Here is a 72089-nt window from a genome sequence, read left to right as displayed (position 1 = left end):
GAAATAAACCTCAAAATATATATATTTTTCTTTTTGAAAAATTCACTTGGTGTTTTTTCACATTTTCAAGAGACCAGTGAGAACTTTGACAAGAACTGATTCTCAGTCAATGCTTGACATTTGGGTCCAACGTTTAGTCAGCATCTATGATTTTCATCCTTTCCAATGTAGCTCTCTCTGAAGGGACCTATCAAGGTGTATTGTGCTTAAGAATCTCAAGGAAACATTTCCACTAGTGGCTCTACTGCTGGTGTCCACTAAAATTGTTTCCATACTTCAGAATACCTTTGGAGACCAATAAAAGCCCAGAGCATTTATGCTTCTGGAGGATATGCCGAGGGCCCTTCTGCAAGAGCCCATGAGGCTTGACTCTCCCTGTTGAGACCCTGATGTGTGGGATTTGTGGCAGGCTCTAGGAAACTCTGTTCTGTGTCTCACTAGGCCCTTTCTGAGAGGCAAGAATCCTCTCTCTCAGTTTCGAAATGCACCTCAGAACAGAGGTTGTCTAAATATCTGTTCCCAGTGTGTGCCTGCACGAAAGAGGCAGGGGGTTTGAGATTTGGAGACATATTCTTACACTATAGTCCAGAAGACATGACTAGGAGAAATAATACCTACTCTGACTACTGGGCATTGTCAATTTTAATGAAAAATAACATGCTTTCCATTATGTATTCTACTAAGACCATTTCTTTTTTGTTTTGTTTTCTTTTGGTATTTATTTTTATTGATTGATTGATTGATTGCAGGGGTGTATTGGGGCACTCAACCACTGAGCCACATCCCCAGCCCTAGTTTTTGCTCTTTTTATTTAAAGACAGAGTCTCACTGAGTTGCTTAGCACCTCACTTTTGCTGAGGCTGCCTTTGAACTTGAAATCCTCTTGTCTCACCCTCCTGAGTCACTAGGATTCTAGGCATTTCTAGACTCCCTGCAAGACCATTTCTTATTCAAGTCCACTCATCAATTAATCCCATGGCACAGTCACCTCACCATTTCTCCAGATGTGAAGGTGTAAATTTCCAAATGCTGAAAGTCCTGATTCATGGTGTATTTTGAGGCAGTTCCCAGGAAGAATAGCTTTTGAATTGACCTTTATGTATCATTGCTAATCAATCACAGAAGTCCTGATTCACCACAGAAATGTACTGTTGTAAAACGTAGGATTTTCCAGTGAATACACTGTGTATCTGTGGGCAATTTTTGACACTAATCCAACATCAAGGATGACTGTATGGATAATAGTGGAGCCCTTGTGGGAGACAAGCTGTTAAGAGACCTCATAATAACAAATCCTAAATTATGAAATGGTTTGTTTAAAATAAGAGGTTGTCATTCAAAGAAGATGGTTGCTTCATCTGAAGAGAGGGACTTAAGAATTGAGTTTCTATTGTCAGATAGACTAGAGTTGGGTTGAAATCTCAGTCCTGTAATCTACTTATACTGTAAACCTTAAGCAAGTTACTTATCATTTTGTTTCTTACCTTAAAAACATGGGTATTTCTTTCTTTCTCCCTGGATCTGTTATGAGAATTAAATGCTTTAGTTTGGTGAAGATGCTGGGGCAAAAACCAAGCAAGCAAACAGACAAAACCCCACACAGACCACATGATACAGGATGCTAACATGTGGATCTCAAGTTTGCACAGAACTGCCCAGCAGAACTGAAGCTAAATTTATATATAGGCATCTGCTGCTAATTATATTTACTCCTCCTCCCCCAGGGAATAAACAAAAAGTATGCCACCTGCAATACATAAACATTCTTTTGAGTTATTCCTCTTAATATATCTAACATGTTCTGAGTCATCTTTCCATGAAGCAAGCACTACTTTCTTTTGTATATAGTGAAATGTGTCCTAGGATGTGAAAAAATAGCAGTATGAAAAAAGTAGATCAATTTGACAAAATAAAAATAGAAATTAATTTTGTCAATAAGAAGGCCTTTCACTGAGCTTTGAGGGCTTTAATAAAACTTGAAGTTGCCCAGAGATGGAGGCAATAGTTTTTTTCTTTAGGAAGGTATCTCTTAGATTCTTACTTAAATTTGACTCTATAAAGCTGTAAAAAGTTGTGTTGGTCATGATAGCATCCTTATTTCCATCAATTTGATGCTTTTAAAAATAATACAACATACTTCTAGTAGGTCACCAAACACTAGTAAGAGAAAAATTGTCATGTTTCCTTAGGATTAGAATTTCAGTCCCTCAATTCATCAGCACATCCACATTCAGGGCCACACTGTGACCATTTCATAGTAATCTTTCCTCCCCCATAATCTTCTTCATGTATTCAATTTTATGACATGTTTCGATTGGATCCTCTGTGTCTCTCCCACTCCAGATCAAACCAGAAGCCACCAAGGGTCATAGTTCTAAGTGGACTTAATTGACTCTAAAAACTCAGCTTATTTGAGTTATTATAAACACTCATCTATGCTTTTATCTGCTTTTACAATTATATTTTAAATTTGTTATTAATTTTGAATGTTAATTTTTTGCATCTTAAAATGTGTTTTGTGTGTGTATGTTAAGCTCATTGCATTGTTGTTGGCCTGAAATTGATAAAGATAATCATTCTTAATAATATTCACTCTTATGCAATACTTAATAAATTGAGAAGGTTGTCTACTCTTTCAAGCTGTCTAAATGCCTTTATTCTGTTATTCTGCTGAGTTGTATGCTAGGAGGTAAAGAAAAAAATGTTTTGATCCAAAGCCCATATACAAATTCCATTGTCTGTCCTTTCAGGTCCAAATCTCATGGGAAAGTATTTGATTGCATTTCTTCTATTAAGGATAAAACTTAAACTTTCTCATGTATAAAATCCCTTGGTGTTATGCCCACTCTGGCCTCAGATTCTAGATAATAGAATTAATAGTAACTGGGAATTGAAGGTTTCCTATGTGAATCACTGTTTCTTTTACAGAGGAAAAAAAAGACAAACTCAAATTAAAGTTTTTTTTTTTTTTTTTTCTTTTTAGTAATTCTACTTCTCATGGTGGCCCCTGGGAAAAAATACAGAAAGAGTATTTTTAAAATTGCAAAGTGATAGCTACCTCAGGGCACTGATTTTCACCTCCTATTATCCTATTATCCCACCTCCTATTGACCTAAGTGGCATGTTCACCTTCCAAATGATAAAACTTTAAAACATAGCAGCAGTGGGTCTGTTATGTTTCTTCTGATTCCACAGATGACCTTCAGAAAACCTTTGGACCTATCCTGTTGCTTTATTTCGCTTTTTCACCACTGTGACTAAAGGATGTGACCAGCACAATTGTAGTGGAGAAGTTAATTTAAGGACTAATGTTTCAGAGGTCTCAGTTCATAGACAGCCAGCTCCATTCCTCAGGGCTCAAGGTGAGGCTAAACGTCATGGAAGAAGAATGTGGCACAGGGAAGGGGTTCACATGATTATCAGTTAGCAGAGGAGAAGCTCCAAGCTCTCATGAGATGAAAAATATATACCCTAAAGGCATGCCCCCAATGACTCACTTCCTCCAGTCACACCCTACTTATCTTCAGTTACCACTCAGTTAATCCCATCAAGAGATTAATTGGTGGGCTGGATTTAAGATTTCATAACCCAATCATTTGTCCTCTAAATCATCTTGCATTTTTTTTTGCACATGAGTTTTTGGGGAGACACCTCACACCTGAACCATAATACCAATCTTAAACAGAAACTCCTGTATTTGTTTTGTTTCATGAGGAAGGTTGAACTTCCATAGAAACCAAATGGGGATTAATGAAGAAATCTCACCAGAAGGCTAAAGATGGAAGACCCCATAGAAGGGCAAACAACTGTTTCCAAACTAACATGCCCCCTGTCCTCGAATCCTGTGACAGTCTCCCCTAGGATCAGCTCATTCAGAGCTATCTAAATGGATAAAGGGATGAATGGGTTTCACTTTCTAAATCCTTCATGCTAAGGGCAGGAATGAAAAGTTTTAGTCCTTTGGGCACATGGCCATTTATCTCATCACAAATTAAGTGGTTTCTATCAGAAGTATATAAAAGAGCAAGATTTTTATTACAGCAGTTCCAAAACGGGATGATACTTTTGTCAGGAAAAGTAGCAGGAGATCTTAAACTCCTAGCCTTTTGTGAAGAATCGTGAGGTTGCTTTCCTTTCTGTGGAAGTCACAATTTGTTTTGAATCTGAGCTGGAAATTAGGTAGCAAATATCGCCTAGGGCTTTATGTGATGCCTTTTGTATCTGAATTAGATTAGACAGTCAAAAACTATTGTACATCCTTTATTATTTTGTTTTTAAGCCCTAAAAATCAAAAGCAGTGCATACAGGCAAAACACGTTTGAAAGGTTAGCATTTTACCATAAGGGCTTCATGTATATTTTTCCTCTATTATTCAATTTGTAGAAAGTAAACAGAAATCTCCCTTGCCTTTAAATCTTACATTTAAAAATGTGCTATCATAGCTTATAATTTTTAATGCAAGGTGTGTTGGAGGTGTAAAGTTTAGCGTTATTAGTGGGAAAAAAAAGTTTTATTTTTTTTTCTTTTCATTGGAAAAATTCATGTTAATTATTCCTCTGCACCTGCCTAATGGGGCTGAAGTAATTCGATTGTCATATTGTTGTAGATTGTTGCTTTGTGTAATGTATCACCCCTGCTGTTCCATTAAAAAAATTCTATACTCTTCCATTATTCAGCAAGGCCTAATGATTATTACAGCATTTGTACATGCTGCACTGTTATTTTGATTTTAATTGACTTCACTTTTTTAATTAAGCACATTGGTTTTAACACTGTTGTTGACAAGCTTGGTTTTGCCATCATCAGTATTTGCTTCTCTGTACATCGCATGCCTATTGACGTTTTATTTAGATTTACTATAAATGATAAGAGCAATATGTGCACTGAAGTTTATTGTCACTCTAACTTGAATTCATGTAACATATTATTTATAAATAATGGTCTGCAGAATGTTCTGAAGGACCAACTATTCTATTTAAAGTCTTCTAAAGCTAAATAATTAATCTATAGCTTGAAAATTTAAACTAGAAATTGGACAGTTTTTTAAATGTGTAACAATCTTTCATGGGAAATCATATTTTACTCCATAAATTAAATAGAGTCCACAGGTAACAAATACATATGGTGATAAAATGTTTTCTGTGTTTAGTGAGATGTAAAATGATGGTTTACATGTATTTGAAAAATTAGTCACTTATGGTAATCTTTTATTTTAAAGGAGAATTGTTTTATTCCTTTAAATTATTTAAAGATAGGTACATGATTTATTAAAAATAAATCCTTTAAAAATAATTATTGTAGACATTATGTTCTTTCAAGTATAGCACAGAACCTAAAAGAAGACAACAATATTCTTGTGAAATCCATTGAAATGTCTCATTTTGAATGAAATCTCAGTCATTTATCACAACGTAAGAAAGGACCACAGACAGAATAATTCAAGCTTTACTTAGCTGAGATGCTAGAACTTGCAGAAATGCTGGAAGAAGAAAAAAAAAAAATCATGGTAAATTTTATGATGAGTAAATGTTTCCATGTTTAAAAAAAAAAAAAAAAAACTATATGAAATGCTTCATGCTTTCCACACTTCTCCAGACACAAATCAGGCATAAATGCTGTTTATAAAACTCTATAAATGGTACAGACGCACCTTTCTAGGAAGAAGGGTGACATGAGAACTCTTCTTTCCCCTTTGCCATGTGTTTTGTTAATGGACACAAATGAGCAAATGAATGAATGGGAGGGTGAATGAATAGGTCACATGGGACTTGACTGTCATTTGGTCAACTGAGGGACAGAGGACAAAGATTTAGAAGGGGGCCCTTCTGCCCTTGTTTGGTGCAGCTTCATTGCAACCGTTGTGATTGTTGATGAGCCTCTGGCCTGGGATTTATGCCTGGCCTCTAGAGCCTTATGCCTTCGTGTGCCTGACCCAGCTCTATTAGCATAACTTCCACTCCCAATGACAACATGAATAAAAGATGACTGGTGTGACCTCAGAAAGTGCCAAGACAGTATTGATGTAAGGAGACCAATATCCACTGTTTTATGCATTGCCATACAATAGCAATCTTAATAAAAGGCTAACCAGCATTATAATGTGTGTCTCCTTGATGTTTCTCTGACTCACATCACGAACTTTACTTTTTCATTCATTGTTGCTCCTTTGAGAGAATCACCAACAATCAAAGTTTTTGTTTTGTTTTTAACATGTTGCCAGTCCTTTATTTCCAGGAGCTTAAAAAAAAAGTAAACAATCAAAAAAAAGTTTTGCTTTCAAAGTCTTCTCCATGTTAAAAAATAAAATTTCTTTGGCTTACTATCGGCTTCTGTTTACAGCAACCATCATTGTACAGAAATTAAGTATCTGCATTTCCTCTGACTTGAAAACCCATTTTAATATTCAGAATTCTGCCACAACTGGTTAATCTTCTTGCTTCTTCACACTGGGAAAATAAAAATACAATCTTATTACTGGAAGCCCCTCAACACCAACATAATATTGCATTTTTTTTCCTTTTCATCTTGGCACATTTTAAAGACCTGTTATATAAAGAATTCTTAGATGCAGATGCCTGAATTATGTTGCTCCAAAAAGCTCAATGAAAGGAACTGCAAATGCATGTAGGAAATAATCAAGGAATCCTCTCTTTTTGGAAATTTCCAACCACGACAACACCAGTCAGTTAAACTTTTCATCACCCTTCTTTGTAAAAAAGACTGTGGAATAGGTAGAAAGGAAAAGAAAGATGAGAGCATAGCAGGCACATAGCTGAAGTGATATCACACCTTGCCAACAGCATCCTTCATTATAATTTTTTTTTTCAAAGCAAAGGCACAACTGGACTAATATTCACTCTTCTAATAACAAAGAGAAAATGGTGTGCTTTTCATTCTTCTTTTAGATAGCAAATCACAGGGTTCTTATGATATTACTCTTTGCTTTCTCATAAGGTCTGTTATTAGATGACCTGGGAATATGGCAGTATGTTAACAGCTATCACTGTGCATCTTTGGATCTTACAGGTAGATTAAAAAGTCATTTAAAGGAAAGCAATGGCTGAAGCATCCTACCAGCTCTAAACTCAGACTTACTGCTTGACACATTGATTAGGCCATTCTGTATTTTCAAAAGATGATAGGCAACAAACAGAATACACATTTTTGAAGTGTTTACCATAATGCCTTGGTCAAATTAAGTCTTATTGGGACACTGCATATATAATATAATAGAAAGTAATCTGATGTGAGTTGGTATCAGGGTATGCTAGTAGATTGATATGGTTTGGAAATGTGGTGGCCCTCAAAAGCTCATGTTTAAGATAATGCAAGAATGGCCAGAAGGTGAGATGATTAGATTGTGAGAGCTGTGACATAATCAGTGGATTAATCCACTGACATGTATTAACTGGGTGGTAACTGTAGTTGGGCGAGGTGTAGCTAGAAGAGGTAGTTCTCTGGGGTCCTGCCTTTGGGATTTATATTTTATCTTAGGTGAGTAGAACTATCTCTCTGCTTCCAGATGGCCATGTCCTGCCTTGCTTCAGGCCCAAAGCTATGAAGTCAGACAACCATGGATTGAGATCTTTGAAACCGTGAGTCCCAATTAAACTTTTTCTTCTCTATATAGATCCTTTAATCAAAGATTTGAATGAGTAGTTTGGGTATATCAAAATGTAGAGATAATGGGGCTGGGGTTGTGGCTCAGTGGTGGCGCACTCACCTAGCACGTGTGAGGAGCTGGGTTCAATCCTCAGCACCACATAACAATAAATAATTAAAATAAAGATATTATGTCCAACTACAACTAAAAAATAATTTTAAAAAGATGTAGAGATAATTAGATGACATTCACTGGAACTTTGTGTTAGAAGAAAACAATCCATCCTCTTATCTACATGTTCTCCAATAGGATAACTGAGTAACAAGAGAAGCATGTAGGATTCCAACACTGACTGAAGACATATGGGTGTTTTGATTTTCAAAGAGAAATATAACAACTCTACTTCATTTGTCTTTTTTTTCATTCTGATAGTGACTTCAACTAATGAAAGTTAATAAGGTCTCTTGCATAGGGAAAAATTATTGGAAAATGGAGATATTTTCAATCACAATTAAGGTGGCATTTGATTTTTAAAAAGAGAGAGAGAGAGAGAGAACAGTAGAGAACAGCCAGGATTCTTTAACACACACTAAGATGTGGATCATTACACAATTTAGAGAGAGATACTTGATGAGGACTAAGTAGATATGAACATAGCCCTACAAAACTCAACCTTGAGATTGCCAAGGGGGGAAAAAAATGTTACTGGCTGCTTAAAAAAATTGAAGCAGATGTCAGATGCAAGCAGCTGTGGCCTGGGAAATTCAACAAAATTCCAATATTCAAATTACTGCTTTGGATATAAACTGCTTGATACACAGTTTCAGATTTGATCTGGGTTGCCAGTGAACCATCTGTGTAAAATGAAAGTAATCTGTTGATGCTGTCCATACAGGTAGGCATCAGTGTCCTTTGGTGGGAGAGAGATGTTTTCTGGCCAGCTTTTCAGGCAGGTCTTATACTAACTAAACTCAGTTGTTAGAATTGTGAAGACCAGAATGCAGAGACAATAAAGAAATGCTAGTCTTGATGTTTAAGGACTATTTGGAAGATGAGGGGAAACACACATCCTAATTTTAAGTTCATATTACATATTGGGATATCCTGTGTAAGAATGAAGTTTGGGTGAGACTATCAGGAGTATTACATTTCCAACACCAAGGAAAACAGGATGATTGATACATGCAACCTGTCCTTATGAGGATGATAAAAATGTATAGTAGGTTAACAAGCAAATTTTTCACCAAATTGTGAGCTTTAAAAATTTAGTATCACAAATATAGGAATAATTCCCTGGAGGATCAGAGAATACACTTTTTATTTTATTCAGCAATATGTTGGATAAAATAAACATATGTAGATGCTGAAAGGTTGCTCACAAATAGGTCAGCTTGTGGTGGAAGTCTTTCATAATTCAAGATACATCAGCCTTGGCAGTAGCTGGGAATAAGAGCGAGTAATCAAAAGTGACCTAAACCATGACACTAGAGTTTCCAGATGGTATAGAAAGGAGTCCATAATTTATGATTGCCGGTGCAGTAAATAAATCTAAAACAATAGGCGTGGATAGGGAAGCAGTCACAGCTGACCAAAAGAGCAGTTGTAATGCAACCCACAGAAAGCTTGGTGCCAGAAGTAATTGACATAGTCGTCAAATCAATTTCCTAGGGTGCAGACACTCGAGCACTCAATCTGATTCTGTATGCTGCACAACGTTTGGATTATACAGCTGCCTCTAATTCAGATAGCCTTAGCTCAATTCAAGGAACTGTCTGGAAGTGAACAGTAATTATTTGGGCTTCCTTTCTGCAGGTTTACTGTTTTCTGGTCAAATTCCTTTCTTTTGGAATTGCACACATTTCACATTAATTATTTTATATTTAACTGCTATTTGTTCTCTTTGATATCACCTTACTTAATGGAATCCATGAAATCCAAGATCTAAGCACCAGTGGGATACTGTTTCAGGATAAGAAAACATCATGCACAGTAGGATTTTTCTTAATATTTAGTTTTTTAGTTACAGGTGAACACAATATCTTTATTTTATTTTTATGTGGTGCTAAGGATTGAACCCAGTGACTCATGCATGGCAGGCGAGAGCTCTACCTCTGAGCCACAACCCCAGTCTTAGGATATTCTTTATATTGATTCTGGAATTGGTCAGTTAATTACAATACATCATACCCATGTGAAGAAAGGGTTAATCAATTATTTTTTTCTGTATTGCAATTAATGCATTTTTTAAAAGATTAGATAATCTTTTGCTGAAAATAATTTCATTGGAATTCATTCATTCATTCAACGTTAGCAGACTGTCTGCAGCACAACAGACTCTTTTTTTAAAAAAAAAAAAGAGAGAATTTTTTAATATTTATTTTTTGGCGGACACAACATCTTTATTTGTATATGGTTCTGAGGATCGAACGCAGCGCCCTGTGCATTCCAGGCGAGCGCTCTACGGCTTGAGCCATATCCCCAGTCCACAATAGACTCTTGATGAGACAATCGGGGTATGGAGACAAGGCACAAAGGTTCTGCCTTTGAAGGATCACAGTTTAGTGAATTGATAAAACAGGTAAAGAATCACATGAGAAAAATTACAGAAAAAGTACAAACGTTAGGAGCCGCACAGAAGAAGCCCCTAACCCAGCTGTGGGAGGGCTGGGTTTGGAAAGCAGTAGGCAAAGGCTTTTAAAGATGTCTACATTGCCATTGAGAGTTGAAGCATAAGGAAAACTTTGCCAGATTGAAAATAGTCCTGGAAGACCTAACATCAGAAAGACAATAGCATTTTCAGGCAATCACATACTCTTTATTGCATTTGCAACATAGGGTTTGTTAGGAAAGTGAATAGCAAGTGTGTAAAGAAAAAGGGGCAGGTGTGGATCAGATGGAAGAGGGGAAGAGGTGGGAAGCACCTTACAAAACACTTTCACTCACTGTCTTTGGCTTTATTAAGCAGCCCTTGAGACCATGATTGCCCCCATTTGAATATGAGCCAGGAACAAAAGTGAGAGAGATTTGGCCATTTACTCAAAGTCACAAAACTAGGAGTAGGTCCAGGTCTATCACTTTAAAGATCACAATCTGAAGAGATCATTACATGACTTCTGTCAAGGAATTCCCATGGTACTGGGTTCAGCCATACATGAAACTTTTCAAACTTTTGGAAAACAGAAAGGTGAAATGACGAGTTTAACAACAGCATGTTGGGGAAGGGGGATGAACCGAAAGACAGAAAGGAAAGGAGGAAGACAAAAAGAATGTACACTAATTTCAAATACCATAAAGATAAAAGAAACTGACCATTACCCTCTTGGGTATATGGAAAGAAAGGAATTCCACAGGGGCTAGAGAGTCACTGAAATTTCTATTGCTGCAAAAGATCTTTGTGAGACAAGATTATAAGATGATAAATCACATCATTAATGAGCTATTTGTTTGCTATTAATTTTTCATTCTATCTTTAGCAATATGGTAGCCCGAAGGGTCAGGAAGAACAGATAGTGAATTGATTATGGGTGTAAATGGCTGAACCATTAACGAGAGATAGAGAGACAAAGAACTGCGAGGTGACCAGAGCTGGTGATAGTAAGGAAGTAGCAAAGACCACAGCACAATGATAGGAGGTAGAATTCAGAATGCATTCTGAGAGGCAAATGAAAAATAAAGACAAAGGAAATAACTCATAGAAGCAAAAGTGCTGGGAGCCATTAGCCAAGTAGGTATGACAATTTCCTTGCCAGCATACCCCATGTTGCTGACATTTTGCAGTGACATTGAATGTAGGTGACCTTGCTCAAGGACCAGGGCAGATTAGGGTGTTCCCGGTTTAAGATAATCGGGTTTAGGGCGTTCCCAGTTTAGGTTCCAGGTTTAAGGTTTAAGATTATTCCTGTTGGGAATAGGGCGTATCCTGCTGCCTGAGTTCCCCTTGAGTTCTCACGGGATTCAGACAGTATTTTTTGGGAGAGAGAAGCCCAGGGGAGGTGGATTTGGGCAGAGAACGTGGATTTCCCCAGAACGTGATTGTAGATAGCTGGTGTGAGTTCGGGAATAAAGAGATGCTGTTTGAATCTACAAGCTGTGTGGTGGCTCGTGATTGTGTGCCCAGCCAGACTGCGGCATTTGTGCCCAGCCAGACTGCGGCACAAAAGGATTAAAACAGAGGGGGAAAAACAGTTGAACTGAGAAGAAATTTAAAGTGAAATAAGAAAAAGAATTAAATTTGTACTTTTAAATAAAATTCATCTTAGGTGTATTTACAAAATAATACTTTCAATTGTAGAAAAACTAAGAATAAAAATGCTAGAAAAAAGAGAAAAAAATGTTTCTACTTCACAAAATGACAGTTTATATTTTGATGTACTTCTTCCTAGTCATTTTCTTCCAAACACACCTATTGTGGTTATAATGTAGGAATTTTTGTTTTCCTTTTTATTCTACTATTTTATAAATTTTTGCAATGCTATATAATCAATATTTATAAAAATGGCCTTTCAAGCATAATTTAGTGGCATTAGAAAATAATGTACTATTACTCATTTTTGACAATAATATTTTAGTTAGTGGGTGATTTCCAAATGAAAGAGATCACCTGGTTTTTGTATTTCAATTTAATATTTTTATGCTCAGAGAAAAAAAAAACAACTTTATTCACAGAGGTGAGAGAGATTTAAACAGAGATTGTATTCGAAAGTTTAAAGAATAAGTGTTTCAAACATAAGCTATATACTAAATATTTTCTGTTTTATCCAGTAATTCAAATAATGAAGGGAATCTACACTTATGTCTCCTTGAATTTTATGAAGACAAAGCAGAGAACAATGCTTGGTCCATGGTCCATGTCATCCACATCAAGAGTTTATATTTGGAACTACCTGCAAAGAGAAAAAGAAGTGCTATGGGAGAATCCATGGGCTTCTCTTCATGAACAGAGCGTGTAAGAACCCTGAAGGTAGACAGTATTGAAAACACTTAATTCGCTATTTTTTTCCTAGTAAAACATATGGGATCACCTTCACCCTTTAGCCTATCTCAGGAACTATCAGAGTCTTGAAAACCAACACTATTTACATAGGAATTTGTAACTCTTATTGCGCTTGATCAAGTTCATTTCATCTAGTTCTACAGGTTTAATTTATTGTAATTCTAATAAACCATTGTCAAAATTAACTAAATATTACCTTTCAGTCTCTATATAAGTGAAATCATTATGTCAAATTGTTTTAATGCAACATGTCAGATTCTTCTTTATCTAACATAAATAAAGTAATTTATCAGAGAGAAGAGAGTGACAACACTGGCATTTTTTTACAAGTGAGGCTGAAATGATCCTCTGAAATCCCCAAGGATGACAATTTAGTGAAATGATCATCTATTCACAGTGTTTCCATTGAAAAACACTACAAAGAACAGGGATATTCAGGTTATAGCAAAATACGTTTGGAGAACCAATTCCTAAAAAAATAAATGTGGAACTACTTGTACTATTTGGGTTGGTAGATCCAAGGTTTCAAATGAAGATTCATTTGTTTTTTAAAGATGGCTTTAGGGAGGTTGAGACAGCAGGTTTCAAAGTTTAAGGCCAGCCCCAGCAACCTAACAAGACTCTGTTTTTAAAAATTAATCAATCAATAAAAATATAAATAAATAAAGAGGGGGGATTAGGGAAGTAGCTCAGTGATAGGGTGCCCTTGAGTCAACTTCTACTTCTTAAAATAAATAGATAAATAAATAACAACAACAACAACCAAAAAAAAAACCCTTTAAAATGACATGACAGTCACCATGTCACCATGTTAACACAAATAAACAGAATAAACCTAACTTCTGCCCTTTTGGAATGTTGATATGAGATATTTTAAAAAATTATTTCAAAATACTAAGAATAATCAAATTCATTACATCATACATAAGAAAGTACATAAGCTACACTATTTTTTATACATGTATATGTGAAACAACTTGGATGGGTTTGTAAAAGAGGAAGGATTGCTGATAATTAGAGTTTTACATGAGAATAAACGAATAATGAAAAAAAACAGGCCCATATACCTGAAAATTGACTCATCTCTCAAACTACACATTTAATTGTCCTAGTTGTCTTTTGGGATATTTAAAAGCATTGAAAAATCTTTGAAGAAATGATCTCCCTTAGACTTAGAATGTTTCCTATGATATTTGGTAGTTGCATTTTGTACTCTTTTTTTTTCTTAATTTAAAGGTATTTATTCAAACCACAGAACACATTTTAAACTAATGCAGTACCTAATGTTTAAAAACATCATTTTGTTATTATTAATTTGTATTAACTATTTCTCTCATATGAATAACTTAAATTCTAAAGTCCTAGGAGCAATGTTACATCTTTAATGTAAATAAGAATAATGTAATAATTAACCCTGGAATTCTTCAGCACTAAATGTGAAAGCAAAATGAATTAGTGTTAATGATGAAAGCAATTCCAGACTCAATGCCCCAAACTATCAAGAGTTTCTTTTTTTGTCAAGAAATATGTCATTAAAGATGGAAGTTTAGCTCAAAGGTAGAGCCCTTGCCTGCATGTACAAGGCCCTGGGTTCCACCATCAGCCCTATTAAAGAAAGAGAGAGAGAAAGAGAAAGAAAGAAATGTACCAATTATATGTATTTTTTTTTCAATAAATTTTCAGAAGGAAACCCGTGTAAGTAATTTTTCATGATTAATGATCATGGTAGTGTTTCTTTCAAAGCTCAGGCTGAATTTCTTGTGACTTCTTTTGTTCGATTAGCATAATACATTCATTTCTGTGAGTAGATGACTAGCCTCTAACCCCCACTGCCAGTATCTGGTTTCAGAGAGCATCACTCATTATGGAACAGTTGCTAAACACTTTTTATTGATGCAGCTACCAGGTCTAATTGTTGAACCAGTTTGTAATCAAAATAAGGATGTGAGAAATTTGTTGATTCATCTATCTTATTTGCAGTGCTTAGGGCAGGGTACCTCAAGATGTCACCACTGTTCAATAAGTCACTTTCATTAAGGGTGGAATTGATTCAATTGTGTCATCACTCAAATGTACAATTCAAGAAAAGACTGACACTTGTATTTCCCATTCCAAAAACATACATGCACCTTCAAAAAATAAGCACATAGTTTTCTATCCTGATCATGAAATTGACATAATATCTAGCAGAAAATGTGATATATTAGTGAATGTGTTGTTATAATGTATGTGGAGAGTTAATTTCTTTGAAAGAAGAGGTCTACCATATATTTTCATGCTGTTTGAGGAACAGGAAGTTACATCACAGGTCCAGAAGAAAAATAAACATTTAGCAAAATGTCAAGTAAAACAGAAAGAATGAAAAATTTCCAAGATGCATGGCTTTATCTTATAAAGTTTTGCTGAGTATCTGCCTCCAAGGGAGACATTCAGGAACAAACAGGGTGTTAACATAAATGTGGAGGAGATGGTGGTGTCAAAGTAGTAAGACTTCACCTGCTTTTGAAGCCGACTTCACCTTGTTTATTTCTTCATAGAGCGTGCCCCATGGAGCAGAGGGCAGGTGTGTGTGTTGTCCAGTGTAACAATAATGTGTCCCTCTGGGACAAAGGTTAGGAATGTTTACTTGATAAAAGATTTGGAATTCTGAACTCCAGATTCCTGTGATGTAAACTCACTGTATGAGCAACATCTGTCTGTCACCCCAAAGGGACCTGAGGGGCAAGAGTAGCCAAACGTGAAGCTCAGGCTGCTGCTGTTCTATGATAAACAGCATCTGAGGATGCAGGAGTCTGGCAGACTAACTAACTAGTGTAGAGAAGATAAAATCACAGGTCTTTCACAGAATTGACACTGCTATGTGGAATTTGGGGGGAGAGAGTTATGTAAGTATATTTTTTTTCGTTTTCTAAACACAAAAAGATTATTTAAAGTTTAAACTAGTATTTTAATTTGTCCATCTTCTCTTTTACCTGTCCATTCTCATTCTCTTGTGTATGTAACTGATTGCACATCTAATTGGTGGGGTTTTCTGCACCATTCATATTACTTCCTAAGCTCATTAAAGACTTTGCTGACAGCTTTTACTGGACTAGTGTATGCTTTTACAATGTGTATTCTGCCAGTACTCTCATAACACCAGTTGTAAAGAGCTCAGTTGGGTTACAATCACTTCCCCTCATGAATAGATATAGGACCGTTCCATGAGCTCTAAGCAGGCTCTGCAGGGCTTCCATCAAGGACCCAGGTGGTCTAGACAGAAAGAGAAACCTTGATCTTCAGGCAGAATTTCAACTGCTCAAACAAGTAGTGCAATGCCACAAAATGGGCCATGTGCCTTTTAGACCTGTGAAAACATATTGCTTTTCTTTAAATGTAATGTCCAAGGAATCCAAAAGGCATGCAAAATATAAACATATGATGAGAGATACTGGAAGGGAAACCACTCTTGATGGAGAATTCCTGAGTTGTTATACAGCTGACTGTTGAAGCCCCATGTCAAGACACACTTGAGGAATTCCTTTCTCTAAAGGAGGATGTCAAAATGTCACCCAAAGGTGATTTATGGGAGGGGATTCAGCATATAAAAATGTTGCTGTAAAATTCCCTCACATTGACTATAAAAATACAAAACTAAGTTTCAGTTCAGGAAACACCAGCCCTGTGGTGTTTAGTCCTTGGTACAGGCAGTGTGTAGGAGTTTCCAACACGCTTCTCAGTGTGGCATGATGTTCAGTTGAGTCAATGTGTGAAATCTCTGCAGAAAATAGGTAGGAAAAAGGATGTAATCTTATTCTGCCAAATAATTCCACTGAGCCATGAAAATAAGCACCAGCCATGAGTCTGAATCAAACTAAGGTGATACTAATCAGAACATTCCATGAGGTAATTTTATACGCTTAGGCCATTCTTTCTGGTTTCTGAGGCTTTATCTTCCAGAGACTCTGTTGGATTTCCCACAGGCAGATATTGTGCACTGTTAGCATTTTGGAGATTATTGATTCGAAAAGACAAAAAAACAAGGGAAAGATGATCACAGAAGTACACAGAAGCCCATGATGTTGCCCCAGGAATCTCTATTCCGAGACTAGATTAAAGAGGTCTTAATACAAGTAGTAGTTATTTGAATAGTTTCCAAATTAATACCAGGTAGATAAGTGTCCATTTGACCATGTGGCATTCCACTCTAGAACAAAAAGTTGTAACATTGATAAATTCTAAGATGTTTATAAATGCACAGTTAGTAAAAAATAAATTAAAAAAGGATAATGAGAATCTTTAACAAATTCAGTAATTTTCTTAACTTTCTTTAAGGTCAGATTAATTTAGGCTCTTTGATGAATACTTCTTCCCTTCCCTTTATCCTATACCAGGAGCCCCCAGTATGCTCCTATACAGGATCAAAGAGTTTTAGACAGAGCAAACAGAATAACTGAAGGGTTCCCTCTCAATTTAGGCTAGGAAGGACCTATCCAAAGAACAGAAGATGCCCTTCTAAATTCAATGTACTATGTGTTGGATCTGATCCTGATGAATTTCCCATCTATAATTTCCCCTTGACAAGTGACAGTTATAATCAAGGTCATGACATTTCTTTCCAACAACACACAATTGATTCCTTACTTCTGTTTTGTTTTGAAAATGCAGAATAGGCATTTAGGGGCTAAATATCAATACCATGAAAAATGGAAAGATGTCAGGAAGAACCATTTGCAGCCGACCATGTGCCTGCCCTAAGAGCTGGTTACACAGCTCAGCAAATACATGGCATGCACTTGTCTAGAGGAAGATGGACTGCAAATGAATTATTAAGGTTTTCCTACTGGCGAATGGGACATTTTCACATAGACTGCAATGCGTGTCATCACATACAGCAAAAGGATAAACAGGCATGGACCAGCTTGAGAAAAATTGATAGTGACTGGTACATCCTTATTCATAACCACTTCTTTTCAGATTAAGAAAGCTTCAAACAGCAATTTCTATAATAATCCTATAGACTCTTTTATAGATCTCCCAAATAACCCCCACTACACACATACTACCACAATGACCACAAAAACAAAAAAATCTACTATTGATTAGAAAATAAGAGTTTTAATTTGCTGGCTCGATATTTGCTGAATCATCCAACCAGATTGAATTATAAGAAAGGTGAGTGAGTTGAAGCACATAGTTGATGAGATGGTGAACCGTGAAAACTTCTTTTTATTCTATGCTAAGGACGTCTGAATTCATTCTTAGGAGCAATTCTGCTTCCCCTCAGTGACAGATGTCTATTTGCCTCTGTCTAAGTTAACAAAAGGAGATTATTTGAGGCAATAGGTGATTGAAAACCTGGGAGTCTAAAAGTGGAAATGAGATCTAAACAAATATTTCTTTTTCTATTAAAAAAATATCCAGAGTAATAGCTGTTAGGAGGTGGTAAAGAGATAGGTCCCAGACCAGGAAAAAAATGAAAAAGAAAGAAATAAAAGGAACAAAGAAAGAAGAAAACACAAAGACAAAACATTCACTGTGCTTCAGTGTAAAAAAAAATGTGTCAAGGATTGCAAGTGGCAGAATATAAAGAAAGAAAGTGTTGGGAGTCTGTCCTTTTGATGAATAACAAGGAAAGCCATTAAGAATAATTTTGTGGGCATCCAAGGCTCAACTCAAAGCAAGCCCACATAGTTGAATTTATGTCCCACCATCCATCGACATTCACTGTTCTTCAAGGGAGCATATGGTGAAAAAATACTTTTGTAGCATATCTGGCCTACAATAGTTATCTCACAAATCTTACTTGAATCTATATATGCATGAGAGATTCAGAAAGTTTTATTTTATTTTCTAAAATTCTTGCCTATGGATGAAAACCTGTTTCTGATTTTGAATCATGTAATTATACAAAAGACTGGATTCTGTTGAATTTAACATTGCAAGGGTTGAGGAAAATTGCACTCTCCCCCCTTATTGGTATCTCTGGAAATATCAAGATGAAGTCTAAAATCTGATTTCTCAGAAATTTCTCATTGTGACCTCAACCTGGTCATTCACCAGGTGGGCAAATTTATTAAGGTAAGAAATAGGAAGTTTCACCTAAATAACTTTTGATCCTTAATAACATCAGATTCTGTAGTTTCTTGGGAAGGATTATAAATGTATATAAAATCATAATACTATGTTGTAGGCAAATATATCTTGAAGGCTAGAGAGGCCCATTCCTCCCTGCTTAGTAGCTCCGCCCATAACTGGTTCAGTATGGATTAACTTAGCTCACTGGAAGAACTACTGAGAGTAGACTATCTAGAGCCTTCCTAGACCAAAGCTCTCAAACATTGTCCTCTGCCCCTTTAAAAGCTGGGTTCCACAACTATTCATGGCACAACCTATCCTGTTTCACCCGGCTTGACCATCAGACCCTAGTAACCTTTTGCATTTGCATAATTTCCAGCCAACATATTTTTCTCCCTAAATACTATGTGCACACCTGTATTGTATGTGGTGTTTGTGTGTGTTTGTGCATGCACACACATTCTTGGAGTAGCGACACATGACGAAATTGGCAAAAACTAAACTGATAAATGACTCCTCTCCCTTAGAAATTGAGTGGCCACTGTGCTTGACATTCAGTCCTGTTCTTGGTTCCAATGAGGCTGTGGTCTCTTTTTCTAAGCTGTCCTAAGATGCTGAATTTAAGTGGGCTTGCTTCAATATTATGGATTCTTCTGTTTGCTTTATAGGTATTAATTCCTTTATTCATTGTAATAACCTTATGAAGTCCATAGCATTTTTTTAGTCTCATGTTAAAGAAGAGAAAAACAGGCCACAGTTTTGCCAAGGCTCAGCCAGCCAGGAAGTGGCAGTCTGGATTGTAGACACTTGATCTGGCTTCTCACTTCCTGTTTATGATTTCTCGCTATGCTGTGCTGCTTTCTGTATCCCCCTTTTTGCTTACGATATATAAACAAACAACAAATAAAAAAGAGTCCCATGACATAAAACTTAAAAAGTACAAAATCTTTCCAGGCCATTGTTTTCTGGCCTTCAATTTCTGGCTCTAGATGTAACTATTGCTGTGGCATCCTTGACTAACTATGCTTTTGAATTTTCTTTAATAAATATGAGTAAAGGTAGCATATATAGCCCCCAACATTTTAAACAAAAACTTTTCATTAACTAAATACATCATTTAACCCATTAGATATTTTTTTACACTTAATTTTGCAGTTCTTTTACATTGATTTCAAAAACCCTGCTTCTTACTTTTTAAATTGGCTGAATAGTTTTCCTATATATAAGTGTAATAAACTTATTTGACCAATCTGCCATTAAATTACATAATTAAGTTGTTGCATATCCTTTGCCAGGCACAATGTCTTAATGTCAGCATAGACATCTGTGAATCTTTCAGTTAGACAAATTTCAAGAAATGGAATATCCTTATTTTAAATTTTTGGCACCAAATTGTGCTTTATGGACAGGTTTTACTAATTCACATTCCCACAATAGTGTGTGTTTCTCCAATACCTTATCCAACACAAGACTGCCAATGTGTATCTGGGTCTTGGCCTATTGTGTAGATGAAAATAGCATTTGTAATTTTAATCTGAGTTTTTATTTGATTCCACTAAGAATTGTTTTTTTTTTTTTTTCTTTTTTGTGACTTGTTTTTCTCATATCTTGTCTACACTTTTCTTGAATTTTCTGACTTTCACTCATGGAGTTGTAGAAATCTTTTCCATGTTTAAGTGCTAGATCTTTGATATTATCTAATTTGCAATTATTATTTCTCAGATTGGCATTTATCTTTTGACTTTATTTATTTTAGATCATGAAGAAATTATTTGTATGCAGTTAATTGAATCAATCATTTATTTTAGTGACTTGAGGAATTTATCACATACTTAGAAAAGCCCTATCTTTATTGAAATTTTAAAAAAACTATATTTTCTCTAATAATTTATGCTTACATTTTTATTTCTGTTTACATATTTGATCCATCTAGACCTTATTTCTGAATACAAAGCAAAGATCCAGCTTTTTTTCATTAGTGCAGGTCATTTTTATTTTGCCAAAACAACTCTTCTATTCTGTTGACATCCCACTTTTCAAAAATAATGCTACTTTTCTATTTTGAAATATTAATTGTGTCATAAATGTTTTATGTGTAGATCCATTTGGTGTATTTTCTATTATGTTGCATTGATTTGTATATTTTATGTACCAGCACAAAAATATTCTAATTGTTACTACTTTACACTACATCTGAATCCAATCGAATAAGTTATGCCTCATCAGTCTTCGTTGTTTTGGTCATTATTGCTAGTCGAAGATGTTTTTAAATCAATTTAATAATCAGCTTATCAAGTTAAAAATATATCATTATTTTTGTGGTCACATTAACTTTATATATTAACTTAGGTGGGATTGATATTTATATAATGTATTGTGGTGACTATTCAAAAAAAACTGAGACTTCTTATTTGTTTAAGTCTCCTTCTAGGTCATAGAGTAACATTCAATGCACATTTTTTATAGAGGATTATGAATACTTCTTTCTATATTCTGTCTTATTCATATATGTTGATACCACTGAGATTGTATACTTTTCTTCCATTATTTCTTCAAAGTGGCTATTTTTATATGAATGCCATGGGTTTTCATATTAATGTATTTCTCTTTTACTTCTTTCGTGACATGCACTAATGAATAATTTATCTTTTGCTCATTGCCATCTCTTCCCTCAGCTTTTATATCTCTGCTTTGTGCTTTTCTGTTATAAATACACTTTATTAAATTTTAAAATTCCATATAAATTTGTCTTGTCGCAATTTTTATGTTTTCTAGCAAGAATTGTTTCTTTTTAAATGTTCTTCATTTGTCATTTGTTTTTCTTTCTTGCCTTTCCTCTGGTTGTGTGTGTTTGTGTGTGTTTGCATATATGTGGTCTATCTATAAATTCTGTTCTTTTTTTTCATTACTACTAATATTGAGAACTGTTTTAGTCCGGTTTTTGCTGCTGTCACTAAAAGATCTGACCAGAACAATTGTAGAGGAGGAGAAGTGTACTTGAGAGCTCACAGTTTCAGAGGTCTCAGTCTATGGACAGTTGGCTCCATATCTTGGGGCTCAAGGTGAGGCAGAAGACCTTGGCAGAAGAGTGTGGCAGAAGGAAGTGGCTCAGGTGATAATCAGTAAGCAGCAGAAAGACTCCACATACCAGATACAAAATATATATACTGCAAAGGCATGCCCCAATGATCCATTTCCTCCAGCCACACCCTACCCACCTTCAGCTACCAGTTAATCCAATCAAGGGATCAATCTGCTGATTGATATTAGGCTCTAATGTCAAGTTTCCTCTGAACCTTCTTGCATTGTCTTACACATGAGCTTTTGGGGAGCCCCTCACACTCAAACATAGCAAGGGCTATAATTTCTCTTTCTCATCTATTTTTAGAATATTTGTGTCAGGGAAAGTCAGGATCATATAAGAGAGATTTATTGTGTAATTTTTTTAAACTTTATTTTATCTAGCCCCAAATTTGGAATGATTTGTTTGCTTCAGGATAGAGATTCCTTTGCCTGGCCAGGTATTTTCTTTCAAATATGATTCATCTGTATGATTCTTAATTTCTCTGCAGGGACAAACCAAGTCCAAGTATGTCTATTAGCTCATACAGGTCATTTTTCTTGCCACAATGAGATTTCCAATTCTTTCTATCACTCTGGTTAACAATAACATGCTAGCCTTTTTAATGATCTGCTATAATGACCATCTTCTCACTGTATGTCTTCAAGCCATTATCTAATTATTACAATCTTTTAAATACTTATTCTGATTTTATATTTCAAAATTTTAGTTCTCTCCTAGTTTATTTGAATATCTAAATTGCATGTTTGTCTGGGCGTGGTGGTTTACACATGTGATCCCAGCAGCTCAAGAGCCTGAGGCAGGAAGATCTGGAGTTCAAAGCCAGCCTCAGCAACAGCAAGGTGCTAAGCAATTCAGTGAGACACTGTCTCTAAATAAAATAAAAAAGGGCTGAGAACATGTCTTAATGGTTGAGTGCCCCTGAGTTTAATCCCCGGTACCAATAATAAATAAATAAATAAATAAAGTGCATGTCTGTTTCATATTTGTTTTTCATTCTCTACTATTTTCTCATAGTTATTTTTAAAAGTTTTCTACAAGAAGAGGGTAATGCTAAATTTACTCCACCTTACCTAACACCTTAATATAAACTGAAAGTTTAGGACATTTCTTGAAGTGTCACAAATATTGAAACAATACACACTTTCTATTGATGGATAAATAGTGTTTTATTATATGAGAGACAATATTATTAAACATGTTATCAAATTTTAAAATGGGAAATAATAGAGAGACTATAGTGATTTCTATTTTTAAAGCTAAAATTTTGACTCATTCAACAAATGGTAATAGAGTGTCTACAATGTTCCAAGTTTTAGGAGATACACAAGAAAAACTAAAAAGAGTATGGAAGAGGGACCCTGGGCTCAATCTTAAGAAAATAAAAGACTTTCTAGAAGAGGTAGAAGTTGAACTGAGTCTTGAAGAACAAATACAAGTTAGTCAAAGAATAGAGATAAAGCTTTCTGTCAAAGGATGTCTACACATCAAAGACACAAAACCATCATGGTGCCATCTCAAGTTGGAGGCTGCAAGAATTTGAAGATCCTGGATACTTGCCTTAGAATGTGCATGTTGAAAGAAAAAAAAAGAATGTGCATGTTGATGAGCATCTCTGATAATCATATTTTTGAGATAATATCATCATAGAAATTTGTCCTTTTTCTTACTGACCAAAATAATGATGATGATGAAATCATTGATTTAGCAAATTTCCATAATTCTTTACAGAGAAATCATCACTTTCCTGACAATGTGCATAATTTTGTAGGGGATATAAAGATAAAAGGACTTTGTTTCTACCACGATATTAAAATTTTTACACTTGTAGTAACTGCAAGTAAAAGGCATCTCTTTGGCTGTCACTGCCAACATCTCCTCCTGCATTTTTTATGTCATTTTATTGAATCAATAATTTGTGGAAGTACTCCTTATACATTTATGTCTCTTGTGGTTTACTTTTCACATAGAAAGATATTTTTAATAACAATATTAATTTGGATTTCTTAATGCTCCTTGACACATGACTTAATTTGGCTTTGGCATTTCACTTTCCAAACTCGCAAAATAAGATGTAGGAAATACCTCACACACATTATTTTAACATTTATTTTTATGTTCATTATGTTTTTTAATGTAAGAAATTATTTAGCTTTAATTCAATCAGCTATGATCTTTGTGAATCTCGCATATATTCTTGACTTCTACAATCATTAAGGAAAATCAAAGTTAATTACATCATTCTCAGAAATTTTTATTTTTATGTAGAAAAAGAATATAAAATTATAGTCTTATTTTCTATTATTCTTTCCTTATAATTCAAATACACTTCTTTTGACATGTACTTCTGTTGTATTTAAGAATTAAAATATAAATGAACTGTTAAGAAATGCATTAGCATTGGAATCTGACTTTAGAAGGTAATCTTAGTTGAAGTGGCTCTTTGGGAGACTAAAATTGAGACAGTCACCTCCCTGCCTGACTTTTGGATCGGAACCAAGTTGTATCTTGAAATGTTTGCCACAAATTACACATCACTGTAGTTTGGAGCAAATATTAGCACAGTTGCTGCTAAGTGGAGTAGCTAGCTATCTTGGGCGCACACGGCTCCCAGTTCTCAAATCCAGAAACTACTCTGATGAGTTAGAGAAGTGCATTAGAAATCTGAAGAGAAGAATTAACAAAGAACCCAAATATAGATGTTAATTGTTTATAGATCATGTAAAAATGTCTAGTTTCTCTGGTAGAAGACATGCTAGCAATGCTTTTGGCTAGATGTAAGATTCTGAAGGTTAATACTGATGCTGTAGCATTCCAGAACATGCTGAATAGAAAGATGAGTGTTTAGCATATCGAATGTCATGCTGTTGAGAAATTAACTAGCTATTCATTTAGTCTTAAGCATTGTTGCAACAAGACTTACATTTGAATTTTTGAAACGATTATGAACTGGCTAAGGGCTGAGAATAAACCTACGTTTCTCTACCACCGCCATGGGAAAAGGAAAACCTTAATTACAATGCTTGTCTTTGAATAATATTTCAGTTGTAACAGCACATTTTTTTCCAATTTTGCATGATAAGTGCATTAATATTTATTCATATTCTATGACCTTTACATAATTCTCCTGGGTGCTATTTTCCAAACTATGATGTTTGCTCTTTTTTTAAAAAATTCTTTAATACTTACCATTTATGTCCTTCCAGCTCCTCCATATTCTATAAAGTATGGAGATCATTTAAGAAGGAGCTAGAATGGGATTTTGACTCAGTTTCAACACTTTAGAATTTATGGAGGAAACTTGTTATTAATGCGTATTTATTGCAAGTGAAAATTAATATGAGTTCATTTGTTCCCTTTGAAATACTTGATTTTAAAACAAAAGTCTGAAACAGAAGACTGCAAATTCAATAATCCCATTTATTAAAAAAAAATGTGAAAGGAAAAGCTAGGATTGTAGATGTTTCTGAAGTCCTGAGGGTGAGTGAAGGGATTTACTACCACAGGGCACCAGAGCTCTTTGGGGGTTGACATAAATATTCTGTATCATTATTATGGTTATAGGTACACAAGTTTGTCAAAAAATCACAAAAAAATCAGTGGTGCATGCCTATAATCCCAGCAGTTTGAGATGCTGAGGCAGGAGAATCACAAGTTCCAATCCAGTCTCAGCAACTTAGTGAGGCTGTAATCAACTTAGTGAAATTTGTTCAAAATAAAATATCAAAAGGGCTGGTGATGTGGCTTAGTAATGAAGTATCTCTGGCTTCAATCCTCAGTACCAAACAAACAAAAACAAACAACAAACAAATAAAACACAGTGATATTTGCAAAAGGGTGGAGTAGGGAATTAAAAAAAAAAAATCGTCTCTCCACAGAAGCAAGTAATGAACTAGTAACAACTGTCACAACTATTTTAGAACTTTGCAAATTAACCAAATATTTACAGCAATCATGGGAACACTTACTCAAAGAAAAGAGAAAAGCTAAGTCCTAGGAAGGAAGCTTGACATCATTTTAACTTACCCATGTTATGTCTCTCACCCACAGCTCAGTGTTCTTGAACATGGCCAGTACAGATGCAAATACCAGACCATATTCTCAAAATATTGTGTTGCTTGTTTTAATCGTCTGTTGAGTCTCTGAAGGACTCGCTTATCTCACCTAACCCTGATGTTTTTTTTTTCCAATTACATTTATGTATACATGAATATGCTACAAAGAAACCCACCATTCTGTATGATTAATACGCACCAATTAAAAAAAAGCAAATCTATTAGTTTCTGCTGCCTGGTAAAAGGATAACAGTCAACAACAGATGAAAGACCTTGGAAAGAAGGGTGGAGAAAGAAAAGTTTAAGATATTAATCATAAGAATTAATGAAATCACTAACAACACAAAAACACATAGTAAAAACTTCACACAAGAATTAAAATAAGCAACATGGAAAGATGACAGTAAGGAAAGAATAGAAAAACAAAAGTTGAAAGGGGAGTGACTTACCTGAGATGGAGATTCAACCAAGAGATTTTTTTTGGGGGGGGCTCCCCAAAGGGGAAGAAAAGGAGAGGAAGAGCAGAGAATGTGAACTTGCAAGTTTAGGCTTAAGAAGGGCTGCATAGGCGACACGGAGGGTGCAGATTGGCAGGGTGACTCAGGAACAGGGAGCAGACGCCGTGTCCCTGGGGATTGGTCAAGAAAACTTTTGACTTTGGCCCCCTTGGCTTGGCACCCTTCAGAGAGGAGGGGGAGGGGTAAGGGATTATATGATGTTCTTCCTGAGAGCTGGAAAGTTAACTTCAGCGGAGAGAAACCCAATGGGGGAAATAAAACCAAAAGACAAGATCTCCTACATAAAAGTTACAAAAGACATAGTAAATACTTTTAGTAATGACACTAGCCCTATTTTGTGAGAGTTTTACCCAACCCTCCTAAAGCCCCACCTCCTAATACCATTGCCTTGGAGGTTAAAATCTCAACATTCAAATACTGGGGGAAAAAAAAACATCCAGACCAAAGCACCCACTTATCAAATGAGCCCCATAATGTATGGAAAAAAAAAAACACAACAGAATTGAGGGGAAAGAGGACAGTCAACAACAACACCAATAAAAACAAATATCATAAACCTTAATATCCTACTTTCAACAGATCATCAAGGAAATACAATGATTGACCAACAGGACAAACCAGTTTGACTTAACAGATGCATATGAAATTCTGTACCCAAGAACAGGGTAACACATATCCTTCTCATGAGCACATGTAATATTCTCTTCCACAGATCACATGTTGGAACACAAGACAGGTTTCAATTTGTCTTGATTGAAATCACACATAGTAACTTTTCTGACCACAAGGAATAAAGTTAGAAAAAAAAATAAAAGTTATTGAACAAAATGAAATCTTGAAAATCCACAAATATGTGGAAATTAAATAACATACTGTTAATACCCAATGGATCAAAGAAGAAATACAAGAGGTATTAGAAATTTATTGGAAAGGATCAAAACAATACATAACATCTTAAAACTTGCTATATGCAGTAAAACAGTGTGTTGAGGAGGCAATTTATATCTGTAAATGTTCTCATTTTAAAAGAATAAAGATCTCAAATTAATAACTCAATTTTGCCTTAGTGAAATAGAAGAAAAATAACATAACAAATAACATAACCAAAGAAAGCCAGGGCAAGAAAATTATCATCAACAATGGAAAAATAGTAGAAATGTTCAATGAACCAAAAGTTTGATATTTTTTGAAAGGACAAAACATTTACAAATTGGGGATGGTCTTGCAAACCTATAATCTCAGATACACAGGAGGCGGAGGCAGGGAAATCTCCAACTCAAGACCAGCCTCTGGAAATTAACAAGACATTGTTTTAAAATTTAAAAACTAGCCAGACATAGTGACACATGCCTGTGATCCCAGAAGTGTGGAAGGCTGAGGCAGGAGGATTGCAAATTCAAGGCCAGCCTCAGCAATTTAGCAAGGCCTTAAACAACTTAGTGAGACCTTGTCTGAAAATAAAATATATAAAAAGGCTGAGGATGTGGCTCAGTGGTAAAGTATCCCTGGCTTCGATTCCCAATACAAAAACATATTTTGAAAATAGAATAAAAAGTACTGAGAATGTTGCTCAGTGGCAAAGTATCCCTGGGTTCAATATGTAGTACCAAAAAAGTGAAAAATTAACAAATATTTGAGAGAAGTTATCAAAAACAAAGAGAGAGAGGAAAAAAACCTCAACTTTTTAAAATTAGAGATTAAATTGAGGCAATTATTAGTGATCTTACAGAAATAAAATGGTTTTAAGAAAACGCTATGAACTAATGTGTGCCAAAATACTGGATAACTGAAGTGAAAATGACAAATTTCTAGAAATATACAAAATTTCAAAACAGACCCAAGAATAAAAATTAATTTATTGAATCAATAATAAAAATGGAGCTAGTAACAGAAAATTCAATGGATCCATTAAAAAAAAAATGCATCTTCACCAAAAGCAACAGAAAGCATATGACTAGATGGTTTCACTGGTAAATTGCTACCAAACAATTGATAATTCAGACCCGTCCTCCTCAGTCTCTTTCACAAAGTAAAGAGGAGGCAAAACTTCTGAGCTTATTTTCTGAGGACAGTATTTACCTGATGTTAAAGCCAAAAAGGATATCAAAGAAAAGAAAGCTACAGACAGATAGCACTATGAATATAGATGCAAAAATCCCTTTAAAAACACTGGAAAGTTTTTAATATAACATCATATTAAAAGGATTAGGCACGATGACCAAATGGGATTTATCCCAGGAATTTATCATATGGATTTATCCCAACCTTATATGAAAAACAGTCTAATAAACTGTATTAGTAGAGGGAGAAAAGAAAAAAAAATCACGATCATCTCATTTGATGGAGAAATAGCAGTTGACATAATTGAACACACTTGTATGATAAAAACATGATAAAACTAAAAGTAAAAGGAAATTTCCTCAGCTTGATAAAGGGAATTCATTAAAATATAAAGCTAAGGCTGCGGGGGAGAGGGGAGATAGTTCAGTGATAGAGCATTTGCCAAATATAAAGAAGACCCTGGATTCAAGTACCAGAACCACAAAAACAAATAAACAAACAAAGCAAAACATAAAACTATCAGAGCTGATAAATATGAAACTTAGTTTAGAACTGAAAATCCTCCTGCCCTTGGATTAGGAAATTCTTTGAAGTAGTTAATTTATCACTTTTTTAAAGAACATAAACATATTTTGTTTTAAAATAGTACATATCAGGAATCTAATTATAAATCCAAAAAAAATTTTTTTTGAAGAATCGACTTATTTGGACTAAAGGTCAAAAACAACTATAAAATAATGTTAACATACCTTGCTATCATTTTTTTTGTATTGTTTCTCTTAAGTAGTACAGACTTTATCTAGGTCTAAAACTTTAATTTTTAATTGTAATTTTAAATACATAACTTATGTACATACATATGAGTTATTTGAAGACATATGCTTGGAGTTTTGTCTCTTCAAAACTAACTCATGTTATTCAACATAATTAGTAACATAAACAACTCTGAAAAATAATTAAGCAAAGTCTTAGAAAATTGACTTAAATTCTTAAATAATAATGCAAATATTGTGTTTCCACATGGAGGTTTTCTTAGTCTATTTTCTGCTGCTAAGACAGAATACCACAGACTGTGTAATTTATAAAGAAATTAATCTTTCACAGTTCCGGAAGCTAGAAGTCCAATATTAAGAATGCCAGAATCTGGTATGGATCTTCTTTCTATATCATAACACATTGAATGACATCATATGGAGAAAGAGTAGGAATGTATCAGCTTAGATCTTTCTTTTCCTTCTAAAGTCACTAACCCTTCATAAGACACCCCCCCCAAGACCTCATCTAACTGTAATTACCTCCAAAAGCATCACCTCACAATACCAACAGCATATAAGTTTGGAGATCACGTTTCTAACACTTGAATTTTGAGCAACACATTCAAATCATAGCAGAGACAAAACTTAAAATACCATGGTCTTTTTTCTTTTGGAGGGTGGTAGATTTAGAATAACAGAATTCTTCTGGAAATAAAGAGAAAGAAAAGTTTCTTTTCCATCCACCACCCATAAAAACATGCTGTCTTTCACAAGGGAGACTAATTTTAATTTGTAAATTCACTTGCATCAAGATGATATTGATGAATAATTTTAAGAATGTTTCTCTCCATGGTGTCATTTTCATTTTATCAGCTAGCAGAAGACCTAAAAAGTGTTGGGTCTCTGTTGGTGGCCTTAGAAATACTTCAGTAGATTGCTTTTCAACTTAGGGATGTTTCCAAGACCTCTAGGATTTTACTACATGGTGTACACCCTCACTCATCACCTGAAGGGTTAATCCTGTGTCGATTGGTTCTCAGATCTCTCCTTACCACCTGGAATCCTTCTTCCAGCAAAATTCCACTATTGAAAATATTGCATCTTGTGCTTCTGTTATGATTCTTAACATTGTAGGGACATTAGAAGGGCATTGGTGGGGGGTTGAGGCTGGGATAAAATATAGCCTGTTCTTCTGGATTGTATCTTTCCATTCCATAAGGACTTGTGGGTGCAGCATCTGCAGGTAGACATATTGCTGTGTCTGAACTCTACTATTCTGTGGCAGATGCCGCAGGCTTCTTCCACTTGGTGCCCAGAACTTGGCAGTACCAAAAGAAGCACACAGCAGGGATGAGTGGATGGGCCAAAGAAGCAACTGCCCTTGTCACAAGCAAGAAGGGCTTGTTCTTCAAATGGATGAAAGTAGGGCAAGTGGGGTGGCAACACAGTGGAAGCCAAAATGTGCATCCCTAGAGGAAGCCCATCCTTCTTCTTAGGAATGGTATAGACTGGTTTTTATGCTTGCTAACAGAGCATATTCAAAAAAAGAATATTTTCTTAACCAGTATTAGCTACTGTTGTTCTACATGGATTGCCATAAGGGAAAGATAGGAATAATTAGGTATTTGGGAACAGAATTATGAAGGTGGGGACAGGTGACATTTATGGATTGAAGGTAATGTGAAAATGTACAAAGACAAAAAGAGAAAAGGCCCAGTGGAAAGCAAGAGGACAACTGGTGGCATTATCAACAAGAAGAAAGCATATTCTAGGGATCCAACCATTTGGACAATTGAAGGCAGGCAAACAGCATGCCATCAAGTGGAAAACCAAAATGATGTCCGAGGAATGGATATTTCAAAGCAAAACTAAATACATCTGCATGGAATTTTTATTTAAAATGGAGTAGTAAATTCAATGAAAACTTTTTCCAAGTGCAGACGACATGCCAAAGCTTAGAAGAACAGGTAGAAAGAAAAACAAGAGATTGGAAGGACTTCAAAAGAAGGCTGTGTTTTACCTCTTTAGGTGATTTGTGATTTCATTTCTTCTAGTTAGAAAATGACTAGACCCTGCTCTACTTGTAGTCACAACCAGACCATAATTTGTTTCATTTTCAGTACCTTCATTTTGAAACCTTGACAGTTCAATCCAGAGAGAAGTTCCCATCAGTATTTGAAGAGGAGGACAGATTTTTGTTCTGTGCAAGAAAATGGAGCTTATTTAATTTTCTTATTTCCTAGGGGTACTATCTAATATCTTGTATTTGGTCGGTAGGAAACAAAGTTCCTCTTTTTATTTTCTAAGGTTCAATATTCCCAGAGTGGTGAAAAGATATTCAGATATTCAGGCATGCTGGTGCTTGCTAAATAATACCTGATATTGATCTGCATATCAGCAAATCAGCCAGTTATTTCTGTTCTGAATAATTCAGAAAAACAAAGCTGGCCTATCTCCCACTGAAAAGCAGCATTTCTTTCAAAAACAGTCCCTCTAGATAAGCCCATATCTCAACACTGTGTTAAAGACTGTTCTATAATGTAGAGAATCAAATTAGTATCTAATCTTGCACTTGAACCTGCACAAAAAGGTTTTTAGAGAAAGGAAGAAAAACAATGCCAATGAAAACTATACTTCCTGAGCTTTTCAAAGTCTTCTAATCACAACACAGCTCAGATGCTGCTTTCTGAGTAATGATTCTTTGTTTCTAACAATTACCAAACTTGATTTAATGTAAGTTTGATAATAAAATAAATGGGAACCCAAACCAATGTTGAAGAAACTGATCAGCTGCTAATTTTTCTCTTAGCTGCCTGGATTCTTTAAACCTGGATTTGCAAACATACAAGACAGTAAAATACATTAGATGCTGAGAATTGCTAAACAGCCTTGAGGCCATTGAGTCCCAACCTCTTCTTTTGGGTAAGAACAAATTGAAGCTTAAAGGATTAGTTGGATAGCTAGGGGTGCAGAGTTACTTACTCATACTGCTGTGACTAGGTCTCAAGATTATTTTTCTCTTTTTCACATCTCCTCTTTTTCTTTTAAAAAATATCCTTCACATGCACCTTTCCCCAATCAAAGCACAGTTGTTTCCTCAGGGGCTTGGTTCCAGGACACCCTCTTTCCCACCCTTACCCAGTCTCCCCCAGGATGCTAAACTCTGCTGTCTGTGATGCTCAAGATTGCTATATAAAATGACATAGTATTTGCATGTAAATTATAATACCTTCCCTATTCTTTAAACCATCTCAACATTATTCATAATACCTAATACAATGTAACTGCCATGTAAATAGTTGATATACTATATTGTTTAGGGAATAGTGACAAGAAAAAAGACTGAACATGTTCAGTAGAAACACAAATAAAAATTTTTTTTTCTATCAATGGTTAGTTGAATCCACTGATGTAGAATCCAAGGATTTGGAGGGCAAAATGCAATGGGTACAGAGTTTCATAAGTACTAGTTTGTCTCCCTTTCTTCTTAAGATGGATTCTCCATGAAGGTGTGAAACAATGTTGCAGGCTCCAAACTATACCACAATTAATTCTGTAAAGGCTTTCTTCCATCTTTAACTGGAAGCTGCTTGGAGGAAATATTTCTTCCATTCCTTTTAAATATTCACTCTTGTATCCTTCAGATCCTAATTCAAGATCTCATACCTGGAAGATATAAAGATTTGCAGATAAAGAAATTATTGCACTTTAACTGTTAGGGACTGTATGTGTCTCCTGAAATTCAGATGTTGAAACATTAAGCCCAAATGTAATGGTTGGGAATAGGACCATTGGAAGGTATTTAGAATGTGAGGGTAGGGACCTCATGATGGGATTAGTGCCCTTATTGAGTAGCTTCTGGGCTGCCACATGCTTATGGACATTTGGGTGGGGGGTACCAGTTTCCCAAGAAGTATTTAATTAAACTCTAGTCCTTTAAGATGATCCAAAAAATAAAGTATTCTTGAACTCAAATAAATTGTATCCCTACTTGGAGGATCCCCAAATGCATAATTATTATAGTATACAAATCCTTTAGAACCTATTTATATCAAATCAGTATTTCAAGACATTTTTAAAACATAAAACTTCTTAACATCCTGCTATATCATTTTTGGAAAGGCTGATCCAAGATCCAGAGATCCAAAAATAAATCATGGATATTTATTCTTGTTTAATTTAATTTTATTTTTTTTGCAGTACTAGGGATTGAGCTCATTGGTGCTTTGACTGAGTTACTTCCCTGGTGATTTTTAGCTTATATTTTGAGAGAGTATCTCACTAAGTTGCCCAGGCTGGCCCTTAACCTTATGATCCTCCTGCCTCAGCTTCTCAAGTAGCTGGGATTGTACCACTGTGCTGAGTCCTACTTAATTAAAAATGAGAGAAAGAAAGAAAGAAGGAAGGGAGAAAGAAAACAGAAGGAAGGAAGGAAGGAACGAAGGAAGGAAGGAAGGAAGGAAGGAAGGAAGGAAGGAAGGAAGGAAGGAAGGAAGGGCAAGCATTAGTGAATCCTATTACAATGGTCAAATGCATATTTTTTTAAAAAACATGAGAATTTTGAGAAACACCTCAAAAATTCAAAATTGTTGCCCCCAGGCTTTTGCTTCAATAAATTCAGTTATAGGGCATAATGTTGTCATCTACTTCCACTTAACAAGACTGTCTTATAATTCTTATAATTTGTCTGGATTTTCAAAGCACTTGCTTGACAGATTTTAGATGAGCAGCTAATCTGTCATTTACAGAAGGAGCAGTGATGAGAAGGGGCACTGCCTAATTCATGTATATGCTCTTTTATCTGTTGGTATAATTTATTTAGTTCATTTTTTACTCAAAGTATTGACAGATGGAAAAATATTTAGTCTCAATCTTTCAGGTTAAAAAAAAAAATGCTGGTATCAGGCTCAGGACAGCAGGGGAAAGCCAGAATGTTTTTGATCCCAGGAGGAAAGGAAAATGTGATTGACTGATGTTTATCTGGCCTGTTTTATTCTGAATTGTCATGAATGCCACAATAGTGGTGGAAACCTTCATGCATGTGACAGGTATTCACCAAAGGGTTTTCTGCATTGTGCATAATCATGAACATGATTTCTGACCCACATTGTATTTAAGGTTGGGTATTTTTAAAGTTATAACCAAAGCAAATTAGAAACCAGAATTGAGCTGATATTTTACCTATAGAGAGAAGGTCATTTAATGTTGCTTGGCTGTTGATACAGTTTCTTTTATTTGCAACTCTATTTTTTAAAGTTTTTAAATTCCTCATCTGGCCTGGTGATATCTAGAGAGATAATGAGGCTATTTAAACCATGAAAATTGGTTTGGTTTTGTTTTTACTTTGTTGCTTGGGATGGTTATAAAGTCAAGGGTAAACTTCTTTGGAATAGCAGAAATAGGATTCAATTTCTATTCTCAAAAATAAATGCCTTGCTTCTTTTTTTAGTTATTTATTAATTTTTTTTAATTTACATATGACAGCAGAATACATTACAATTTTTTCACACACATATATATAGTGCTCTATATGTGCAATGCTTTGCTTCTTTATAATATTAAAGAAATCATTCCAAATAATAATGTGAATTTTTTCTCAGGGTAGGGGATGTCTGGTTGATTTTTTCTCCAATGGGCTCTGGAAGAAGGAAAAGTTTAGGCTTATAAAGACATCATAGAAAAGTAAAGAGACCTATTCAGAAATTTATCAAGTGGAGGTAATGTGAGATCCGGTATCTTTTTAAAAGACCGTTCTTGGACTTGAACTTGCCTCTAAATGTAGTTTATGTAACGTTATCTTCTAGAAGGGATTTGTCCTTCCAAGATCTCTCTACATGATCACATGGTCACAAGGTCACTGGTAAAATCACTTTCTCAAAAGTTCCAAATGTGACAAAAACGTTGACCCAAAGATCATAATTAACAAGAATTTGTTCATTCAAAAATATATGTCAAATATTTACTGTGATTTAGATACTAATAAATTCTGGGCATTCATTGGTGAACAAATGAGATTCATCTCTGCCATCATAAAACTTAACCTAAAGTTGTAGGGATATAACATAAATAAATTCAATATAGAAAAGGCAGGTATAATTTCTAACTGTAGTAATAGTGTGATCATAAGAGCATGTTTTGGAGAGGACTAATATATAAGACCAAAATCATATCAAAGTTGGAGGTCAAGGGATGCTACTTGAGGAAGTGGCATTGAAGGAGAAACCAGATAGATCAATATCAGCTAAGACAAGAGATGTTTTTTGAGGTGACAGTAGATTCAGAGGAAAGGGAGATAGTATTCCACACAGAATGGGAAGCATCACAAGCCTTCCCCAAAGTGTGAGGAATTTGTGGGAATCTAAGAAAGTAGATCTAGTGAATGAGGGAGAGGGTAAGTCAAAAGGATGTTGGAGAGAAAAGCAATATTAAATCATCACTGAGTTAGTGTGTAGGAAGTTTTAGCCCCAATTAAATGTTCCTAAATGGGACAGTAGTAAATTCATATGATTCATATTTTAAAAATTAATATGCCTATTGTCAACTTTTTTTTGCTGCTATGACCAAAAAACATAACAAGAACAATTTTAAGAAGGAAAAGTTTATTTGGGGGCTAACAATTTCAGAGGTCTCAGTTGATGGCCAGCTCCTTTGCTCTGGTCCTGGGGTGAGGCAGAGTATCATGGAAGAAATGTGTGGCAGAGGAAAGCAACTGGGGACATGACACCAGGAGGCAGAGAAAGACTGTAGACAAAATACATACCCCAAAGATAGGCCCCCAGGGACCCATTACCTCCAGCTACACCCCATCTGCCTACAGTTACAAGCCACTTAACCCCTATCAAGGGATTAATGCACTGATTAGGTTAAGATTCTCATAACCCAATCTTTTCACCTCTAAACTTTCCTATGTGGTCTCACACATGAGCTGTTGGTGGACACCTCATGTCAAAATCATCACAATAAAGAGAATGTTGAGGAATTATTGTATTAAATGATATAAGAACAACTGTCCCTTGGATCTGAGTGGAAGCAGTGGGAACAAACATGATTTACATTTGCCATAATTGTAGGAAAATAATTACTAGAACTTGGTGATGTCCTTGACCTCAGTGATGACACTGAATCTCAGTAAGGGAGACTTCTTCCTTGTAGGTGTGGTGCTCAAATAGCTGACGCTGAATAAGATGGGCTCCCTTGGCTTGTCTCTGTCTGAGGTGGTCTCTCCGGCACAGTTACATTGGCATAGGCAAATTTCTCACATGGCACCTCAGATGTAAAAGTGTGTTTCCCAAGAAAGGCAAAGCCAGCCTTCCATGACGGGACTTGGAAGTCACATAGGTAATCTCATTTCCTTGTCCTCACTCAATTTGTTAAAAGTCAGTCACTAAACCCAGTCTAAATTTGAAAGAAGGGGATTTAGATTCCATCTGTTGAAGAGAGGACTATCAGGGATATTGTAGACAAGGGTTAAAATCCCCACAATAACTTAGGATGGGAGGAAAAGGTAGTTCCTTGGGAGCCCAAGGAAGAAGAGGTTTAAGATTTTCTTTGCAGAGCTTTTATTTTAGCAATCTGGAGAGTTTTCACCCTCTTCTTCCTGACCCTCCCTTTCCTGGTTTTGTAGAGAAATTGATCTGTAGCAAACAACCTGTGTTACCTACTTTAATCCATGATTGATTATGTAAAAAGAAAGAGAATAATATCTACTTTCAAGAAAAGTCAGTCAGAGGCAGAAGTAATTCAATTTATGAATTTAATATTGCAGACGGTTGAGCCAGCTCAGGGAGAGATGACTCTGCTTTGAAGATTGTTTGTCCTCAGCTGAATTAACTTGGCGGTGCCAATCATTTTTTTTCTCCAAGTGTTTTGATGAAAAGATAATGGAACCAAAGTAAAACATTTGATTACGTGTCAGTGTGTGAGTGAGTGAGCACCGCAGAGCCAGTCTTCAAGAGGTGCTTCATGCTCTCGCTGAACTGAACAAGCCAGAAAGAACGTGAGCCTCCAGTTGGGTGGGAGTTAGAGGCCATCACAAACATTTATTGGGTCCCTTGTGTGCAACCCCTGGACAATGGCAGTAGGAAAATCATCAACCATTGTCCTGGCCCAGGAGTCTCTAACATGATATTTTCCATGTTTTTTGTTAAGTGCTCTGTGCCCACGCCATATATATATATAAATTTAAGGATATGCTGGATATTATTTCAAGGTTATTGACATGAAATAATCAGATAGGAGCCAAGAGAATATATATGATTGTATTTTCTTTGTCCATTCTGATCCACTCATCCTTTTCCACCCTACCCCACATCCTAGGAGGAATTCTCTCTCTAGGTGTACATCAATAGATCCCCCACCCCCAGCTTTGTTCTGTAATTTCAGGAACAGTGAAGGAGTTCTGAGGTGCAAGGAGAGTGACTGCTGTTATTGTTTCTGCCTACATCTCCAAGCTGTGAGTGCCATATCCATTGATGGAAAGACACAAATCCAAGTCATATCTTTCTGCATAGCCCTTCCTTCCTCCCTGCCAGAAACCACTCCCTCAACTGACCCTTCAGGGGTAGGAATGGGGTCCGGGCTCCTATTGTCATTATTTCAGAAGTACTGCAATATTGCTTGGTGGTTTCTTTAAACATCACCCTCGACTTTGCAGATAGTTCTTTGTTACAACTGCCTTAAAGTATGTCATTAGAATATGCCTGGAATGCCTCTTGGTTCATGGCTTATTCTGACTAGACAAAGATACCATTTACTATAACAATGAAGACCAGAGGTTGATTTTGGGATATACTTAGTTTTGAGACCTCTGAAATAATTGAATAGATTTGCAAATGGGAAGTTGAAATCAGAAGAGAACTTTGTGCTGAAGGTAGCAATGCCAGATGCCAGAACCCTGACTCATACAGATGATGTCAGTGGCCCAACTGAGAGGAGGGCAGATGGAAGATGAACTGATGAGGTTCCCAGAGGAGGTCAAGGTAAACTGCTCCCCAGGCGCCAGGAGACGCAGCACATTCCTTCCTCCTGAGCAGAGGAAAGGAGAGATGCCAGATCCAGCAAAATCTTACAGTAAGGGGTGGCTGTGAATTATGATTTGGCTCTAGTCATTTCTGGGCTCTCCTGGAGATCTTCACCAGGTCCAGCCTCTCATCTGTGCCTGAACTTCCCCATGTTGGTCATTCTCCATTCTCCTGGCCTCCCAGACTCCCCTTTCATAAATGCTGTCCCTCTCTGGTCCACCTCCCTAAATCATGTTTGTAGTCCTAGAGAAATCTTTTTTTCCTCATTGTGGTTTATCCCCTTTTACTTTTCATTGTAACCCTCTTTTGTTCCTGCTACTACTTAATAGACTTTGATGGACCATTAAACCCAGAATACAAATCATTAGCAACTAAAAAAACTCCTTCCCAAAAACTCCCTGGAGGGAAAATATTTGCATTCCCTCTTTTAATGAAACAAAGGAAGAGAAGAAAATCAGATCCCTCCTCCTAACAAAACCTTAAAGAATTCAAAGAAAAATAAAGATTGGTTTTGAACCCTTGAGATTTTAAAATGTGCTGGGGCTGGAGAAGATTGTAGGGGAGATGAAAATACAAAGTTCACAATGAAATTGTAGTGAGAGCAAATTAATATATAAAAATCTACCTGAGAAAGAAAATTACAATCAGATATTGGAAGAGTTAAACCAGGATGCTTTGAAGGAGGATGGAAATTTGGGATGGTAATTGAACAAGAGAAAAAAAAAAAAGAAAAGGTGACTCATAAGAATAAATAATACCCCTGGTGGCAGAGAAAATGAGGAGTGGGAATGCACAGGCAGAAACAAGGAAACTGTATTTTGAATACCTAAGCGGTGAGAATCAGCAGAGTCAAGAAATAAAGAACGCTTAGGTGAGACTGGGCATTTATATCTCAGGCCCAGAATTTAAGACAGGCAAAGAAAGTGTTCTGTTCTTGATACCATCAATAACTGCTATGCACATTCAGTAGGAATTTTAACTTCTCTGTGCTTCTCTGTCACGACCTACAATGCAGATAACTTTGGTTCATCTGATTTCCTCCCTCAGCTCTGAAGGGAATACAATATTCCTATATAAAGAAGGTGAGAAAACATGACAGCACCTTGGTGGACCTACAGACCTCAGACCAGCAGTCAGGTTTATACCTGGTCAGGGAGGAAAGAATTCATCTAACCAGAAAACTTCCAAGCCAGGAAAATCACATTAAACCAGACAAACACATAGAGAGGACACATTTATACTAGAAGATGAGGATGTGGCTTGGTGAGATCTAATCAGTAGTTCTCAGGACAAGACAGGTCAGATCCAAAGTATTTCTCTGGATTGGGAATATTATCTGATTAAGGACTGCATGAAAAGGCATTTTTTTCTTGAAGGCATAAATATAAATACTTAATTCTTTACACCATTACCATAATTTAATTTTAATCTTGAAATTATTTTATGTCTTCATAAAACATAAAAACCTGTCAAATCAAGAACAAGCTGAATAAGAAAACACAACTGTAGAGGCCTGGGATGTGGCTCAGTGACAGAGCACTTGCCCGGTGTGCAGGAGGTCCTGGGTTCAATCCCCAGCCACACAAAGACAAATAAGTAAAATACAATTGGATTAATTCTGTTCAAGGGAATTCTTGCAAGCTGTGCCTGGTGATATGAAGAAAGATGTCAGCTAAAGACAGGAATGTGGAAGTGACCATGTCTTGAGCCAGTTTCCTATGATTAGCAAGAAAGTTTCACCATCATGTTTGTTTTTGAAACTCGGCTTTTATTCCCTTGTGAATAAGTCATCTAGAAAGTATTATGTTTTATTTTAGCTTACAAATAAAATGCAGCTTGAAGAAAACATTTTCTGTTGAAAATGTGTTGCAAACTAATTTCTAGTTTCTCTGACTATTGAATTACAGATATTAGCAACAGAAACACATACAGGAGAAATAAGCCCATCTGTCAGTCAGAGAAGAATGGGAAAATAAGTAGAGAGTTTAATAAAAATACAAAGGGAAAATTGCAAATATATTAAATTTAAATTACACTGCATTACAAACACAATGAGAAACAAGCAAACCATCCCTGGACTGCCAAACTCAGATGTTCAAGGTTCATGTCTCCTTGTTGTTGTGGTTGTATATCAAAAACACATTGAGAATGACTAAACACAGAAAAATTAATAATCAAAATTGACTAAAACCCACACAATATTCAAATGAGGTATGATTCATTGTTTTTTTTCAATACAAATAAAAAGCTTGCAGGAAGGTATCCAAGACTTAAGAGAATTTGTCATAATATTCTTGCTAATCACTACACTTTAGAGTTTCTTTAGAGAGTATAATACACTTCTTTAGTGCTGCTCATGTTAAAACTGCTCTTCAAAGATCTTAAAGATCAATTAAAAGGATGCCCCAAGTCATTAGAATTTTAGAGAAAAATTTAGCAAAGAAAAACAATAACAAAACTCCAAAGAAAAAAAAGAAAAGGAAACATTTACTGATTAGAATATGGGTGCAGATTGTCTCCTATACAGATATGGGAGTGGTGACCATATTCCCATGAAGGTATTAGTAAAGATCATGATCTCTCAGACATGAATGAAAGACCACAAGATAATGGCATGCCCACCTGAAAATCTATGGTGGAATTACTTGGATGAAACACTTACTATAAGTGACTTTATTTAATTGCTGCTAACCACACATCTCCACAGTTCTCCTGGTGTGCCACAGCAGGGTGATGTCTAAGAATGACAATGTATGCAGCATTTCCTCACCATACTTAAACATGAGACCCTTTCTTCACAGACCTGTCACTAGTTTTCCATGGGACTATTTGTTTTCACAAAATCCTTTTTAATCTTTCTTGGAAAATGTTTGGGAAAGTTTTAATATGGAAATGCTATGATGATCAGCAAAGGAAGCAGAAGATAATTCATACGACAAGCAAGCAGTTTTGCAATTCACTTTGCTATGAATCAAGGATTTGGCCCAACTAGAAGGAAATAAAGAAAAAAATCTTCTGCCCATATGTGCACTGACCTTTACAAATCTGTGTGAGAAAGTAGAGAAGGTGAAGATCTAGAAAGAAAGAGAGAAGTGAGGTAGGCATTAGAGAAGGCATGGTCAAGGACAGCAGACCACTAGCATGTTCCAGTCCTCAACTTCAAGCCCATCAATATTTAATATCTCTTTTAAATGCTTAGACACTCTACTGTAGAAGACAATTTCTGATCCAAGAAGCTAATTATCTGTTTGGGGGAAAAATATAAGAAATTCAGCAAATACGTCCAACAGGATAATTTGGCTAAATGAAGGACTCTGAGGGAGTCATTAGGAGAATGTATAAGCTGGTCTGGAATAGGTGGGATTTGAAGGTTGGACTAAAGGAAGACATATCAAATAAGCTGTCACAGGGTAGGCTCAGTGCTGAGGGATGAGTATGGAGCAGACAGAACAATTTTAACAGGATGATGTTTTATACAGAAGGATTTAAATAATTATACATGGAAATGCATGCATCAAGAAAGACCAAAACTCACTGAGAACTTAGTACATTGGTAAGTGGAAAAACTGTTAATTGTCCATTTAATTTGAGTCATGAAAAAGATCTTTCTTAATGATTAGTGAGTATATTTTAGTACTAATGCATCTATTGACTTATCTTGAGTCTTGGGTCATGAACTCATTTGAAACTCTATGTTCCCTGTCCTATTATGATGGTTAATCAAGACTAGATGACCAAGTGGTATAGTTTGAACATAGTTTGTTCCCACCAGAACTCATGTTCAGGCTTAGTCCTCAGTGTAATGGCATTGAAAGGTGGTAGGCGAGTAAGAGGGGATTAGGTCTTTAAAAGGGATTCATATAGGTTAGTTATTGTAATAGCAGTTTGTTATAAAACATTCCTCCACACTTGCCCTCTCTCCCAAATTGACTTTCTTGCCCTTCTACACTTTTCTTATGTTATTATATAACATGAGGACTTAGCCAGATTCAGGCACCAGATCTTGAGCTTTTCAGTCCTCACAACTGTGAGCTAAACAAACCCCTTTTCTTCATAAATATCCTAGGCTTAGATATTCTATGATAGCAACAGAAAATGGACTAAGACCTGGGAAGCTACCTTCAGCTTTAACAGCAATATGAAGCCAAAAGATATAAATAATTCATGCTTAATAATGTTTGCCAGGCACTGATCTTAATACTGTGCATTAGTAACAAGGAGGAAACAGACTCAGAGGGCTTAACTGAGCTATTCTTCCAACAGTGGAAAACAAAATAAGGAAGCAAAGTAAGTAAATATCTTCAAATATAACATATTTGATGAAAATATTTTCTAAATATTGAAGAATTGCACAGGTAGGTAGTATCAAATAAATAGTTGAGTGAATATTATAGGGAAGGAAAAATATCTCCTTTACCCTCTCAGGGTCTTTGGTTGGGCCTAAGAATTAAATTGACACAAAACAAGTTAAAAACCACACAGATTCTACCAAAATTTTACATGCAGATGACAGCCTTTATATGAAAATGAAGACTTGAAGAAGTAACCAGAGAAGAAAGTGACCAAGAAATAGTAAAGAAATGACAAGAGAGAGGGATTTGAGCTGGGGCAGTCCATTTTGGCCTGTTTTTAGGTAGAAAGGAGGAGATGAGACACCCTTTCCTGTAACTGCTGTTTCTCAGGTGTCTTAAGCTCAAAGTAAACAATATACCAAGGGGGTACATTTGGGGGTGGCATGTCCTGAACACTTTGAATACCTCAAATGCCCTCTTATTACTTAAGAAAAGGTAATCCTGGAACTTCTATTTTTAGAAATTCAAATATTCAGGAACATTCTACTTAAAAGTTATAGAATCGGTCAGAGAAGCACTAGAACAAAAACGGAAAACAATAACCATAACCTAAATTAATTGTGTGGTGCAAATGTTAAAACTAATCTACCTGTAGACTAATTAGCATATTGTCTTTGAGGTTGGTGCCAGAGGATACCTTCAGAGAACCCACTTATCAAGAGATCCATTTTGTGCTTCAGTAACTAGCTTTTCCATGCATGAGTTCCACTATGGACAAGTCTGTTTATCAAGAGTCATATTTCACTATTTCTAAGACAAGTGGGTGAATATTATAAGCCAAGTCTTTCAAATGTCCCTTTAAACTTGCTTTATTGTTGATTTAAGGTATTTTTATATATTGTAATGGTTAAATATATAAACGAATGTAGAAAACAACAGAAAAAATAAGTTTTGGGTCACCCAATCATCCATGAGTATCACTGTCTTTAAAACAAAATTCTAAAAAATTAGCAGAAAGATTCACACTATCTTTGCAAAGAGAGGACATTTTGGGGAGAAGACACAGCAGAACGGGAAGAACTTGAATGGAAGAAACTATACCATTCTCACTTTTCTCAGGCAAATTATTAAACTTCTTTCTGCCTCCATGTCCTTTTCCAGAAAATGAAAACAATAATACTTCGCAACATTGAAAGACTGAATCTAAACATTAGTGGTAAGTCAGATAGAGGAACAGGACAGTGTTCTGCAAAAATGATTATAACACCCTGACATTAATAAAATACATTAGAATTGCTGAGTGCAAGGAGCATACCTGTAATCCCCATTACTTGGGAAGCTGAGGCAGGATGATCACAAGTTTGAGGCCAGCCTTTGCAACTTAGTGAGATCCCATCACAAAACAAAATTCTAAAAAAGGGCTGGGGATGTGTCTCAGTGATTGAGCACTTGCCTATGAAGTCAAAGGCCCTGGATTCAATTCCTAATACAAGAAAATATAAATAAAATAAATACATTTTAAAAATTAGAATTCATGATCAAGCTTCAAAGTGAATTATTAAATCAACAGTTTGACCTTGAATGTTTAACTTATCTTTTGAAAATGTATCTTTTACAAGAAAACCAGAAAGAAATTTGAAGATAAGTTATCCAACTCAGTTGGCCATCTGTGTAGATGGATCTACTAATGCAGTATTGCATTGAATAAAACTGATGATTAAAATAGACTAAGACCTTCCTAAACAAAATGAGAAGAATAAGAATAAGGATGTTGATGAAAGCCATTTGAGAATTTTCACTTCACCATTGACAGTAAATATGCTGTAGCTTCTTTTCTCTAGAAGAAATAAAATAGTCCCTACTGAGTAATGGAACTTAGTTTCTGTCGTGAAGGCATAATTACAGAATAATAATGGGATCACTAAGAAATTTATGAGAGTAAATACATGTCTTTACCATAATACCAAGATATGATGAAGTAAGGAAAGTCAGCAGAGCCATCTCATCAAAGCCACTTGAAAGCGTTAATGTCTTCCAAATGTCAAAACAACACGACAATTTAGTTAAAAAATAGTCAGATTTCTTGAGTGTGTGTGAACAAAACACATGAAATATATGTTTAAAAGACTCAAGTTTTCATTTTTTAACCAGTTCCTTTGAAGTTCTAGAAAGAATCTCAAGGCATAACTCTACTGTTTCCCTAGTCCCAGAGCCAGCTTCATGGCATGAAAACAGTGCCATCCATCACGGGGCTCAAACCTGAGAAGGATACCTTGATTGGAGTTTAATGCTTTATGGTTATCAAAGTAAAATTCTCAATGTATTTATCCTTGAATTATTATTATTATTTGTAACTGAAGCACAGTGGAACCTGGCGCATGTGTCATAGGCTTGGAGCCTTGGCTGACCCACAATGCTGCCTCCTGACTTCCTCCCTGGCATGGACTAAACTACTCACTCTCCCCTTTTTAGAACCCTTGGCACTTCTTGATATCCTCCCTGGTGTCCCTCAACCCTGTAGGTGCCTGTGTGCTGGGGATTAGATATGTGGAATCCTGGGTCATAGGGTGAGGCATGGTGGCATCTGTCTTTATTCAAGGAAGGGAGAAATGGGGCACATTCAAGGGCTACTATCAAACCTCTCATCCACCTGTAAGTAGGTATCTAGCATGCTCTAGCACAGAAACTATAATCTCTCAGGGTGGCCTGTCCACTGTGAGTTGTGAAAATGGTGCAATGGTAAAATGCAATGCATAGGAAGTGGAGTATCCCATTGCCCGAAAGAACATGACACTAACTAGCAAATGAAGTGTCCTAGAACAGGTCAAAAAGGAGAGTGAAATAAAAAGAGTTGTGTGTGCTAGTACCTTGTACCTTTAATGGAATTTCTCCTCCTTTTGAATAACCAGCACCATATTTTTTTCACTTGAACCTACACATCATGAAACCAGATCCGTCTTATGACCATTGTGCAAGGCATGTGGTAGGTATGCAACACATATTTGTTTCTTCAATGGACAGTGAATCTAATCTTCGTTGAGAAAGCTGTTGTCAATCATGACAATTTTCACTTGTCGATTGATGAGAATTTACTTTATATTTCTCCACTAGGAAGAATGTATCATGTTAGTTACAAAGAAGGGGAGAACAATAGTGGGTACTGTCATATTTTTGACTCTTTTGAGAACCATGATAGAGTTCTTGCTCTTGTTCCTGTACTGACCATAGAAAAAGGACAAGATTCAGGACTAAACACAGCACCTTTTATTCTTCCTTCAGTGCAAGAGTATTAATGAGCCCAAAGAATGGAGATCAAAATCTTAAGAAAAAAAACATAATTTTTGTTTTCATGCTAAGATTGATATTTGTATAAGACTTCCTTACTTCCTTTAAGAGAATTTTTTTTTTTTTTTTTTTTGTGAATCACTACCAGAGGAAGTATCTTTATAAAATAAAGTCTGGATACTTCTTCTTTGGGGAAGATGAAGAAGACATAAGTTTTTCTAGGTTTTCCACAATATACAACTAAAACTTGTGGATATCAAATTTTAAAAATAGGAGGATGACTGTAAAAGATGGAATGAAGAAAGTAGACCAGCCTTGGGACTAGAGGAATAAAACAATGACAAATTCTCTTTATTTCCTTTTTGCCTCATATGTCCCAGAGCAGGTGCTTAATCAGGTGGCAACTCATAAATGCCAACAGGTATAAAATTTTAAAAATAAATCAGGAAAAGGGCATCACATCAAGACAGAAAACTGTAAGATAATAATCACTCTACTCTAGCATAGAGAATCAATGAAATCCAATTCCCTCATTTACCAACTGAGCCTGACTGGAAAGCATAGATTTTCATATTCATCAGACTACAACAAGGTGCTCAAAACCTCTGCTAGGGTGGCATCAGAGAAGGCCATCAGTTAATAATCACCCAGCCCCCCAAAAGTATCATAGGAGACAAAATGGGCTGAATGAGTCTCCATCTTCACTCATGGCTAATAGATGCCTATCCTCCTCATCACTGGTTTGTGTCAGAGAAAGCTCAGTGGATGATCAAAACTTTCATTATCACCAGGCAGAATGAGGATACCCTAATCTGATGTCAATGGAAACCATGTGTGAAGCTGGACATCCCACCCTCAACTAGCACAATAAGCTGCCTACTTCAGGGGTCCACAGAAACTAAGTGGCACTAATGAGGTGGCTCTTCCTTTACTCTGATGGAGCACAGTCATAGGAGGCCATTTAAATCAGAAAGTTCAAATAACATCCAGATTGTCAGACCATGATGTAAAAACATCTAATTTTTAATAGAAAGTGATTTCTATACTTACATATCAGATCTCAAAAATATGAAAGAAGACAATAGATGCTAATATTAAGATGATAGACAATAAAATGATATAACAAAGAATTTTAAAGCAGTATTGGTAGAAATGTTTCAGTAAGCAATTATGAACATGTGTGAAACAAAGGAAAAAATTAGGAAGACTTGGCAATAATATAAAAAATCTCAACAAAGAAATAGAAGAAAGGAAGCAGAACTAAAGAAAATACTAGAACTGGAAAATATAATAACTAGGCTAATAGGCTCAATAGATGAGCCAAAGCAGAAAGTAGGATAAAGGAAGAAATATATAGAATCAGTGAGGTGGAAAACAGAATAATGCAGACTACTCAATCCAACAATAGTGAAAAACATATATTAGGAAATCAAGTTTTTGGACTATAACAAAAGATAGAATATTCATCTTATCAGAGTTCCATAAGGAGAGAAGAATAAAATAGGAAAAAATAATAATAATTCAAGAAATAATGGCTGAAAATTTCCTAATTTGGCAAAAGACATAAACCTGCATATTCAAAAAGCTGAATAAACATTAGACAGGGTAAAAACAAAAGCACTCATGCCAGTACACACTGTGATCATGCACCATGCAACAATAGTATGCTGTTCCAAGAAATGTTCTTAAGACAATTTTGTCACAGTGTGAACATCAGAGGGTGAACTTACACAAACCCAGTGTTTTGGTCATCTTTTTTTTTTATTTCTTTGATCAAAAGACTCACAAGAGCAATTTTAGAGGAGAAAAGTTTATTTAGGGCTTACATCTTCAGAGGACTCAGTCCACAGATGACCGATATGATTGCTTTGGAACCAAGATGAGGCAGAATATCATGGCAAAAGGGTGTGGCAGGTGAAAACTATTCAGGCCATAAACACCAGGAAACATATAAAGCTCTCCTTACCATTTATAATACTTACAAACCAAAGGCATGCTCCCATGAACCATCTCCTGCATCTACACCCTACCTACCTACAGTTACCAACTATCAGGGATTAATTCACTGATTAGGTTAAGGCTCTCAAAACCCAATCATTTCACCTTTAAGCTTTATTGCATTGTCTCACACATGAGCTTTTGGGAGATTCCTCACATCTAAACCATAACACCCAAATTATATAACCTCCTAAACATCAAGAATATATGGTGCAGAATGTTGATCCTAGGGACATGATGAATCAAACATACCACATGTCTGATAAAAGACCATATCATGAATATATAAATCTGCCACAGTCTGGCTGGGCACAAATGCCGCAGTCTGGCTGGGCACACAATCACGAGCCACCACACAGCTTGTAGATTCAAACAGCAACTCTTTATTCCCGAACTCACACCAGCCGTCTACAATCACGTTCTGGGGAAATCCACGTTCTCTGCCCAAATCCACCTCCACTGGGCTTCTATCTCCAAAATATACTGTCTGAATCCCGTGAGAACTCAAGGGGAACTCAGGCAGCAGGATACGCCCTATTCCCAGGAGGAATAATCTTAAACCTTAAACCTGGAACCTAAACTGGGAACGCCCTAAACACGATTATCTTAAAACCGGGAACACCCTAATCTGCCTTGGTCCTTGAGCAAGGTCACCTACATTCAATGTCGCTGCAACATGGGGTACGCTGGCAAGGAAATTGTCATACATACTTGGCTAATGGCTCCCAGCATAAATCACTCTTCATTTCTAAAGTAAAAAAGAGAACAATCCAATTACATCATGGACAAAGTATATAAAAGTGTATTCACTGAAAAACATACACAGATGGGAAATAAATACATAGATAGGTGTTGACATCATTAGTCATGGGGCAATGCAAATTAAAACTACAAAGAGATACCACTACACATGTATCAGAATGGTTTAAAAAATAGTGATAATCCCAAATAGTAGTGAGGATTCAGAGAAACTAGATTACTCATGAATTATGGTGGAAATATAAAATAGTAGTCACCCCAGAAAATGGTTTGTCAGTTTCTTAAAAACTAAACATGTAACTAACATAGGACCCAGCAATTAGCTACTAGACTTTTTACCAAAGAAATGAAGACTTACATGCATACCCCAAAACCTGCACACAAATGTTTAAAGCAGTTTTTTGCATAATATCCACAAATTGGAAATAATGTAGTTGTCCTTCCACTGTGAATGATTAAACAAACTGTGATATATATATATATATATATACATACCATAGATGACTCTTTAGCTGTAAAAAGAGATGGACTATTAATATAGCCATCAAATTCAATGAATGTCCAGAGAATTATACTTAATGAAAAAAAAATCTAATTCCAATATATGAAATAATATGTGATTCAAGTTATGTAACATTCATAAAAGACAATATGATTGACATAGAGAACATATTGCCAGGACTGAGGAGGAAATAAGGGACTGCTGCTATAAAAGAACAACATGAGGGATCATTGTGGTAACATGAATGGCCTATTTCCTGGTTGTATCATTGTCAATCTTCTGAGTGAAATATTGTACTACTGCAAAATGTCACTTGGAGAAATGGGTAATGGTTACATGTCATGTCTCCCTTATTTCTTATGACATGTTAATTTATAATTGATTCCACATAAGTTGTTAAATTCAAAAACCTTTAAAAATCTTACATTTAGCAAGATGGAATCAGTAATAACATTAAATAGATTATGCTTTTGAACAATCAAAGGGTTTTTTTGGTATTAGAAATTATTATACACAAGTCACTTTACCACAAGTAACATCCCTGGTCCACTTTAATGTTTTTATTTTCCACTTCAGTAGGTTAGAAGCAGTTAATGATATAGAAAGGACCTATAAAAAGCAAAGGTGTTACAATTTTACTTCTTTTAAATTCTTCAGATATTAAAAAAATTAACTGTTAGGTGGGTGCTATGGCACATGCCTGTAACACCAGAAACTATGGACACTGAGGCACTAAATTGCTGAGGCTGGCCTTGAACTTAGGATGATCCTCTTGCCTCATTGTCCATAGTTTCTGGGGTTACAGGCAAGTGTCATAGCACCCACCTAACAGTTAATTTTTTTAATATCTGAAGAATTTAAAAGAAGTAAAATTTTAACACCTTTGCTTTTTATAGGTCCTTTCTATATCATTAACTGCTTCTAACCTACTGAAGTGGAAAATGGAGTAACATAATCAGGAAGCCCTTGATATAAAATTGCAAATGATTATTTAGCATTTCCCATTGCAAATTGTTACAAGTAGAAATATGTGAAAAGTCGGAGTGATTAAAAAAAAACTGGCAAAGGAATTTATTAAACAGTATTCTGTAGTCATGAAAGTGTTAAGGCACATTCTTAAAAATCCCGGTTCACATGTGTATGTACTTCCCAAAGACCTTTGTATTCTAGCATTTTAATATATGCCTTGGGTGTTTATTAATAGGCACTTTGGAAAATCATTCAGGCCACTGGCTGCCTTCCTTTTAGTGCTGGGAAATAGTAATTTACTAAATAGCAACTCATTAATGTGAAAGAGTTAATGGAAAGACTATGTTGTGCATTTTGATAATCTACTTCAATAAATACAACCACATAGTGATGATTATTCAGAAATACAAGTAGTCATAGTAAATCTAAATAAGGTCATCATTTATCATTTATAAAGTTGGGGACAGTAATATTTCCCCACATATTAGTAGGGTAAAAGTGACATATACACATATGTATATGTATATATATATCACATATATAAATATGTACTATATATATATGTGTGTGTGTGTGTGTGTGTGTGTGTGTGTGTGTGTAACTATATGTGTGTATAGTTTTCTATCCAGAGGATTGGAAATTTGTAACAAAGAAGAAATCTCTGAGGAAGCAAAAGAAGGAACTTGGGCTAAGGATGACTGTGGCAAGCTTTTATTCTTGAAATTTCTGTGGGTATTATCTAATGGTTTACTTCCCCTCTCCTTTTACTTCACTCCCCAAGACTGAGCATTCCAGCCAGCCCCATGTTGGTGAGTCTCCCCTACTTTCCCTGTATAATAGTTTCCCAGGAAGCAAGAATATGGAAGTGGCTCACGGGGAGAGACATACTCCAGACTGCTTTTACCTTTTACTTCATGAACCCAGTCTGTAGGAAGACCCAAAGAGAGAAGTGGGAAAAGGAGCTGCCAACACTAGGCATTGGCAGAAAGGAAGAGAGGAAAGGGCACCAGAAGCATCCTGGATTGAAATGGGAAAAACTGAAGATGTGTTGTTTTATCTGTTGCCTACCCTTTTTCCTTCCCTCTCCTCTCCATCTTTCTTTCTCTTCTCCATCTCCAGTGCTGGGGATGGAACCTAGCACTTGTTCATGCTAGCCAAGAGCTCTACCAGTGAACTACATCCCCCAAACCTCTAATTAATTTTCAAATTTGCTCAGTTATAACCATAAAATTACTAAGTATCTGTATCTACTTTTTTCATTAAATGAATGTTATTTAAATGAATATTCACCAATCTGACTAATTTAACATTGTTTGAGCATTCTGTACTCCTTGTTTGAAATTTGGAACCTGACGTTGTTAAAAAAAAAAAAAAAAAAAAAAACACCTGTTTTTGATCAGAGCATATTTCACTTTGATAGAAATGACCTTTGGTCAATAATCATGGAATGGTCTGCCCTTGAGGATGAGGTGTGAGCCCCTATTGGGGTCTTTCCTACCTTCTGTGGGGCTTGGGATCTCATCAATTTTTGCTCCATTTCTTATGGCCTGCCTTTTACTCAGGTGTCCAAAGTATGTCAGTCCAGTCCAGTGACTGATGCCTAACTGGCTGGGTGTGAAATTAGCACCAGGAAAGGGAATCTGCTCACATACTTGGGATGATATTTCATGAGACTTGATCAACTAGGCCTGTGGCATATTGTACCAGATATACTCCAGATTCACTCTTTTGCACCATGCTTTCCATGCCCGGAGACTGAATCTCATGGGCTGCATCAACTGGCTGCCTACAGGCTACTGGTTGGGCAGCCAATGGGGAGTCCTCTCAAGAGCAGAAAAGAGAAAAATGAAGTCAAGGCATGTGTTCCTCTAGCTCCCTCCTTAAAGAATTGCCTCAGGCAGACTGTGTCCCTTGATAGAAGATCACTTCTCCTTACCAAGATCCTTTTTGTATGTAGCAATTCTGTTTCAGCACTTTCTAGGAGATGTCATTCCTCAGGACTAGAAGAAACAACAGACCACCTACTATTGTATGTAGGTACTTGACTATTCCTCCTGGATTCCCTATACCCTGTATACAACATTGTGATAACTTATTTTGAAAATGAACACTCCTTGAATTATGATAAATTTTGGCACCATTTGCTCCTTGTTGAACTCTTTGTTTATGTATAGTCAATAGTTCATATCTATTGACTGTTTATTATTTTAAGAGATTTATGAGTACTGACTCATTAAATCCTCCCTGTAGAAAGTATCAGGAGGCATTATCATTATCCTCATTTTACAGCTCAGGAGGGAATAAGCTATATGCCAAGATTACTTAAGAAAGTTGTGGGATTTGATTAGCACCCGAGCATTTTATCCCCAAAGCCTGGGATCTAAACGAATACCCTTTCAATGATGAATGTAAGTCAGAAATGCAAGAAACTTGAATTTTACTGTTTCTTCAAAAGTACTGGGTATGATAACCTATATTTTTTGGTTTTAGCTATATTGATTTATAAAAGTTACCTAGTATTTTTGTGGATTTTTTTGGGGGGTGGGGGGGTGGGGAAGGAGGCTGCTGGTATTTGAAACTAGGACCTTGTACATGCTAAGAATTTCCTCTATAGGTGATCTGCTCTCACAGGCAGAAGTTACCCCCATTTAAATTTGCATTTCATTGATTAAAACTGAAGGTCTATTCTGTATGTTATTGCTATTTATATTTTCTTAAAAGGAATTGTGCTTTTGTAGTTTTTGACGCTTCATTGAGATATTCTTATTTTATAAACTCTATGTAAAAAAATTATCTTACTTTTAAATATTTTAATTTTATTATATTTTTAGACTCACAAACATTTATAACCCTTCCTTATAATTTTATTCATTTGGAAAAAAGGCTATCAATTAAATGGAAATTTTTTCTCATCATAAAAATATCACATTTTACATATTATTATGGACTATTTAATGTCAGAAATAAACACCTGGAGTGTCTAGATTTTGATCTCAGAGTTTGTGTTTCTCTGTATCCTACTTTATGGCAGTTTTGGAATGTTCCAACTCCTTCTCAGTTGCTACTTGATATCATTGCCTCCTATAAATTGCCATCACCATTATGCTTCCAATAAATCCCAGAGTGGTTTCCAACATTTGGTGCCAAAAATCTTAAATAAAACGCTGTGAAATGAGGGGCTCTATATTAATTTCCAAATCACTTTTTTAGTTCTCTTAACACCATTAACTGAATAACCCTTATCCTTCCTTGTCTTTTCTCAATCAAAATATTACTTAGTAAGTGGGCCTCTTTCTAGGCCCCAGTCTTCTTTGAATCTATGTAATTTTCAACTTTGACATGTTTATTGGCAGCATCTTCTTTCCACAAATATTTATTGAATAGCTACTATGTGTCAGTAGTTGTAACAATGATGAAAACTGATTTTATATAAGGATAAGGATGGAGTGTGGCGAAGTTGGCTGATTGATACGTATAGAGAATTGGGCTGAAAACCAAGTAGAAGAAGGGCTGGATCTTCATTCCACTTTAAGAAACATGATTCCAATCAGAGGGGAAAAGGAGTGCAAAAATCCCAAGGTCACAGCAGGATAGGCTCCTGTAATGGAGTGGGATGAGACCAATAGGGATAGTGCCCAATGATTGGGAGGAAGAAGCAAGAGGGAGGAGGGGACCGGTCTGATCTCTGGAAGGGCTTTGGCTTTTAATGCCGAGGAAATGAGAAGATCTGAAAGAGTTTTTTTGAGCAAGGGAGTGAAATTCATGGAACTTTCTGGCCAAGTGTTTGTTAGCAGGGCAAGAGTGAAAGTCAGGATGTTCATTGGGAGGTTTGCTGCAGTCCAGGTGAGAGATTTCTAATATATGTCAAAAATGGGACTACCTGGAGAGATGAGGAGAGATGAAAAGGGTTAGTTGTTGGCCTCCAGAGACTTAGACTCACAGCTTACTACTCTTGTATTTTTGTTTCATCCTCTGTGGGCTGGGTACTGTGTCCAGTAAGTCCTCCTTGGATGAACGTCTTCAATGGACATCGGACAGCAATATGGCCAGTGTCACAGCCTGCTGCTCTCCAGGGCAAAGGCCTAAACTCTGCCAGTGTCTAAGTGTGGACCCTTCTCCTCCGAGAAGATGTTCCACAGAGTTGCCTTCTTTTCTGGTCTTCAGATTTTCCCTAAGCCTTCCTTGTGGTGTGACTTTCCTATGGATGACTCTTTTTAAAAATCTGGCAAATGAAGTTTCATCCATTTGTTTATCCAGCCGACATTTCTAGAGAGCCTAATATGTGTTGAGAATACTTTCAGGCTTTTGTACTCTATCAGTAAGGAAAATAGACAAGAAGAGCTGCCCCCTGGAGTTTCCATTCTAGTAAGAGAAGAGAGAAAATAAACAATTAAAGAAATAATTAAATGGCATGGTATAGCAGGAATTGAGAAGTGATATTTTTAACAATTCTTGTATAATCCTTAAAACAGATCTTCTGTGTTTCTTTTGTCAAAAGGTAAGTCTGAGCTAGGCATGGTGGCACACGCCTGTAATCTCAGTGGCTCAGGAGGCTGGGGCAGGAGGATTGAAAGTTCAAAGCCAGCCCCAGCAATTTAAGGAGGCCATGACCAACTCAGCAAGACCCTATCTCAAAAGTAAAAAATTAAAAAAAAAATGAGCTGAAGATGTGGCTTAGTAGTTAAACATTCCTGAGTTCAATCCCCCTGTAAGTAAATAAATAATATGTCTGACAGTAACATCCTAACACAAGGGAAAGTATGTTTAAGTTTTAAGAATCATAGCAGCATCTTCTTACACAGCATTTCATAGTTTCCAAAGTGCATTTATATTAAAAAAAAAGTCTCACTTAACTTCATATCATTACTGTGGGGTAGATACAATTTTCCTCTTTTTTTTAATAAATAGAAATCCTGAAAAAATTCATAAGATTTTACAAAAAAAAAAAAAAGAAAAGAAAAGTAAGTGACAGACTCAAAAAACATAGGTCAGCTTTCTAAGGCAAAAACTTTCTTAAAAATTATATCCTCTAATGATTTTTAATATTAATTTTTTTTTTTGCTTTAGGTCATTCTGTATGAATGCATACAACATACACAGAGTGTAAGCAAACCATGTACTAGCTACATATCAAGATGAATTAAAATCAAGAGAAGTGATGCTCATAAGCAGTTATAATTTGTCATCAACTATAAATATTGGATCAGTAATCTCAAGATTCCTAAGGTCCCATTTGTGAACTGAGATTTTCTATTTTGTTTGCATGTGCATAAAACTTCCCATCATGTCTTTCTATTTATTAATTGATTCTGTGATCATTTTGATCTCTTTTTGATCTCATAATAAAGAGCAGAAAAATGTAAAAAAGGGCCAGGAGGGAAGAATATTGCATGAGGGATGAGAAGGAATAGACTCAATTTTCATGATTTTTTTTCATACAATTACAAGAGCCCACCTTGAGAGGAGCCTGCTTTCTATAGGTCACTTGCACAATAGCACCTTTGATGGCCCCAGAAAGTCAGCTGTCCTTCTACTGGAGAAGAAGGCACTGCTTCGGGCTCTTAAATCAATCATTGTTAGGAAATTTAATGTTAATTGAAAGTCACCTTTTTCTGCACCATTCCCCGTGTTTTAAATCTGGTTCTTGGTAGGTTGCTTTTGTCTCTAATACAGAAATGTGTGTCCTAAGCATGCTCCATGTGGTGATTTAAATGAGTCTTTACTTATAAATTAATATGATGGAGAATGATTTTTCACTGGTTGAAGCAGCAAAGAATAAATCCCTAACCTTTCACTTTCATTTTTCACAGAAAGATTATATAATGCTTTGGGGAATGAATCCAAATTACTTTAGTCTATGCAAGTTTCCAACGCAAAGCCTGTTCCAGGAGCACATCAAGAAATGACAGTCACCGCGTGACCAGTCCAAGAGAAAACAAAGACAGAGCCTCCTCTCATCCCTCTGTGGTCTGCAGTACATTCCATGGCAGTCTAAAGGCTGGTAAATCTTTCTTTCTTCCAATTGCAATACCAGCCTCGTGGGTCATTTATTGCAGTTAACTACCCAATCTCCTCCTACTGTGATATTATAGAAAAATACTCAGCTTTCTGAGAGTCACATTTTCTATGCTGTATCATATCATGAGTTAATACTTCTTTTGGCTAGTGCTTTTATTTAAGAAGCAAAATTACTACTTTAAAAAGAATTATAGAAGATCATTTAAGAAAAAAAGGTCTAAACATTCTGTGCCAAATGCCTTAGCAAACACAGTGTATAGCCAAGTTCTATGATTCATATAGAGCTTTTTGTTAGCCCTGCTCGTTATTCACAAAACTGTGCAGATCTGACATCTTCTATTGCATTGTGTGGCATGGTCTCATATGACAGCCCTGGGAAATGACTTGGAAACACAAAAATGTACAAAACTTTAGAACAACAACTTAAAATGTTTAATGAACTATAAACAGCTTCTACTGTTTAAATGTCTACGAATGGTGCAATGACAAAGAACAGCAAGAAAGGAATAGAAAATCTTGTGCTTTATAATTAGAGCTATTAGGAGTCCTAAAGCGAATATAGAAAACAGCTCCAAAAGCGAGCCTCTCACCAAACCTTACACAAATAAAACATGTGCTGGAGTGTGTGTCTGCACTGGCCCTTTAAGAGGAAACACGTTAAGGCACTCCTATCTGCTTATTATCAGCATGGAGCAACAAAAATGCATTACACCCAAAGAATGCTTTCTATTATGTGCAATAACATCTATATTATACACCACGATGACGGGCATTATTGTGGTGTCACTGCCATGGCTTTCAACATAACACTATGGGAAAATCGACTGTTTCTGAGTACCTTAAGCTAAAAAAATGCTCAGTGGGGGATGCAGTGTTCACTGCTGCATTCAGGTCACTCCCAGATGAATCCTGTTTGTCAATAAGGCATAGACATGACTGGCCTAGCTACATCCAAGATTTTGTCCCCTTTATTTTGTATTTTTTTAATCTAAATTGATGTATTTTTTTCTAATTTGTTATATATGACAGCAGATGCATTTCAATTCATAGTACAAATATAGAACACAATTCTTAAGGACTCTGTTCACAAAGTAGAGTCACACCATTGGTGTCTTCATACAGGTACCTAGGTTAATGATGTCCATCTCATTCCACCATCTTTCCTACCCTCATTCCCCCTTCCTTTCCTTCCCTCCTCTTTACCCTATCTAAAGTTCCTTTTTATTTAGGAAATTTTGAACAACTTCATTTCTTACAAAGGAGTTGTATTGGGGTTATGGCTAGCTACCTGGTGTTAATTACAGTGTGGCTTGGAGTCTAGGAAGAGCAGTGTGTGAAGAGGGAGAGAGTTTGCCAGAAACACATCACATGCTGCTTACAGTGTCCATAATTCATAATGTCCATAATCAAACAAAACAAAACAAGTAAACAGAACCAGCGTCTACAAGGATCGGTGCCAGCCTTTGTGTTCCTACCCCAGTTATCTCAACTGCCTTGAAATTGCTTCTTTATTATGCTCTACTATAGCAAGAGTTGTCTGCAAATGGCAGTGGAAACATTCATTAATATGGATCTGTTCCAGGGGAGAATGGAGACTGTTTATTTTGTTTTCAATGATCCTTACTTGATCATGACTGAGTTTCCTACACAGAGACTTTGTGTTTGAAAGAGGCAGGATTGAGAAGCTTTGAATCTTGACACAGATCTTATTCCATTTCTAACAAGCTGATGCCTGTGCACGTTCATTTGACACCTCTGAATTTTGGTTTGTCTTTTTCAGGTCATGTCCCCTAATCCACAGGTTTTTAGTAGATTACGCAGAATACATACCATCGCTTGGTATCTGGCTCAGTAGATTGTCGATCCTTAGTCATGTTCTTAAGGGTAATGCTTTTTTTTTTTTTTTTTTGTCCTTTAGAGCATAATTATAATTTTTTCTCTTTTTCCAAAAAGAAATAAAATTCTATTAACAAAGTCTGATGAAGTGGACTTGATTAAGCTGGGTGAGAAGTGCAGGGAGTGGGGAGACAGGACAATAGATGATCATGTATTTTCTTGGTTAATTTTTCTGGTTTGATTTTTTTTTTAATCCCTTGGTTGAGACCAGGTCAGATGCCCTAGTGTGAAGGAGCCTTTTCCAGGGTACTGGTGTAAAGTTGCCCATAGACTTTAACAACTCTGGAATTATTGGTGATGAGCAGACCTTGAATTCTTTCATCCTGTCAGCCTCAGAGACAGGTCAACAACACCTTGACCTTGTCCCCTTTGACTACTAGCACCTTAGCTGGGTAACTCTGCCTTTCCCAGCCTCCCCTATCCTAATTCCTGTCTGCCTTCTAGGAAGTAAATTCCCCTGAGTGCCTCATATAAATTATCATCTAAGCTAGGATATGTCTGAAACCGAGAGGAGGTGCCACTGATAATTACTCTAAAATTAGTCACATAAACTGAAACTCTCCCAGTAAATTGACACTCATGAACATTCAGAGGCCATGGGTCCTGGTTGGTCAACTAAATCATTATTTGTTTTTGCACTATTTGTAATTCCTGAGAGGAATGAGACAACATCCTATTCCTTGGACAGTTTACTGCATAAGAAAAATAAAAATTATTAGCCAACATATGATACACAATATAATGTGTAGACATGTAGTTCAGAATTGAAGGTTCAGAGAAGTCAGGAAAGAGGAAGTAATCTTTGATTTAGGTCTTGCAGGTGACTGTGGATTGACAATGAGACAACTTTTCAATGAGGGAAATTCAGCAAAAGGAGAAAAGGAATCATCTTAGTCTCTCTGTTATCTCACTCTCTGCTTCACTGCAATTTAAAATCTTTATCCATTTTCTCAAGGATGTTGTCGTTGCTCCTAGTCACTGTTCCATCCCAAAATAAAGCCTTAGTTCTTATTTCAGAAGGAAAAAATTATGGGTTGTAAGAAAAGGAATTTCTCTATTTTCTTCTCCTTAACTACATAGTTTCCCGTTATCTTCTGGGGACATGTTCCAAGACCCAGAGTAAGTAACTGAAATCCCCCTCAGGTAGTACCAAACCTTATGGAATCTTTTTTTTTTTTCTTATATATACATACATATAATAAAGTTTAACTTGTAAACTAAGCATTGTCAGAAATTCATATTAATTGATAAAATGAAATATTTATAGAAATATACTCATAAAATTATTTAAAGCTTTTTAACTGTTTATTTCTGAAATTTTCCATTGAATATTTTTAAATTGAAGTTGACTACAGCCAAATGAAAATGCAGAAAGCAAAATCACACATAAAGGGGACTGCTTTACGTAGATATAATCTACATGGATTCTCATCTCTTCAGTTTCATAGAAAAAGGTACCTCTCTAGATTTTGATTTCTTCCTGGGATTTTTTCGCTTAATGTTTTTATTGGTGCCTTATAGTTATAGTAATGAGGTTCTTTTTGATTTCAAACAAGCATGGAGAATAATTTGCTCCATTGCATTTCCCAGTGCTTCCTGTTTTCCTCCTTCTCTCCTTGACCTTGGGCTTTTAAATCTATCCTTTTATATCTTTTCAGCTTTACCATATCAATTGTTCACCTTCTTCCTCTTTACTGGATCCTTTTGGGTCTTCCTATACTAACTAAAAAGCATGATCAATTATCTCCCCACTTACAAATAAACGAATAATCCTCCATTGCCCAGGTCTTTTCTCTAATTAATGTTCTATTTCTGTTCATGGCTCTGCTCCTTAAAGAATACTCTTTGGGAGATCTCCATATTCTTCCACATTGTACTCCATGCAGCTTGATCCCACTGTCCAACACTCCATAGAGTCTGCTCCACAAAATATCTCTAATGTCCACGTAAGTCCAAGCCACTCTTCACATGCTCTTAATTTCTGTGTGGCACTCCACACCATGGGCTACTCTCTCTCTTGACATCCATCTCAATGGATCCTCCACCATTCTCAGTCTCCTGCTTTCCATGTCTCTTCAAGTCTTAATGCTCTTCATTGTTTTGTCTTTACTCTCTTCTCATCTCATTCTATGTACTTTCTCAGAACAGGTTTATTTCCTTTCTAGACCTTAGATGCCATCTATATTCTGCTAAGTCCCAAAGAGACATCTGCTGCTTAAATAGATTCTGTCTCCATGTCCAGAGACAATTCAGAAACAAAATGCATAATCTCTCTTCCAAGGGAATGGCATCAATGTCCACAGCAGCAGGTTAGCTAGATCTGGGGAAATTATTTTTAACATTTTCTCCTCCATCTTCTCATGTCCTTTAACACAATCTGCAGTATCTCATGGTTCTGCCAAAACCTAACCTAGTTTTGCCATAGGTTATTTTCCTAGAATAAAGTCATACAAATTTTTGTCTTTTTTTTTCTTTTGAAACAAGTGTTTTGGTAGCCTCTTGTTCTTAGATGCATCTCCCACATTTCTTCAGAGATTTCCTTAGCATTGCCCGGCTTAAAGATGCTGCTTATGGGTGGGAGGCAGAGGGTCTAAAATCACTATAGTATTATCATAAACTGGATGGCTTAAAAGAATAGGTGTTTGGGAGGTCAGAGGTTGCAAATCAGGCAGCAATCAGAAACATGCTTCATCTGGAGACTCTGAGAACTCTGCTCTGCCTCTTTCAGCTTTTGGGGACTCTGGGGACTCCTTGCCTTATGGGAGCATCACTTCAGTCTCTGCCTCCTTGCTCACATGCTCTTTTCCTCTTCCTCCTGTCAAATCTCCCAAGTCCTTTCTTATGAGGACATTTGTCACTGGATTTAGGACTTACTTAGATAATCCAAAATGATCTCTTCATATCAATGTCCTTAATTTAATTACATCTGCAAAGATTTTTTTTTCCCCAAATAATCACATGTTCTGGGAGTTAGGAAGTGGACATAGCTCTGGAGTCTACCATTCAACCCACTCTGCCTGCTTATATAAAAAGAAATCTCATGAGCATCAAAAGCCCTTCATCTAAATCTGGACTCTATTGTTCCACAAAATCCCTTAGATATTATGCTCAGCAATGCCACACTTCTTGTTATTTCCTGAGTGCCACTTTATATTTACCCCTCAGGATCTTTGCTCACTACTTTATCTCCCAAGCAGTTCCTTCAATATTTTCCTGTTTACCTAAAGGCATGCATCCTTTAGTGAGCAGTGCAAGCCTTACTTCCTTTATGAAATATGTTCTAAGCCCACATCAATCCCATTTTCTCTGAGCTCTCCCTGTTCAACACCATTGAAATCATGTGTCCTGTTAGTAGGTTAACATGTTGAAGCTTATGTGTGATTATATCTGCATCCTCCCACTTCAACCCCCTATCTTCATACTAGCCTAATTTTTTGTTTCACTTTCTAAATTTTGATATTGTGCAGTTTACATCTCTAAACGCTGTCATGGCACTTGGCTTTTAATAGAACATTGCTGCGGCTAGGGCTGGACCTCAGTGATAGAGCATTTGCCTAGCAAGTGAGGCCATATGCTTACCCCCCAGTACTGCAGAAAAAAATATAACAAAAAAAATAAAAAAATTTCCGGGTAACATTGAGTATCTAATATGTGCTAATCACCATGCAGAAAATTTACATAGATCTTCCCCTTTGTAATCTTCAAAATAAGACTGTAGACTACAATCCCTAAACCCACTGTGAAAAGAAAAAATGGAACTTAGAGCAGTAAAATGATTAGTGCATGGTCCCAGAGGAAATAATTGCCAAATGTAATATTTCTGTCAGGGTCTGCCCAACTTATGCTGATGCTATTTTCAATGAAAGGTATTAATTATACGAATGTTATTGTTAAAAATATGTGTGAAGCAATAGTCAAGCTATAGAATCCATCCAAGTGTACATCAGCAGATGAATGAAAAAAGAAAATGTGGTATGTATATACACAATGAAGTTTTATTCAGTAGTAAAGTAGGATTTAATTATGTCATTTGCAGGAAAATGGATGAAACTAGGAGCCATAATTTTGAGTGAAATAAGTCAGACCCAGAGAGAAAAGTGTCATATGCTTTTTCTCATACGTGGAATCTAGAAGGAAAAGACAAATCAAAACCAAAAGCAAAAAGAAAGTGATCCCATAAAATCAGGAAAAAAGATGAGCAGGGCAGAGGTAGGTGATCAGAGACAGTTTGGAAAGAAGAATGGAGAAAATACGGGGTAGTAAAATTGATTGAATTGTTTTTCTGTATGCACAAATTTGCCACAATGAAACCCATTATTCTGTATAATTAATATGCACCAATAAAAACTAAAAATGCATACAAGATATTGAAGTTGGTCAAGTAGGCTTTTGGTAGCACATCAATCTGAACTATAAGCATAAACTTTCATTAAAACAATATTTTATGGGTTACCAATTTTATGCCAGTTATATTCCTGGTGTTAGGTTCAGTCTTAAATGCTATTTCTCTTATACTCCAATCCACAGGTTATTCTTTTTGTTCTAGCTTTGGTATGTGTACAAAATGCCATTAATCCCTCTGACCTCCTCTGACTTCACACTGCCCTCAACCACCAGTGCTATTGTTCTGGTTTTGTGATTCTAACACCAGGAATATAACTGAGATTAATTATGTTTGAGTCCCTCTTCTTATAGAATTCATATTTTATTGTGGAGAGAGAGAGAAAAATAAATCTTGGGTAGTTGTAAGTATGAAGGAGAAAAAAATATATGAACTAAATTAGGAGCACATAGAGTGATGTGGTAGTCTTCTTTTAGAGATCAGGTGCCATTTGAGCTATGAGCTGAATGAACTCATGGTAATGAGCATCCATGGGGCTAGCAAAGGAAAGCCCATGTGGGCCAGGAATGGCATGTGCAAAGGCTAGGGAGGTTTGGGGAGAATTCAGGGAAAGCAAGGAGGTCTGTATAGGTGGAGCAGAACAATCAATGGGAAGAGGATACTAGATCCATTTCAGAAGGAGCATTAGGGCCATATCCTCCAGGTCTTGTCAGCTGGGGTAAAGATTGGATTTAGCTCTAATCGAGATGGGAAACCGTCAGAGAATTCTGAGTAGATGTGTGATTGTGATCTAACACTGGTTTCAAAAGATCATTCAGACCACTGTGGATGGAAGTGTGAGAAATGCAGGAGGCACTCAGATAGTTGGGTAATTAGCACTGGTGGTTGAGGGCAGTGTGAAGCCAAGGAGGTCAGAGAGATTAATGGAACATTTTGTACACATACTAAAGCTAGAGCGAAAAGAACAACCTGTGGATTGGAATATAAGACAAACAGCATTTAAGACTGACCCTAAAGTATGAGGAGATTTTGGACTGTATGGATTATCTAAATTCATAATAAAGAGAGAAGCAATCCATGGTAAATATCCAGTCCTATGAAACTCCTCCATTTATAACAGTATTTTCTGGTAGATAAACAACATGAGCCAAAATGAGCCACATGGGTATTCATAAACTTACTAATAGTCACATTAAATAATGTTAAAAGAAACAGAATACATTTTAGCATGCATTTTGCTTACTTCAAAATACCCCAAATATTACTGTTTCAGCATGCAAGCATTGTACAATTATTATTGAGATATTTAGCTCAAAATCTCTAAAATATTCTCTTTTCAATATGTAAGTAGCACAGAATAAATTTCATCTTCATTACTTATGGATTCCATATTTGTGAATTCTCCTACCAGCTAACATTTATTGGTAACCTCAGGTTGGTGACCACTATGTTTTGTGGTCACAGGCAGACAGGTGTAGAGCAGGCAAAAATTAAGTCATCTGATGTTCATATTCCCTACTGAGGTCAAAAAGAAGACTCTGCCTTCCCGTTTCAGTTTTTATATGGTAAAAAAGATTGTTTCCTTTTTTTGGAGGGAGGAGTATCTGTTTACTGCTACATTTTTTTTTTTTGCATTTTTATTCTTTTTTTGATGACTTTACTATTTAAAATGGCCCCCAAGTACAGTGCTGAAATACTGTCTAGTCTGTTAGCTTAAGAGCTTGCGATGTGACTTCCAGAGAAAATATGTGTGCTAAATAAGCTTCATGCAGGCCTGAGTTATGGTGCCATGGGCCATGAGTTCAATATTAATGAATCAATGACATATATTAAATAAGGTGCCTTGAAACAGGAACACACATAGCACAAGGTTAAGTATTGATCTGTGGATGAAATGTTGTGACCAGAGGCTCACAGGAACCTAACCCTGTATTTCCCCTGAGAGCAATCACTCAGTATTTGCTAATTCACTGGTCCAAGAGACCTTATAGAACTACCACAAATAATGAAAATCAAGAGTATATTAGTGTGATGATTTACATTCTTTTTTTTTTCATTCTGTGTGTTGAAAATCCTATATGTGGTTTACACTTAACAGCTCATCTTAATTCAAACCAGCCACATTTCGGGTACTCATAAGAGACTGATGAAATTTAGAATCACTGATTTAGGACTAAGATAGATAGAGGAGAAGGAAATGGCAGAGAAGAATAAAAATGACTAGGGATTAAGAGAAGTACAACCAGGAAGTCTGATGATATAGAAGAAGACATGTGATAAGAAGCTGCCCAGTGTGAAAATTCATTCATGTGAAAAGATAATGAATGAGACATCAAGTGTGCTTTATGTCTGGCTACATGGAATTCATCGTGTATTTTAATGCTATGGTTTGGATCTTACATATCCCCAAAGGTCCATATGCTAAAAACATTTTTTATGGTTTGATTCAGAAGGGTCCCCAAAAAACTCATGGTGAAAATGTGGTCCCCAGTGGAGCAATATCTAGAATTGGGAGTTTGAGGAATTGATTGGATTATGATAGTTGTAATCTTAGTAGTGGATTAATCCATTTGATACGTTAATAATTTGAATGAACTACTTGGAGGTGGTGGAAACTGTAGGTGGGTGAGACATGATTGGAAAGAGATTTACTGAGGGTATGTGTTTGGAAATCATACGCTTTTATCCTGATCCTTTCCTTCCCCTCCCTCCCTCCTTCTTCTTCTTCTTCTTCTTCTTCTTCTTCTTCTTCTTCTTCTTCTTCTTCTTCTTCTCCTCTCTCTCTCTCTCTCTCTCTCTCTCTCTCTCTCTCTCTCTCTCTCTCTGATTTCCAGCTGCCTTAAGTTAAGCAGCTCTCCTCCATCATGCCCTTTCACTGTGATGTTTCTGCCAACCATGGACTGGACGGAAACCTTTGAAACCTTGAGCCCAAGTAAACTTATCCTCCATTAAGATTTTTTTGCCAAATATATTGGTCACAGAAATAAAATGCTAACACATGTCAGTCTTGGGAATGGGAGGTAGTGGAACCTTTAGGAGTTGAGTCTCCTGGAAAGGAGTTGGGTCTTTGGAGGAGTGCCTTTGAAGGGGATATTGGGACCTGGCTCCTTCCTCTTTTTCTTTGATTCCCAACCACTATGAGATAAGCAGTTTCTGTTGGAACATCACTTCAGCCATGATGAACTGCCACACCTCAGTCACGAAGGAACAGGACTGTGACCATGGACTGAAACTTCTGAAACTGAGCCAAAACAAACCCTTTCCTCTTTTCAAGGTGATTATCTTGGGTGTTTGTCATAGCAACAGAAAAATGGTGCTTGGAACCATGTGGAATCATGATTAGCAGGTGAGGAAGTAGAGACAGCAGAAAATATTTTGGGGGAGCTTGGCTATGAAAAAGTTTAGATGCAGATTGCATACTTGAAAAGACAATGATTATAAATTATAAACACAGAAGACTAAATGTATGGGAAATTGCTGATATATTCAAGAAACCAACTAAGAAGAACTGATAGAGTGTTCATTTTATTTTATTTTTTCATACAACAAAAGCATACTGTCATCCCATTTCACCCTTGGAGATAAACACAGTCGTATCACAGAGTAACACAAACTTGATGGCTGTGCAACTTGCAACATGAAAAATGAAATTCTAATAAAGTCATCTGCACTGTGGCTGTGCTTAACTGGTGAAGAAAATAGCCCTTTTCCCCTCTCTGAACCTATAAAGAAACCCCACCGTGGTAAAAGAATTGGACTGCTTTTCAACCTACCAATTTTAAGAATACTTAACAGAGTGATTAGGATCAAGCAATTAAAAAATGCTACCTTAAGATGTTGACTATTTCTCAGGTTTTGTATGTTTCATTATTATAGGCGAGCAAGCATTATTAGTTTGCAGACTCAACCAAAAAAAAAAAAAAAAACAGTTACACATGAATCATCTCATAAACCCAGTGTTGACCAATGTAGGCCTATCTTGTCACTGAATTTAAAGAGCACAAGGCGTGCTGAAGCTGTTGACTGGTGGAGGGTCTCTGGACCTGAGAGATTCAGGAGTACCATTTTCTCATCATATAAAATTCTTTCCCCAATATGTTTTCAAATGGGAAAACAGCTAGTAGCAATTATCATACACTCAACTCTCACACCTTTGTCCCCCATTCTGAATATGGGCAGATCTACTAAGAAATAGCTTATTTACTGGTTAAAAAGTAAGAGTCCTGCAAATTCATTATTTGAAGAAAGAATATAAATAAAAGTCCTTATCATATCTTAGAAATTGTCATTGTAAAACAAAGCATGAGGAATAATATAATTTATTTAATGCATAATAATCCCAAAGGGTGCTCTAAAAATATGTGTTGGTTTGTTTATTTGTTTAACTAAAATATGCTATTCTGTTATCTTGAGTAGGAGAATCCTTCAGTGAGAGAACCCTCCCCTGTCTTCAGTTTTTGTTGGGAAAAAGCTTTGAGATGTATTCTGTTTGGCAGAAAATAAGGCTCTGCACCTATGTAAAGAGGTGTCTATACCTCTTAACTGAATAGGAATGATCTTAAACCTGATAATTATAAGGAGATACTTTATATGAATTTCACAAGGAAGTAGTTTTCAATACCAGTTCCCCAAGGGCCCAGATGCAGTCAACCCACCATGGATAAGGTTATAGCTAATATCAGAATCATGTAAATAGATCCATGTACTTATATTCACTTTCTTTCTCTCTCTCTCTTTCCCTCCATCTATCTCTTTCTTTCTTTCTTTCTTTCTTTCTTTCTTTCTTTCTTTCTTTCTTTGGTGCTGGGAATCAAACCTAGGGCCTTGTAATCAGTAAGTGATCTACCACTGAGCTATACCCCAGCCTTTGTTATTTTTTTTAAATTAAAAAATGATTTAAGACATTTTCCAATGAAGGACATAAATAAATTAAACAAGGAAGGAAAACTATAAAAGGAGTAAATCCAATGATTTGTAGACCTTCACCAAGGCAAAAATGTGATTTTAGTAGAAATATTCTTCTTAACTGACTGAATGAAAGTTACAGGGAAGGTAATGAAACTTAAGAAAGGCAAGTCCACAGAAGAAATTGAAGGTGGTCTCAGTTCATGGTTTTCTGATGATCTGATCTGACCTACTCCACAGAACCTTAAGTATCAGAAGCACAGGATGAATACCTTTGTGTCTCATCTACTCCAAGGCTTCTCAGGGGTTTTGCTTCCTAATTTTACTGTCTCTAGTATATTTGATACTTGTTTTAGAGTTTTCTACTTAAAATTAAACTAAATGATTCAGTAGAAAGAACTCAGTTCTAATTTGCATTTTAGGTCCAAATTTAGTACCCACTGGATGTGTTACCTTGACCGTACATTTCAGCCCTTCAAGCTCAAGTTTTATTTTATTGCTTGTATTTGGAAACAATAAGAACACTGCTTTTTCTTCTTTATTAAACAATCTACCTGTGCTCAAGTATGTAAGTTTTAAGAAATAAGCAAAAGTTAAGACTCTTCTTACTTTCACTTTCATTTCTATGGTCAAAGGCAATGTTAGGAAAGTGAGTACCCTGACTGAAGTATGATTCATGAGTATTTTAAAGAAAACCTACTAATTTTATAGAAATCCATTGTGGGAATTAAGATCCCAGAGACCCTACATTGAACTAGTCTAGGGAGAAGGAGAAGGAAACAAAGACATTAAAACCAGACAAATAATGACTTTAGGAGTAAAGAGTGGGAGAGATAAAGAGGAGTCAAATGGTAATGATTGGAGAAAAACAAGAATTCCCCTAGATAGAAAATCATTTAGGTTGATGTCCATTTGTCCATTCTTTCATACAACATATATTAATTGGGACTGTATATTACAGGTTGGTCCTGAATGTGTCAGAAATTAACAAGCAATGATGTGGGTCGGGAGCTCAATTAATACTAATCATGGAGGATGGGCCAGAAGATGGCCGCTGCGCACGGGGGTTGCTGAAGTGCTGAGCGAGGTGCTCAGAGCAGCGGCTTTAATCGAGATTTCGCACAGCGTGTAAGAACCCCTTTCACCGTTAATCTGTAGCGGACCACTTTGCCAAGCAGCAGGAAGAACAAAGAGATCGAAAAAGAGACGCTTGGCTCCCGGACGCTTTGCCGCCCAAAACTGCGGGCGCTTTGCTCCCATCTGCTTCCTCTTTCGCTTCGCTCCGGGCAGAAAAGGTGAATGTGTAATCAGCAGTTGATTGTAAGTACCCTAGGCAAAAAAAGCTCAGTGCGCCCTGCCTTTTTTTTTTTTTTTTTTGAATATTTTTTATACAGGGAGAGTTTGTGGATTGGGATCCTTGGCTGGGCTGCGGTTTCTGTGCCGAAAATCCACTCCACGGGAGCCGCCATTTGCTTTCTTCCGGCTGTCTTGATGGCTATGGCTTCATTGTCCCGCAGCCGCACCTAGAGGTTGGAGCTGGGCTGCGTGCCGAGCCCTGTCCTCCAAAGGCTGGACCGCAGCCTTGAGCGCCTGTTCGCCGTTGCACCCTCGGGCAGAGCCTGCTCTGGGGTCGTTCTGCATGCCCCTGCGAGGGGACCCGTGCTTCAGAGGAGGGAGCCGGAGAGCCGCGGCGGCAGCCACTTGGGCCCTGGGGGCTGGGCACCGGTTCTTTGGCGCAGCTATGGTCGCGGACTAGCGCGGCGCATCTGAGCATGGCCCCGGGGAAGAGGCAACGGCGGCAGGGTTTAATTTCTAGAAATCTGGACTGGAAACAGAAGCAGCAGTTTGTATAATCCCAAGAACTTGCTTATGCCAGGAAGCTGTAAGGGCAACATGAATATCATTGAGGAGATCTAACATGGCAGCGGGTGGGGAGAGATCAAGTCTCTGACCTCTTCAACTGCGTGGGCATAGGGAGCTGTAAACTGTATAAATGCTGTTTGCCCAGGATCACTAGGCAATGCTGAGCTGACGTGGATCTGGGGTGTACAGTCTGGGCCCCTCAGAACACACACACCGAGCCCGGATCAGCTGCATCCAAGCTCCGGTTCGCCTGCTTCTCGTGACTCAGCACTAACAATCCTGCTGAAATAACTGGTTGGCCCTTAGGAACTTTCAGAGATAAAAACCAACCGAGCCTTCATAGGCAGTGGCCACAGGATTGAAACGGGGATTGGGAGAGACAGTCAGGACCCACCCTTTGCACTGGTCACCCGGCAAAGGGAACGAACGGTCACCATTTACATGTGATACCACCTTGGCAGAGAACTGACATCACGGGCGGAGGAGATAACTGCATTGAAACCAGCGCAACAGGGCTCCCAGGAGCAGCAGACATGGCGTGTAGCCAGTATTGTGGTGAGCGTCACAGGTGAGCATGGCCTGGCTTGAGGAAACACAAGAGAAGGCCCTAGGCACTCAGGATTGGAGACCCGCCCAGTCTGTGAGGAAGAGCTGCTACACAGTGATTGGTTCCCACTTAGTGAGAGGAGAAGCTTGACCCAGTGGGCACAGCTCCACCTACTGGAAGAGAAATTAATTGAACTCTATGACTGCATTTATTATTATTATTATTATCATTTTTTTTCTTTTTCTTTTTTTTTCTTTCATTTTCAATTTTTTATTGTTGTTGCTCTTTAACTTTTTTAATGTTTCTAATTTTTTTTTAAATTTTTTTATTATTATAATTTTTTAAATTTTCATTTTCATAATTTTTATTATCATTATTATTTTTGTAAAAAAAAATTTTTTTCTTTTCTTTCCTTATTTTCTAACTTTTTTGTGTGTGTTTTGTTTTTGTTTCTTTTGTCTTTTCATTTCTTTTCAATTTTCTTATTCCCCCTTCCTTGAATTCTACCTGCCTACTCTCTTTCTCTTTAGTGACTTCTTCCCTTCCCTTCTAATATCTTTCTTCCCAAGCATCAAATAAATTTATAAGAGCAAACAGTAACTCAGCAGTCAAGCAGAACAAGAAGTAACATGAGCAGCATAAAAAAGCAAGGAAGAAAAGGGGTACAAACAATGAAGGACAGCCTAAATATTCAGGAGGACCTAGAGTCAGCAGAAAAATGGTCATATAAAGAACTCAAGGAACACCTTAGACAGATGGAATGGAACCTTAAAGAGGATATGAGACAGCAAATCCAAACAGTGAAAGAACACTTTGAAAATCAATTACATAAACAGATAAAAGAAGAAGTTAAGCATCTTTATCAGGAGATAGAGATTATAAAAAAAAAAAACAAACAAACAAACAATAATTCTAGAAATGAAGGAAATGATAAACCAAATTAAAAACTCAATTGAGAGTATCACTAACAGAGTGGAGCAAGTAGAAGCCAGAAAGTCAGATAATGAAGACAAAATATATCATTTTGAAAAGAGCCTAGCCAACTCAGAAAGGCTGGTTAAAAATCACGAGAGAAACATCCAAGAGATATGGGATAACATAAAAAAACCAAACCTACGCGTCATCGGGATAGAAGAAGGTACAGAGATTCAAACCAAGGGAATGAGTAGCCTGCTGAATGAAATAATTACAGAAAACTTTCCAGAAATAAAAAAAGGAAACGGATATACAAATTGTAGATGCATACAGGACACTGAGCACACAAAATCACAGTAGACCAACGCCAAGACATATTGTTATGAAGATATACAATATACAGAACAAAGAGAAAATATTAAAAGCTACAAGAGAAAGGAGGCAGATTACATTCAGGGGTAAACCAATAAGGTTAACAACGGATTTTTCATCACAGACGCTGAAAGCGAGAAGATCCTGGAACAACGTATTTCAAACACTGAAAGACAATGGATGCCAACCAAGAATTCTGTATCCAGCAAAATTAAGCTTCAGGTACGACAACGAAATAAAAATCTTTCATGATAAACAAAAGCTAAAAGAATTTGCAGCCAGAAAACCAGCATTGCAAAGCATCTTGAGCAAAACACTACACGAGGAAGAAATGAAAAACAATAACCAAAACCATCAGTGGGAAGTGCCTCTATAAAAACAGAGGGCGGGGGGAAAGCTAACCATGGAGAAACAAACTAAATTAAATTAAAAAAAAAAAAGAAGATAAATAATCAAACATGGCTGGAAGTACAAACCATATGTCAATAGTAACTCTAAACGTTAATGGCTTAAACTCTCCAATAAAGCGACATAGGCTGGTAACATGGATTAAAAAAAAACAAATCCAACAATATGCTGCCTCCAGGAGACACATCTGATTGCAAAAGACATACACAGGCTGAAGGTGAAAGGTTGGGAAAAAATATACCACGCACACGGTCCTCGTAAGCAAGCAGGGGTGGCCATCCTCATATCAAATAAAATCGACTTCAAGACTAAGTTAATCAAAAGGGATAAGGAAGGACATTATATACTGTTAAAAGGAACCATTCACCAACAAGACATAACAATTATCAATATTTATGCACCAAATAATGGTGCTGCGACGTTCATAAAACAAATTCTCCTCAGGTTCAAGAATCAAATAGACCACAACACAATAATTATGGGTGACTTCAACACACCTCTCTCACCATTTGACAGATCCTCCAAATAAAAGTTGAATAAAGAAACTATAGAACTCAATATCACAATCAACAACCTAGACTTAACTGACATATATAGAATATATCAACCATCATCAAGTGGATATACTTTTTTCTCAGCAGCACATGGATCCTTCTCAAAAATAGACCATATATTATGCCATAGGGCAACCCTCAGTAAATATACAGGGGTGGAGATAATCCCATGCATTTTATCTGATCATAATGGAATGAAACTGGAAATCAATGATAAAAGAAGGAAGGAAAAATCCTACATCACATGGAAAATGAACAATATGTTACTGAATGATCAATGGGTTACAGAAGACATAAAGGAGGAAATCAAAAAATTCTTA

Source organism: Marmota flaviventris, chromosome 15 (genome assembly GCF_047511675.1).
Source record: "Marmota flaviventris isolate mMarFla1 chromosome 15, mMarFla1.hap1, whole genome shotgun sequence".
NCBI lineage: Eukaryota > Metazoa > Chordata > Mammalia > Rodentia > Sciuridae > Marmota > Marmota flaviventris.
Note: the sequence above shows the minus strand (reverse complement) of the source record.